The 72,089-nt window shown below is 42.9% G+C and overlaps 1 protein-coding gene across 1 annotated transcript; it reads right to left on the reverse strand.

The window, feature by feature from the left end:
- Positions 1-13,292: 13,292 nt before the first annotated feature.
- XCR1 (X-C motif chemokine receptor 1) lies at positions 13,293-14,425 on the reverse strand (the record flags this gene model as incomplete). The annotated part of the gene is made up of 1 exon (XM_081932741.1): positions 13,293-14,425. One exon carries the CDS (start codon positions 14,423-14,425, stop codon positions 13,385-13,387), a length of 1,041 nt encoding a protein of 346 aa, XP_081788867.1. The 3' UTR covers positions 13,293-13,384.
- Positions 14,426-72,089: the final 57,664 nt, after the last annotated feature.

Consider the following 72,089-nt stretch of genomic DNA (forward strand, 5'->3'; position numbering starts at 1 on the left):
TCCTCTAGAACAAATACTAAGTCATCGGCATAGGCTTGGGCCTTATATTCTTCATTTTTGAGTCTTAAACCTTTTATTCCCTGGTACTTCCGAATTTCATTTAATAAAATTCCCAAAGTCAATATAAACAGCAAAGGAGAGAGGGGGCATCCCTGTCTGACTCCTTTTTTTTATTTCAATCTTCTCTGTTAATTTTCCATTCATCAGAACTTTGGCTGTCTGATTGTTATAAAATCCTTTTTTCTCCAAATTTCATCTCATCCAATAGTGTTATTATAAATTTCCAGATTTCATTGTCAAATGCTTTTTGTGCATCAAGGAAAGCCAGTACCATCTGTTTTTCTGGATGCACCTTGTAATACTCTATTATATCTAGGATAATTCTCATATTATTTCTAATGTGTCTGTGAGGTAAAATCCGTTTTGGTCTGGGTGTATTCGTTCATTTAAAACCTGTTTAATTCTTCCTGCCATAATTGCTGCAAATAGTTTATAATCGGAGTTTAGTAATGAAATTGGCCTGTAGTTTTGAATTTCTTGTAGGCTAGTTTCTTCTTTTGGGATTAGCGATATTATTGCTTCTGTCCATGATTCAGGTATCTTGGCTTTTCCTAAAACTTCATTAAACATTTCCACTCCTAGATCTTCCAATATTATTTTATTATATTTGTATAGCTCCACCGGTATTCCATCTGGTCCTGGGGTTTTATTATTTTTCTGGTTTTTCAAGACTAATTCCACTTCGGCTAACGTTATTGGCCTGTTTATCGCCTCCCTTTGCTCTTTTGAGATTGGTATTATCTTTTCTGTGTTTAAATAATGTTTTCTTTTGTTTTCCTCCATACTATCTTGTGCATATAGTTTTGTGAAGTATTTATGAATAATATGTTTCTTTTCTTCCGCTTTGTATTGAATTCTTCCCTCATCATCTTTTAATTGATATATCGTCCTTTTTTCTCTTTCATTCTTCAGTCTGTATGCCAGCCATACAGGTTTGTTGGCTTGTTCAAAGTAATTTTGTCAGGCCGCTTTAATTTTCTGTGCTAATTCCTTTTGAGTTATTAAGTTGATCTTATGTTTTATTATCTCTCTTTTTTCTTTTTAAATTTTATTCTTTGGGTCTTTCTGGAGTTCATCTTCGGCTTCCATAAGTTCCTTTTGCATACATTCTTGTTGCTCTTTTTGTTTTCTAGTTTTTCTCGCCATGTAGGCAATCGTAAGGTCTCTTGTGTATGCTTTCATAGTGTCCCAGAGATTTTGAATTGAGGTATCTTCTTTTTTATTTATTCTAAAAAATTGTTTTAATTCTTTCTCCAGCATTTGAGTGTATTCTATTTCATTTATAATATTTGAATTCATCATCCATCTTTTTCTTCTTCTTTGACCTTTCCATCTTAATTTTATTGGATTATGATCTGCCCACTCATTTGCTTCTATTTCAATTTCGTCTACTTGATTGCATAGACCAGATGAAATCCAAGCCATGTCAATTCTTGATAGGGACTAGTGGGGGTTCAAATAAAGGTTTATTGCTTTCTTGTTTTGTGCCTTTCTCTCCAAATATCGTGTAATTTATATTCCATTGCCATCTCAAAAAAGGATTTGGGTAGCGTATTTTTTTGTTTTATTTTTCCTTTTGCTTTCATAGTCCATTTTTTTATCCACTATTGCATTATAATCCCCAATTAAGCAAATATTTTCATATTCTAATTCATTTATTTTGTTGTGTAATTTCCTATAGAATTCCTCTTGTTTCTGATTTGGTTTGGTTTGACTATTAATAATATCGGTTTTTCTGTTGTCTCTAATTCAATCATTAGTATTCTGCCTTCTTCATCAAAGTAGACTTCTTTGGAATTTATTTTTTCCTTTATATAGGTTGCTATCCCCCCCTTTTTTTTAATCTGCTAGTGCTGTGTATAATTTCCCTAATTTTTTGTTTTCCAGTAAGTTCTTATGTTCCCTTTTAATATGCACTTCCTGTATACAGATTATATCTAGCCGAAAGTATGCATGGAAAGTGCTCCCCCCCTTTCTTCACCATGGCAACTTTATGAGTTGACATTCGGCTCCCCTCACTTTCCTAAAACAACCTGTGTGAAGCAAAAACAATTTGAGTACAGGTATAGGATTTACAGCTACATCCTCCCCACAGTCTTGTTTGGATTTTCTGCATGGAATTTTGCTATAAGGCAATCAGCCTGAATATTTCTACTCTTTACCCAAGATGCCTCTGACAAGGGGTAGCCCTTCCACTTGATTAAGTATTGGAGTTGTCCCCTGTGCCACCTTGAATCAAGGATTTGTTGCATCTTATAATGGGTTTACCCCTAATGATAACTGAGACTGGGGTCTCCCAGGGTAATGGTCTCAGAGTGGATCTGGGTTTTAAGGGACTACTATGGAATACTGGGTGTATCTTCCCTAGCAGTTGGGGCAATTTTATTGCACTGTGACTGGGTTGAGGATCTTTACTATGGGGAATAGTCCCATAAACTTTGGCCCCAGTTTCTTTGCTAGGGAGTCTTAACCTCAAATATTTTGTGGAGAGGTAAACCTTCTCTCCCATCTGGAACAGCCATTGCGGAGCTTGGTGTTTATCTGCCTGTTTCTTGTAGGTTTGTGCCGCTTTAGCCAGTTCTTTTTTGACATTCTCTCAGTTGCTTTTAGCACTGACATTCAATCAGTAAAGCTGACTGAGGAGGGAAGACCCCTTGGATACTCAGGCATTGGGATGAAGTCCATGCTGCTTACTATTTTGAATGGTGTTAGTCCCGTGCTACTGTGAACAGCATTATTGTACGCGACCTCAGCAAAACACAGGTCTGCCCAATTGGACTGCTGATAGTTCACGTAGCACGTCAGATACTGCTCTACCATGGCATTCAGTCTCTCTGCCCCTCCCCCATTGGTGCTAGGGTGAAAAACCAAGCTAAGGCCCTGGGATGATCCAATGGACTGCAGGAACTCTCTCCAGAACTTAGCCGTGAACTGGACCCCTATCTCTGAGATAATTCTTTGAGGTACTCTATGCAGGTGGTAGATGTGCTTCAGGAACAGTTTGGCCAGCTGGTGAGCTGAGGGTAATCTGCTGCAGGGTATGAAGTGTGCCTGTTTGGAGAACAGGTCTATTACAGTCCAAATCACCGTGTTCACCCACTTTTCAGCAACTCTACTATAAAGTCCATTGCGATCTCCTCCCATTGCCTTGTTGGCTCTGCTACTGGTTAAAGCAGTCTGGGGTTTTTCCCAGTCATCTCTTTATTGTGGCGCAGATGGTGCAACTTTTCACATAACTGTCCACGTTGTTCTTCATGCTGGGCCACCAGAACTGCCTCCGGCCTAAGTGTAAAGACTTTAGGAACCCGAAGTGGCCTGCCAGTTTGACCTCATGACTCCTCTGAAGAATTAGGGTGCGTAGGGATTCCTGGATGTAGATTTTCATACCTTTCCATGCAAGGTTATCTCTTTTTGTCAAGAGGTGTTGGTTGTCTCAGAACCAGGGGTCTGCTAGCAGTTTGGTTTTGAATCTCGTGGTTAGGTCTCTTGCTGGTTGGTCTTGCTGGTCACGGTGTTGTCATCTAGTGGTCACATGGGCAGCTATTGGGTAGGGGGAATGATGGCATCCACCACCTGTTCCCATTCGCATTTGTACTGGGGCATGCAGAAGAGGACATCAGCTAGAAAGTTCCTTCCCCCCTGGAATGTGCTTTAGTATGAAGTTGAAACAGTTGAAGTATTGAGTCCATTGGACTTGTATGGGTTATAGTTTTCACAGGGTCCTGAGAGCCTCCAGATTTTTGTGGTCAGTCCAGACTTTGAATGGTTTCTGGCCCCCTTCCAACAGATATCACCAGGTTAGCAGTGCCCATCTCAATGCAAAAGCCTCCTTTTCCCATGTGGCCCATTGTCTCTCTGTGTCTGTGAGCTTGTGGAAGATATAGGCACAGGCTGAAAGTTTCCTTGGCTGTTTCTTTGGAGTAGCACTGCTCCCACTGTCATATTGCTAAGGTCTGCTTGGATCATGAAGGGCTGCTTGGGGTCAGGATACTTCAGCACTGGTTCCTTTGCAAACATTTCTTTTAGTGTTTCGAATGCCTCTTGGCAGGTTAGGTCCCACTGTAGAGGTTGTCCAGGTGAGGTTTTGTTGCTGGGCTTCCTGTCTTTAGGAGGTCTGTTATGGGTTTGGCAATCTTTGTGAAGGAGGGGATGAATTGCCTATAGAAGTTCGTGAACCCTAGGAAGCTTTGTAGCTGTCTCTGTGTGCGAGAGAGTTGCCAGCCTCGGTTGGCTTGTACTTAGGCTGGGTCCATCTCTATTCCCTCAATTGACACTCAGTAACCCAAGTAGTCTAGCCGTACATGGTGGAATTCACATTTTGACAGCTTGACATACAGGTTGGCTGCCAGAAGTTTATCAAGTACCTGTCAGACCAGGGGTATGTGGTCGTTCATGGTCTCCGTGTAGATAAGAATGTCGCCATGTAGACAAGGACCCCCTTGTAGAAGTGCTTAACTGCTTAACTGCACGAACACCACTGGGGCTCCCTGCAATCCAAAAGGCATCACTTTGAATTGGAAGCTCCCTAGGGGGCAGTTGAACGCTGTTTTCCACTCATCTCCTTCCCTGATCCGTACTCAGTAGTATGCTTCTCTGAGGTCTAGTTTGGTGAAGACTTTTCCCTTGGCCAGGTGAGATAGCATGTCCTTCATGAGGGGGAGAGGGTATAGATTGTGGACATACATGGCATTGATTCCTCTAAAGTCCACACACAATCACATACTTCCATCTTTTTTTTTTCTTTGAAGAGGACTGACGTAGCAACCCATGTCTTGGCTGGCTCATGAACCTAGCATGTGATGTCTTGCTGTATGGGGTTGGGATTGCACTTAGTCATCAGCTACCTACTGGGCTTGAAGTGCCCATCACATTTTTCTCAAATGGACTCTGTCTTCCATGGAACACAATTATAGCCATCTAGATAAAGAGCCCCTGGCCATCATGGCTGGCATCAAATGGTCCCACAAGTACCTCTATGGATACCATTTTCATCTTGTTCACAAGCCGCTGTTAGGAATCCTCACTGGAGACAGACAAACACCACTAATCCTATCATCCCAGTTAATCAGGTGGACAGTGTTCCTTGCTGCATATAACTAAATGCTCTCCCACCAACCAGGAAAGAACTTCTGCCACGCAGATGCACTAGACACTATCCACTTCCAATAACGGTTGAGGACCCAGCCCTAGCATCCGCCATACTACTCATCAATGCCCTCCAACTCCCAATTACTGCTGCTGATGTCACCAAATACATTGCACAGGACAAGGTACTCACTAGGGTGTTGGACTGGGTTAGAAGGAGTTGGCCCCAGGGAACGATTGAACAAGAATACCACCCCTACAAAATTTGGCAACATGAGCTGTCCACGCAACATTCCAGCCCAGCTCCAAAGACCAGTGTTGTCCACATTACATTGAAGGCCACCCTGGCATAGTGCGATGAAGATATTGGGCTGCAGCTCTGCATGGTGGCCCAACATGGATCTGGATGTCATCCACTGGGTATCCAGATGCAAGGCCTCTTCCATCAAGGGCCCCAGTTCAAAATTGGGAAACACAAAAGGTGCCATGGTCAAGAATTCACATCGATTTTGCTGATCCATTCAAGGGATAGACCTTCTTAATAGCTGTGGATGCCTTTTTCAAGTGGGTGGAGGACATATTGATGCCCTCGACAACTTACAAGGTAGTAATTAGGGCTCTAAGGAAGCTATTTGCAACCCTTCTGGTCTCAGATAATGGGCCCCAGTTTACAGCAGTCCCATTTTCTGCATTCCTAGCAGGCCTTGGAATCCACCACACCTTGGAGGCTCTTTTTCACCTGGTGGGGAATGGTCTGGCGGAAAGGGTGGTTGGCCTCCACAAAAGAAGCATTGTGGGAAAGGGCCTGGGAACTTTGCAGTCAAAAATCAATAGGTACCTCCTGGCATAGCATGCCACACCATGCCCAATGAGTAACATGAGTCCGGTCGAGCTATTGATGGGCTAGAGAATAAGAACCACTCTAGACCAGTGGTGGGCAACCTTTTTTTTCAACTGAGCCAAATCTCACCAAAACCACGATTGAAATTTATTTTGAGAGCCACATTTTTTAAACCGAAAATACATAGGATGGTACACTGTTATTTATCTATGGATGACGCACTGTTATTTATCTGTGGAAGACGCACTGGTATTTATCTGTGGAAGACGCACTGGTATTTATCTGTGGATGACACATATATGGCATCTTATGTGTGTGTAAATAGTATTATAAAATTAGTGGGGCTCATCATGGATATTTTAAGCAGGGTTCTCCACCTTGATGGATACACCCAAACAGTAGGCAAGAAGTAAAAGTAATAAAACAGACATGCACACATTGCACTGGCTCTGAAGTCAAGTTGAATAAAAGTAAAAAATGACAACATAAAATGAAATAAAAATCAAGATACAACTAAAAAAGTACATATAAAAGTATGTGAAAACACACTCAAATAGTCCTCACTGGTACTGTTATATATTGACCTCAGAACCTGGCCACTAACTTATTTTGCTGGCTCCTAGATTACGATATTCTGCAATTTTATGTCCACACCCCACTTTTCACATCAACCCTTTTTATGTCAATCCCACAATGTCACATTTCTCCCCTCATGTCACATTTCTGCCCCTCCATGTCACATTTCACCCCCTCATGTCACATTTCACCCCCTCATGTCACATTTCTGCCCCTCGTGTCACATTTTCCCCCCCTCCATGATGGCCATGGAAATGGAAAAGAAGGAAAGGAAAAAGGAAAGGAAATGGGAAAGTAGAAAGGAAAGGATGAAGAAGGGAGGGAAAGGGAAGGGAAAAGAAAAAGAAGGGAAAAGAGAAAGAAAAGGAAAAGAGAAAGGAGAAATGAAAGGAAAAAAATGAAAAGGAAAGGAAGATAGAAGAAGGACAGAAAGGGAAAAGAAAGAATGGAAAGAATTGGTACTGCTCAAAAGTCCAGTCTCAAGATCGCGTGGACCCCTTTGGCTCAGACAGTCCAATTCCACGCTGATTCCCTCTCTCCCCAAAGCAAAGGGATCGCAGAAAGATTGCCCAGTCCAGAACGGGCTTCAGACGATGCAATGCCTTAGAAACCCCGGATATGCAGAGAAAAGCAGGCTACAACCAGCGAATCATGTTTTCCCAGGAACCAATGAAGCCCCATAGGACCAATGGGAATTCTCCATTCTGCAACGTCATCGGTATCCGGGCAGAATCTTCCTTGATTTCACCAATCATGGAAGAGAGAGTTCGGTGCAGACAGAGAGAAGGGAGGGAGGGGGGATATTTTCACTCACATTTTAAAACTTCTGTGCGGCGTTTCCTTGTTATCTGTGCAGCTTAGAGGGAACATTGGCGGCCGCCCGAGGAGGGAGGGGAGCGGGCGCCCGGCACACAGAAGAGCCGCATTAAAGTGTGTAAAGAGTTAATTAAAATAATTAAAATGTGGCTCGCGAGCCGCGGCTTGCCGACCACTGCTCTAGACCACTTGTACCCTGAACATGCACCAGAAAAACCCATAGGGTCCACCAAGGAGCTCAGAGGTTTCACAGTAGGAGTCTTTTTTTCTTCACAAGGAATTATGCGGGCAGCCCCTTGTGGTTACCTGGGATAGTATTAAGAATAATGGGGCCTTGCTCATACAAAGTTGAATTGGACGATGGCGAAGTATGGAAAAAGCATATAAACCAATTACAGGGATGAAAAAAATCTTAAATTTGCAACCGCCAGAGTGGACCCAAGACAGGAGTCCTATAAACTTGACACCAACAGCCCAACCAAACACAGGATCACCAAGCGACAGTGACAAGGACACTGATGAGCAAGAAGAGGACCTACCTGTGGATTCTATCCAGTTTTCAGCAATGGCCCATTCAACGACAATAGTGACACAGTCCCTGTTGAGTCCAAGAGCCACAGAGATCCATCCTTTCTCTTCACCTGCTGAAGGCACACTGAGAAGATCTGGGCAGACTCAGTGCTGCCCAGTCTACTTAGCAGACTATGCATGTGCTCCCTAGGTGAGAAGGAGTGTTGTGAATGAAGTTCTCCCTCTGGTCCATTTTAACTAGGGGGCACTATACTCTTCTCTGATTGCCTACCTGTTTGACAGCTGTTATATAAAGAGCTGTCAAATTGGGTCTCAGCTGTTGTCAATTAGCTGTGAGATTCACATTATGAGCTGCCGCATTTGGCAACCTTGTTAGAAATAAATCTGTTAGCGATTTGAAGCCTGGTTTGCCTCAGTTATTGACTCCCACAGTTCTCCCAGCTAGAACAGATGGTACCGTGTTTCCCCTAAAATAAGACAGGGGCTTATTTTATTTTGACCCACGAAATATGGCCTTGGGTTTATTATCGGGGGTGGGTGGGGTGGGGGTCTTATTTGCGCCAGCCGAGCGAGTGGCCGGCACTGCTCTGATGTGTCCTGTTACCGCCCTGCATCGGGCTGGACTTTTTTTGCTAGGGGGACAATCTGGGAAGTGAGAGAGTTAGGAAGCCGAGGCTGGCGTGGGGCCGTTTCTCCAGTGAAGCGTGTGATTCATCCCCAGGGGTGAGCGTTTTGCCTCCTCTCTGCCCCGGCTTGGAAGCTGCAGAGGAAGCCTGCCATACCCGGCGAGGGGGGGAAAAAGAGACGACAAGAGAAGGCAGGTCTCGCTCCACACCTCTCACTTCTCCTCCACCCCACCTGCCACCCCTCTCGCTAAAGAGACAGGGGGGGAGGAAAGCAGCCTGGATTCTGTTAGCATTGGGGCGGGGTGGGAGGAGTTGGGCTGCGACATACGCGTTCTACCCAAGACTTGCAGCTCCGTCGTGTTTCTCGCTGTTTTGTCCAGGGAAGCACCCTGTAAAAAAAAAATCTCGCGAGTTCAACTTCCCTGGACAAAACAGCAAGGAACATGACGGAGCTGCAAGTCTCGGGCAGGACGCATGTCTCGCAGCCCAACTCCTCCCACCCCGCCCCAATGCTAACAGAATCTAGGCTGCTTCCTTTCTCCACCATCTTTTTAGCGAGACAGGTGGCAGGTAGGGTGGGGGAGAAGCGAGAGGTGTGGAGCGAGATGTGCTCCTCTTGCTGTCACTTCTCCCTCCCCTCCCCGGGCATAGCAGGCTTCCTCTGCAGCTTCCAAGCCAGGGCAGAGAGATGACGAAGGGTGAAACGTTCACCCCTGGGGATGAATCAGATGCTTCACTGGAGAAACGGACACACGCCAGCCCAGGCTTCCTAAATCTCTTGCTCCCCAGATTGTCCGCCTTGCAAAGAAAGCCCAACCCAATGTAAATGCCGCCTCCAGCCACCTCTTCATCCTGGGGAAACTACGTTTTGAAAGGATGATCTGCGGGGGGGGGATTTCCATTGGCAGTGGCGTCTCCTCACAGGGCTTCTCCCGATGTCCCAGGGGCGAAGCAACATCCCGTAAAGGAAGGCATGGAAATCCATACAACTGGGGATGTCAGAAGAAGCCTTGTGAGAAGACGCTGCTGCCAACGTGCAGGAAATCTCCTCCCCCTCCCCCTTCAGATAGTCTTGTGGGCTGGCCGGAGAAGTCTTCAATGAAATTCGCTCTGTCTGTGCCTCTGCAGGCAGCAGTATCTCCTCGCAGGTCTCATTCTTCCTTCTCTTTGGCCGATTCTCTATATTTTCAAGCAAAACACTGCCAAGAGAGGGAAGTATCTCTTCTCCCTTCCTTGCCAAATTTTGCGTGTAGGCGTAGCGTTTCACAAAGCTCCTTAATCCGCGGCTGTTGGCTCCCTCGCTTTGTGTTTTTTATACACATACCGATACACCCACCCTTCCTGGGAATGCCGTTTCCCACTCCCAAGATTCCGTTTCCAAGGAAAGAAAAGCGCTGGGGCCGCACTGGACTTTCCCCCCTGCCCTGACTCCTGTCAGCCTCAACTTTGCTCCTGAAACCCTGCGGGCCACTTCTCTGCTTGAGCTCAGCCGAAGGGGGGGGGGCTGAGAGCAAGGGCGAGATGAAGCTGATTGCTTCCCCTTTGCCTCCTCTCCCAAAAGCAGTCTCGGGCGGAGCCACTTTTGCAGCAGGAGACTCAAGCCAGCCGTCTGAAGGGTACTGTAGCAGCAGCTATCCACAATTTTTTTACCCTTATTTTGTCCCAATCCACGTGGCTCACTGGGCCACGTGGGTCGGGACGAAATAATGATTAAAAAAATTGTGGATAGCTGCTGCTACAGTACCCTTCAGAAGGCCGGGGCGAGGCGCGTGGGGTGCATCACTTGGCCTCCTGCTGCTTTTGTGGCCTTAATCGATGGCAAAGGCAGCCGCACTTGCGGGAGGCCACGGCCTGAGCAGCACCCGCAAATCAGCTGTTTTTTGAATGGAAGCCGGATCAGCTCAACTGATCCGATTAATGAGCCGAGAAGCGCTGAGGTGACTAGGGAAGGGAAGGGCTTCCTCCTGTACTTGCCATGGCACCCTTTCACTTGGGCTTATTTTCGGGGGAGGGCGTATATTTACACCCACCTCAAAAACCAGGCAAAAACCAGACCTGGGCTTATTAGCAGGACATGTCGTATTTTCGGGGAAACACGGTATTAAAATATTTTTATTTGCTGCATTTCAGATTATATGTAATTATTTTAGGAGTATCTCTTGATCCTTGATTAGCTCACCACTTCTGTACACTAGCTGAGTTCATACAATAACCTCAGAATCAATTTACTGTATTTTTCGGAGTATAAGATGCACCAGAGTATAAGACGCACCAAGATTTTGAAGAGGCAAATTTAAAAAAACAGTTTTTGCACTCTACAAAGTGGCCCGTTTTTTTGCGAAAATTGGCCCTTTTAAAAAAAGGGTATGAATAGCCTTTAGGAGGTTTGTAGAGTGCTCCTGGGGGTGCCCCCCCCCCAAACAAGCAATATATGGCCCATTTTTTGTGAAAATGGGCCCGCTTTTTGTCAAAGAAAGGGCATGCACACCCTTTAGGAGGCTTATAGAGTGCTCCTGGGGGCTGGGGGGGGGGGCAAAATTGAGCAAAAAAATGGTCTATTATTTGCTCACTTCTGCCCTCCCCAGCCCCCCAGGAGCACTCTGCAAGGCTGCTAAAGGCTATGCACAGCCATTTTGGTGAAGGGAGCAGGGTTTTGGGAGGCAAAAAATGCTGTATTCAGTGTATAAGTCGCACCCAGATTTTCAGCCTCTTTTTTGAGGGAAAAAAGTGTGTCTTATACTCTGAAAAATATGGTATTTGTCTTTGCCTTGTGCTGTGCAAATCTAACTGTTATGGTTTGTAGATCTGTGGTTTAAAGACCAGTTTTTCTTGTAAATCCAGTAAATTCAGATTTCTTTTTACAAGATGTGCTAAACCAGCCACTGAAACAACCAACATCCATGTGTCATGAAATATGTATGTAGCCGGGGGGCGGGGGGAGAAGGAAGTAAAAGGGGGAGGTTTTGGTGGGAAGAGAAGGAGACAAAGCAAGAGGAGGAAGGAGGCATTTTTCTGGGGGGTAGCTGGAAGGTAAGAATAGGAAGGGATGCCTGGGGAAAAGGAGGCCTGAGAAGATAGGAAAAGAGGCTTAAGGGGGAAATGGAAAATGAGGCCTGGGGAAAGTGAGAGGGAGTGAAGGCAATAGGGAGGATAGGAGAGGATTCTGTGGGGCAAGCCTGAGGGAGAGAAGGGGGATAGCATAGGAGTGGCTTCTGTAGGGCAAGCAGAGGAATCCATGAAGGAGCAGAGGTGATGAAAGGAGAGCCTAACATGCGATTCAAGAGAGAGGCAGGAAGGGAGAGAGGGAGGAAAAAGGGCCAACCAGCCACATGAATACTATCTCATCATATGACCTGCCTGCTGGGAAAAGACTGACCATCACCCCTCCAGGTGACCTGCCTGCTGAGAGGAGACCAACCACTGCAATACTACATGACCCTGGCCAGTAGAGGTGCCTGAGCAAGAGACCACTGCAGACTGGCAACCATACCAAGAGGGCTAGGAGAACCTCGACTCCAGCAGCTCTTTTGGGGGGTAGTGCTACATGTACATTTAATCAAAGACTGTGAAACCTGTGGCCTTTCAGATATTGCTGAACTATAATTCTAAGTCCTATAATTTGCAGTATAGCAGAAATTGGAGAGTTACACAGATTTAACCAAAGAAGAGTAGCAAATATGAAAACAGGATGCAAAATTCTTCGCTTGGATAATCTGTATGCATATTATTACTGTATATACAGAAATATTTTAACTGTAGCAAGATAGAATAAAATAACCACATCACGCTTTTTAGTGTGCTTTGTTTTTCAATAAGCCTGATTGTCAGTAATTGTGACAAGAGAAAATACTTTTGCCAAAGTAGCTATTTGGAAGTCTTTAAAATCACACCAATTAGTTCCATGCTTATGAATAACTTTATTAGGTACATGGGCAAATCAGCATTTCATTTATTGATAAAACAACAAAGAAATTATTTCAGAAATCATAAAAACAGAAATGATTAATAACATAAATAAATATTAAATGATTATAGATTTTGAGATTCATAATAAAATCATAATTTAAAATATATAATTGTTATGGATTCAAGAATGGTCAATGACCATTGGTAATGTATATAGGATTACTGAGGACTTTTAGGACTATATTGATTTTAAAATATTATAATGCTTTCAGGTTGACATGCCTATTGAAAATCAGTAAATTGCACATTTCAACCTTGTCTGTTATATATTTGTGACAAATTCTTTATCAGATTTTATTTTAAGTAGCTTTAAGAAAAAAATCTCATTGGGAAATAAATCTATTTCATTCATTAAATTTTAATGGAATTGGAGGAGGGGAATTCTATTTATTACCTTCTATTTATAACTATCCTATATTCATTCAGTGTTCCCATTTCTTATATCATGCTTCCCACAAATCCATTAAGGTGAAAAGGCAGTTCATGCCTTTGGACAGTTGTAATTTTTCTCATTCAACATACATTTCAAATAATGTTGGCAGGTCAAGTTCTACATAACAGTATATTGATTTGTAAATCATTACAATATTGGAAAGATTAGAACACCATTATATTATCTTTAAAACACAAATATTTATTGGCATTACATAAAACAGAATGAACCTTTCATTTCTAATCTGAAAAAAGGCTGAATCAACAGAAAACTTCTGATTGTCTATTTGAAAAAAATCTTTTTTTTTGCTAGAAAGGCAGAAAACTCCAGTGAAAACAAACAGGAAGACTAGATGAACTTTGCATATCTGAAGAACTTGTCAGTAATTCTGGTTAGCTTCTCATATTGATTCTCCTGCTTTGCATCTCATCCAGTCCAGGAATCTTTGCTTCAGTATATGGATGCATCATCATATGGAGCAAAATGAGATGAATGCATTCTTGGGCTGGAGGGAGAGATTCTGCCATGGCAAGGGGACAATTGCTTGTACAGGAGTTTTAGGTGCCTTCTGAATTTCACTCCAACAAAGACGTACAGGATTGGGTTGATGCAGCAGTGACAGTAAGCTACTTTGCGACTGATATCAAAAGCAAAAAAGATATGATTGCGAGATTGACAGTCTGTCTCGATGACATGCTGAATAGACAAAACATACACAAAGTTAAACACGTTGTAAGGAGCCCAACTCAGGAAAAAGACCACCACAATAGCAAATATGAGTCTCACAGTTCTGTACTTCCTTTGAGACCGTGATCTAAGCAAAATTTTAAGCATTCCAATATAACAAGCTACGATAACAAGAAAAGACAGGAGGAAAAATGTTACTTGCAGGCTCATCTCTATCCTTTTCCAGATGAATGACTCTTCATATTCACAGCGTTGTTTGCCATGATCATCAATTATGACTTCAATAAAAATGATCTCAGGTACTGCAACCATTATGCTGCTGCTCCAAATGGCCATGCTTACCAGAATGCTACATTTTTTGGTCTGTGTTTGCATAGTTGATAAGGGATCAACCACAGCCAGGTACCGCAAAATAGTCATGATAGTGAGAAAGATGATACCACCATAGTAGCTGATAGAAAAGATAGCACTTACTGTCTTGCAGAGAAAATCACCAAAAATCCATCCATAATAATGATATACAATCCAGAAAGGCAGAGTGCATGAGAAGGTCAAGTCAGTGATGCAAAGGTTCAGGATGAAGAGGTTTGTTAAAGATTTGAGGTTTTCATATTTCATCACAATCCACAAGACAAGGCTATTTCCTACCAAGCTGAAGAAGAAGATCAGAGAATACAGGATGCAAGTAAATACAGCACTGAATCTGAAGGTCTCATCCATATTACAATAATTTGTTTCTATTGGAATGTAATCATACAATGTTGAATTTGGGGTCCATTCATTATAATCTGTTAGGTTAGTCATTTGGATTTGTTGCACGTTTTCTTACTTCTGCAACTGAGAGGAGTGTTTCTGAAACAAACTAACTAAAAAGTCTTGGTAATAGCAAAACAAAGAAAAGAAGAAGGAAATTATTCAATCACCTGCTATCCACTCATCTTTTAATTCCTAATACTGGGTTTCCCTGAAAATAAGACCTATCCCAAAAATAAACCTTAACATAGTTTTACAGGAGTGCCTAATATAAACCCTACTCCCCAAATACCCCTACTTAACCAACTGCACAGCTAGCTGCCCACCCATTTCACTGCTGACACAAGGTGAGGAGAGAGGGAGTGGAGCTGCCCCACAAGAACACTAGCTTACCTCAGAGACATCCCACCAGCCAGGACATGCATGCCCTGACAACTGACTTGTGGCAGCAGCACCATCACCCATGTGCAGGAGCTCACATGGCTGCTGGCCCACGTCTGATTGTTTGCAACCACAACAAAGCACTTGGCCCTGAGATAAGCTGCTTTGGGGAATGTGAGGCAATTGTCCCAGCCTGCCTCATGATTGCGGCACCGGCGTGTTGCTCAGCTTGCTCCCTTGCATCCATGAGCAAGCAGAAGAAGAGGGCCAGAGGCAGTGGTGGGATTCAATTTTTTTACTACCAGTTCTGTGGGCATGGCTTGCTTAGTGGGCATAACTTGGTGGTCATGTGACTGGGTGAGTGTGACTGGGTGGTCATGTAACTGGATGGGTGTGGGTTGGTAGTCAGGTAACTGGGTGGGCATAGCTGGTTGATCATGTGACCGGTTCGGTGTGGCCAACTTGACCACTCACGTCAAGGAGCCCCTTGACTGGCCTCTTCTCGCCTCAAAGGGCTCAATGAGATACAATTTCCCTGTCTATTTATTTACTACTACTGAACATGCAACATATACTATTTAATCCTATGCATATATATCATATGTGTACATACCGTATTTATCGGCGTATAACACGCACAGGCGTATAACCCGCACCTTCATTTTAAGAGGGAAATTTCAGGAAAAAAATTTAAATTTCAAATAAAGAACTTTGAAGTATGTACATTATATCGGCGGTGTATATGGTGTATACCAGTGGTGGGCAACCTTTTTTTTCAACTGAGCCAAATCTCGCCAAAACCACGATTGAAATTTATTTTGAGAGCCACATTTTTAAAACCGAAAATACATAGGATGGTACACTGTTTTTAGTTTCAATAAACTCTGGCATTTGAAGCACACAAGTCTTAAAGCTGTCAAGTTACAAGATCCTTGCATCCCGAACCCTTTAGGAAAAAAACCCCAAGGGGTCTTCAAACCTGACAGCTTTAAGACTTGTGGACTTCAACTCCCAGAATTCCTCCTCCAGTCACGTTGGCTCAGAAACTCTGGCATTGAAGCATGCAAGTCTTAAAGCTGTCAAGTTGCAAGACCCTTGCACCCCTAACCCTTTAAGAAAAAAAACCCCAGGGTCTTCAAACCTGACAGCTTGAAGACTTGTGGACTTCAACTCCCAGAATTCCTCCTCCAGTCATGTTGGTTCAGGAACTCTGGCATTTGAAGCATGGAAGTCTTAAAGCTGTCAAGTTGCAAGACCCTTGCACCCCTAACCCTTTAGAAAAAAGAAAAAACCCAGGGTCTTCAAACCTGACAGCTTGAAGACTTGTGGACTTCAACTCCCAGAATTCCTCCTCCAGTCATGTCGCGGCGACGTCATCTGCGTGGATCCATCTTCGGCTTTTTTCACAGGGGGCAGGGCTGCTGCTGAAGATGTCGACGAGCCCCTGCCGCCACCAGAACAACAGCTGCCTCCTCCTCCTCCTCCAACAGCACCACTACATTTGGAGTGAAGCCGCCAAAGCTCCCGCTGGCGCCCCCTCCACTCAGAGCACCGCGTTACCCCTGCTGCCTTCTCCACCGCCGCCATGCTTTTGAGAAGCCATGAGGCCTTTTTTCCCTGCTCCTGCCCCCCCCGCCGCCTTCCTACTGGCTCCCGCGGCCTCATGGCTCCTCAAAAGCACAGCAGAGGAGGAGGGGGCAGGGTAATGCGGGGCCCAACTCAGGTGCTCCGAACGGAGGGGGAGGCGCCGCTGCCATAGGCGGGGGTGCCGGCGGGAGCTTTGGTGGCTTCACCTCTGCCGCAGTGTCGGGTGCTGTTAGAGGAGGAGGAGGCGGCAGCAGATATTCCGGTAGCGGCAGGGGCTTTACTTTAGCTGCAGCGCCGGGCGCAAGCAGCTAGGATTGGCCACCCACAAAGGACCTCCTCCCCGGGCTTGCTTTCCTGGCGTCAGTCGCCCCGCGCTCACCAAAACAAGTCCGGGGAGGTCCTTTGCAGGCGGCCAGTTCTAGCCGTCTGCAAAGGACCTCCCCAGCCTCCGGCGCCTGTGACAGCAGAAAGCACTGCGTGGCAGTTGGAAACTGCTGCGTGGTGTTTTCTTGCTACCTGCGCGGGCGCGCAGCCGCGCACCTTAGAGGGAACAGTGGGAGGGAGGGGAGCGGGCGCCCGGCACACAGAAGAGCCGCATTAAAATGTGTAAAGAGTTATATCGGCGTATAACACGCATACATCATTTGCCCCCTATTTTTCGGGGGGAAAAGTGCGTGTTATACGCCGATAAATATGGTACATATTACATAGTATAGAGTGTGTTTAGGCACACAAAAGATGCATTATCTACTATATATACTATATTTGTATGTGCACGCACGCACGCGCGTACACTCACACAGCTCTTTGAAATTTATACACATTCAATTTCACTTACTGCATTTGGAAAAATACACTCAGAGTCCACTCCGTGGGGGTGGTGGGCAAAAGGCATGCTCCAGGCAATGGTAGGCGGGGTGGTGGTGGTGGTGACAGGTGGGGGATGGTGAAGGGCAGAAGGCAAGCTCCAGGCGGTGGTGAGTGGGAGTAATGGCAGGCAAAAGGCAAGCTCCAGATGGCAGCGACCAGGGGGTTGGTAGGCAAAAGGCAAGCTCCAGGTGGCAGTGAGCAGGGGGTTGGTAGGCAAAAGGCAAGCTCCAGGTGGCAGGGGCTGGAGGGGCAGGCAAAAGGTGAATTCCAGAGCGGCAGCAGCAGTGCTCTGGGAGGGCAGCCCTCTGGGCACTAGGAAAGTGCAGAGCAAGGAGTTGCCATTTTGGGTCCTCCCAGTCCAGAAAATGCTGCTGGCGGCAGAGCTTTTCTCTATCGCCCAGAGCACTTTCCTGATGGGAGTGAAGTCAGACCCAAGCTAAATTTTGCATTGGTACTAAAGATGCTTTCCCATTCCCAGCAAGAGCATCAGGGGAGAGAAGCAGTCGCTGACCCGGAAAGCACATGGAGCCACTCCACGTGTTCTCCAGTGACTTGTTTTCTCTCCACCGCTCTCTTGCTGGGAGAGAGAGAGAGTGTGTCTTTCACAGCACTGCACTTTGGGGACACATCCAGAAAGCCAGGCACAGAGAAACAGCCAGGATGAAGGCAGGTACTTTCAGTGCCCACGTGGAACCGAGGCTTGGAGCAGTTTTAGAGTTTGTTATGGAGGACCGCTCCTCTGCCCCAGCTGTGCGTTTTCAAGCTCAGGATGCTTGAAGTGAAAAGCTATTGCAACAGCCCAGGCTTGAAAATGCATGACTGGGGCAGAGGAACAGTTCTCCTTAACAAGCTTCAAAATTGCTCCAAGCATTGGTTCCAGTGGGTGATGCTGGCTTGCCTTCCCCTCTGCCACCAGCCACAGGAGGAAGGTACGGTTGTGAGCCCAGTGGGAACAGTGGGGGACCTGCGACAAGCTAGGCTAAAGGCAGCACGACCTGGAATAGAATTGTGCCAGGCCATGGTGGCTTAGCCAGACATGCAAGCACAGTGGGGACAATGGGGGCCCTGCGGCAAACTAGGCCACAGGCAGCGCAACCTGGAATGGAGCTGCAGTGGACCATGGCGGCTTAGCGGGACAGGGGGGATAGAGCAACTCGCAAGCTTACCTGTAGGCAGCATAGTTGGGGTGTGGGAAGGCAGCTTAGGCAGGCAAGCCACAGACCAGACTGCTGGGTGGAGCTAATGGGTGGGGCAAGCAAACAGCAGGCAGGCGGGCAGGGTGGAGTCAGCCAGGGGTTACTACCAGTTCAGCGAACCAGGCCAAATTTCCCCTAACGGTTCACCCAAACCAGCTGAATACAACCTCTGGCCAGAGGCCACGTGGGGTCTTGCTGGTTGGGGCTTCCAGAGCCAACACCATGAGGTGAGGTATGTCACTGCGTTAATTGTTTGCTAGCTGAACTGAATAGTTACTGCGCAGGTCATAGGCCTTATCAGCAATGATTTACTGTGCATGCTTCTTAACACGTTTCTTAATACATCACACATTCCAGAGACTTCTTTACTTTTGATCTTCTGTTCATCTGCCAAGAAGGTGGACGACAATTGCTCTTGCCAAAATGTAACAATTGCATAGATTTGTTTATTTCTTATTTTCATATTAAATTTTGTTTTCATTAGAACATGTTATCGGGTCTTTTTTCACTTTTTCTGAAGATATACTTTTTAGGAAAGCCAACGGTCTACACCTCATTAGCTCAGGGTGAAATTTCCCCTGACAATAAATGGTAGCAGAGGATGGTTATGATTTACGGCTTTTTCCTTTCTAGTTATCTTCAAGAGATAAGCAACCAGGCTAATTAGAAAGAATGGTCTATCTACTGAGGTATGCTTAAATCAACTTTCTAACCATGCCGAAGAAGAAAAAGAAGAAAAGGAAAAAATGAAGCACATTTTGAGGGGTCCCTTCCCTCTGAAACAGAAGTGGAGAATTTTTCGCTTCCAAGTTCCCAAACTCCAGTAACCGGACTGGGTGAAGACCCTGCTGTGGGGGAAACATTTCAACAAGAGGTTACTGTTCCAGGAGGTGAAATCTAAGGACCAAGGTCAGTAAATCTTCCTTCTGATTATGCACATTCCCAAATATCTCCAAGAGATTATGAAATGCTCGGGGCTAAACCAAAGCGTTCCACGTTGCCAGAGCAAATTCACTCTCAAACTCTTAGAGATTATGAAACAATTGATGTCTGGCCAAACCTCTCGCAGCAACAGCTAGAAGAGGAAAATCACCCCCACGCAGAAAGTGAAACCTATGAATCCCTCTCAGGCCCTGGTGAAGATATGAAAAGCTATCGTGACTGGATAGACTTTTTTGAAAAACAGGTTTTTCAAGCTGGAAAACACAATGAAAGGCTAGAGGCAAGTAGGAGGGATTTCCCCATTTCCAAAATGTCTGAGGACGCCATCTTGCCTTCTTCTCCACAACCTAAGACACACTCCCTGGTGGAAAAAGTGTCAGGCGAATCAGAACAGAGAGATATGTACATGTCGCCAAGGTCACGTGATCTCCTTTGTTCTACTTCTTATGCCACACACACAAAAATTTTGCAGCCAAGAAGTGAAGCTGCACTGCCATCTCATGGCGGAAATAATTTATTAGAGCAACAATTAAAGAAATTGCAACAGACTTGGCCAAATGTACCTGTAGCTCGTCCAGATGGCCAAGCAACAATGCAAATGCCTCCAAAGGTTAAATCTTCAACTCCCCCTGGTGGCGTTGGATTTTCCCTAGATGGAACAAGGCAAAACCTAATGCGGCAAAGGCAAATGCCAGCCTCTCAAGCAAGCCAAGCTACAACTGCACCTGTAATACAGCCTCCCCTGCTACAGCCAAGCTACAACCTGCACAGCAAGTTGTTCAAATGCATATCCCTCAGCAGACATTTTCTGTCACTCCTTTGACTGGTGAGTCAAAATTAAAGATGTCAGGACAGAATTATAAAGCCTGGATCAATGAGATTGCACTCTTGCTTTGCAGAGAAGGTACCCATTGTATGGTGTTTAATCCTCCTGCCCAACCATGGACTCCTGCAATAAGAGACCTAGAGACGACTTCCGGTTCCGGCTGTTGAGAGCGACGGGCGTATTTCACTCACCCTGCACGCTCTTGGTGGGCTCCCCTCGATCGGGGGTACACAGGGAGCCTTGAAGGGGCACCCTGCCGAAGGGGCAGCTAGCTGGGGGTCCCCAGCATTGGCGGCAGCTGCGGGGGGGCTCTTGGCATTGCCCTAGGAGCCAGGAGGCGAAAGGGGGATGCGCGAGGAGCTTCCATGCTTCTGCGCACTTTCGCGTCAAGGCTGCTGGACAAACTTGACGATCTGAAGGCTACAGCTGCAATGTGGTGAGATGGAAACTCTCCCCGATTCCCTTTTTGATTGTTTAATGAAGGATTGGCAGCTTTTTAAAGGTTTTCAATCTGTTCCTGGGAAGTGCGATTGGAGGGAGGGGGATTTCCCCCCCCCCTGGAAAAGCAGCTTTGGACTGCTCTCTGCCCTTGGAGGATGAGAGGGGAGAGCTCTAGAATGAAATCACACTCATAGCAAGCAAGCAGATGAATACCCTGCTGCAATTGTGAAAGAGAAGAGATGATCTGATTCTTCTGAAAACTTTGAAAACTTTTGGTTTGTTGCCTTCTGATCCCGGTGCTGGCAAGGCAAGATGGCACACTTCTGCTGTCTTTATGCACTTTGAAATTTGACTCCACCCATGGAAACTGCTGGCATTTTGTCTTTGTCTCCGTGACACTCAGAAATATCTCTTGATATACTGTATCCTGGACTTGGAATAATGGATTTTATTGTCTGGATTTGAACTATAGAAAAGGTCACTATTATTGTCTGGACCGCCTGCCTCGTGATTTCTCTTGGTTATCCCCTTCCATAACTGCCATTTCATCGTATGGGCACAGACACCTGAGTTCTCTAAAATGGCACCAAAGAGACCGCCACCTGGGAAACCAGGCTTTGCTGGCTCTGCTCCAACATCTTCAATGTCCAGCCCCAGTGGACAACAGACATTAATATCTCTATTACAACCCAAAGCCCCTGAGGAGGAACTAACTCAGCAGTTGCTTCAAAAGATCTTAAAGGGGCAAGAGGACTTGAAAAATCAACTGAAAGAAATGAATGAACAGCTCAGAGAGAACCAAAACCGAACGGCTCATAATACACAGAGACTAGAAGTTTTGGAGGAGGGGACGGCTGAGATGAGGGGGGAGGTGAGGGGGGTCCAGAGAGGAAACCAAGAACTTGAGAACCATCAGATAAAAATGGAATTTGAAAGGATGTCTTTTTTCCTTAGATTTCAAAATGTAATTGAGGCTGATGATGAAGACTTGAGGGAGATTATGACAAAATTATTGGCTGAATATATTAAAAAGACAGACAGCAGCTAGGATGGGATATTGACCTGGTCTATAGAGTTCAATGGGGCTTCCCTTGAAATGCACTCGTAGACTACAGTTGGTCCAGAACGCGGCCGCGCGGGTGATTATCGGGAGTACAAGGTACTCCCATGTGACACCTCTCCTGCGCGAGCTGCACTGGCTCCCTGTGGTCTACTGGGTGCGTTTCAAGGTTTTGATAACGATCTTTAAAGCGCTCCATGGCTCAGGACCTAGTACTTGCGGGATCGTATCCTGCCCCATACATCCCTGCGACCAATTCGCTCGCACAGAGAGGGACTCCTCCAGGTGCCGTCCACCAGACAATGTCGGGGGGCGGCGTCTAGGAGTAGAGCCTTCTCTGTCGCGGGCCCAGCCCTGTGGAATGACCTTCCCCCGGATATTAGGATTACCTCCGACCTCCGCGCCTTCCGGATAAAGCTCAAGACGCACCTATTTCAAGTAGCTGGCCTGGCTCAACCATAGTTCGCGCACACTGCTCCTGACGGGTTTTTTAATTTTTGGTGACTTTTAGACTTTTATAAGGGGATTTTAAATTATGTTTTAATTTGTCTTTTTATCTTCATACCTCCTCCATGTACATGTGTTTGTTTATTCTTTGTGTGTATTGTCTTTTTTGTTTTTATGTGTTTTATTGTACGCCGCCCCGAGTCCTTCGGGAGAGGGTGCGGCTTAGAAATAAATTATTATTATTATTATTATTATTATTATTATTATTATTATTATTATTATTATTATTATTATTATTATTATTATTATTATTAATTCAGCTTATGCTAGAACACACAATGTTCCAAGAGAGGTTCACATTAAATTTCTTAGAAAGACTACAAGAGATGAGATTCTGAGTGCACAAAGGGAGCAAATGTTAAAATACAAGGATAGAGAGAGAGTCACCCTGAAACAAATCCCAAAGAAAGTCAGAGATAAAAGAAAAAAAATATTCGCTCTTAGCGAAAAAACTATTTGAAAAAGGGGTTTGGTTCCGTTGGCTTCTGCCAGAAGGTATGCTGATATTCTGGGAGGCAGTAGAGTTAGAATTAATACAACTATGGAGGCGGAGGCCTTCATGGAAAAAACCAAAGCTCTCCTAGATAAAGCTGATGATACCACATGAGAGAGACAAGACATGGGAGGTGCTGGAGCCTTGCTGGGGGGGGGGGAAGAGGCAACATTGAGAAAACTTAGATCACAAAAGTGAGTTAGAAAAATAATGCAATTGCTGATACAGGGATTTTTTTCTGTTTGATATACAATAGATTGAAATTATTGGAAGATACAAGGTAAAAATATGCTGTCAAAATATTGCTAAGTAGTAATTACTTAATGTATTAACAGTGAAAGTTATGAGAACCGGGGGGGAGTACCATTTCCTGCATAATGTAGCTGTCAAAATTTGTAACCTTACCCATTACCCTTTTTCCTTAAAATTCTGTAAAACTAACAACATTTTTTGTTTAAAATAAAAAATAAAAAAATAAAAAAGAGACCTAGAGACTAGGGCTTGCACAACATTGTTGATGTCCATGGATATTGAATTGCAGGTTACCTTTCCACCTGATGCAACAGCCCAACAAATTTGGGCTATTTTGGAAGATTGCTACAGGCCCATTTCAATTGAATCTTCATGTTTGCTCATGTCTGAGTTCCATGGTTCGAAGTTGAAACCTGGTGAACAAATTGGTGGACATTTGACCAAACTGAAAAGAATGAGAAGTGAATTGAGAGAAGGTGGCCATGTTATTGATGATATCCAAATGATCAGCATCATCATTAACTCATTGAATTATGAATGGAAAGATGCCATTGCAAAGATTAACTACGTGCCTATTGCTCAATGCACTGTTAATCATGTATGCAGACTTTTAATTGAGGAGGAAGCTATTAAATTAGCTACACCACATCTGCAACGACCCCCAGCATCAAAAGCTCCAGCTAGACGTCCCTTCTGAGGAAGAGGCTACGCTCCAAGGATGCCAAGATGCTACATCTGCAACCATATGGGACATGACACCCGGGATTGTCCCCAACGAGTCCCAGCTCCCGTCACATACCAGCGCAGATGAACAGACTCCAGAGGCAGAGGTAGAGGCAGAAGACAAGGTCGTCGTGGTCCAAGGTGTGATCCACAAGCTCCACTTGCAACATTGGCCATAACCAACGTTCCACAACCTGATCCAGAATACAACCAACGTCTTTTGTGGACTTTAGATAGTGGCGCAGCTGTACACGTTACCTACAGAAAGGAACTTTTCACAGAGATGGGCGAGCCAGAGCCCGAATATCGAGAATTGTACTCCTTCTCCAACCACACTTGTAAGGTCATGGGAAAAGGAACTGTTTACATTGAAGAGCTCGATACATCCATCCCTGATGTTTATTACATACCTTCAGCAACCAGTAATTTGCTTAGTCAAAGTCACTTGTCTAGAGAGTTAAAGTTCCAGGTTCACCACCTCGAGAAAGCAAGATACATAGTTAAAGATGGAGATATTGTTGCTGAAACCATGCTGATTGGTGGTGTTTATTACTTAAAGCCAAAAGCACAGGCAAGTATGCAAACTCCAAAAAGGGACAGCACGGGCCCAGAGAGAGTTGGTTCAGAGAGAGAACCCGTTACTGTTCCAAAGGCTCCTAAAGCCAACAAACAGAGAAAAAAGACGCAGGTTGCTCAGAGCAAGCCTGAGGTTCCTCATGAAACTGTTAATGTTGAGAATTCACTAACTGGTAAACCTTTGCATTCCAGGTGTATCCACAAGTGGCACAGAAGATTGGGGCACGCCAATTTCCGTGTTCTTAGAAAGATGTCGGAGTTTGCAAAAGGTTTGGATCTAAAGGGGTGTAAGGTGTTTTTGGATTGTGCAGTTTGCAAGAAAGCTAAATCCAAGGCAGCTGCAATTCCCAAACATGCTACACGCCTGTCAACACGCATTTTTGATTTGGTACACACTGACATAGTGGGTCCTTTCCCACCATCATTTGGTGGTAGAAAGTATTTTCTAACAATTGTAGATAATCATTCTAGATATGGATTTGTATATCCTATGAGAGAAATCTGAGACCTTTCAGATCTTTAAAGACTTTGCAACTTTTGTTTCTACACAATACCAAGTTTGCATCGCCAGAATCCAGAGCGACCGTGGTGCAGAGTTCATGTCTCAGCGTTTCCAGGACTGGATGCGTAAGAATGGAATTCTTCATCAGACATCCGCTCCATATACACCGGCTCATAACAGAGTCGTAGAAAGAAGACAAGGAGTTCTACAAACCATGATGCGTTGTCTCCTAGAAGATGCCAATCTCAGTAGCATATACTGGAGTGAAGCAATCAAATATGCAAATTACATTGTCAACCGTACTTGGAGGTCAACCGTAAATCAAGCTCCTTTCTACATGATGTATGGCTACAAGCCTGATCTCAAGAACCTCAACATTTTTGGTTAATACGCTATGGTGAACATTCCCTTAGCTAAAAGAAGAAAGGGAGATCCAGTAACAAAGAGACTGAGATTTATGGGTATTGATGATAATTCAAAATGGAGCAAATTTATTGATCCTAAACATGTGATTGTCATTTCATAATCTGCTAATTTTGAGGAAGATATTGACTGGTCTAGGATTCATTCCAATGATCCTGGAGTTTGTTTTCCTAGAGATGATGTTGCAGATGCCACGCAGCCTGATGACAATTTACAGGCAGATATTCCTTCTACCAGTTCTTCACAACCTGATGTTCCATCTTTGCAAGCCACGGATGCTGATGCTAGCGACGAACGTGAGGACGAAGACAAAGAAGAAGAAGACTGGACTGTTGTTCTGAGACGTTCCAAGAGGGTCACAAAAGGAATCCCTCCACAACGATATTCGTGGCAACTGACAAAAACACCCTTGCCTTTGATTTGCAACGTTACTCTTCCTCCTGAGACATTCACACAAATCAAACAGCTTCCTGATTCAGAGCAAGACAAATGGTATGATGCAATGCAGGATGAAATGGACAGTTTAAAGAAACTTAATGTATTTACACCTGCAAAATCTCCAGCAAACAAGAAAGTCATTGGCACACGATGGGTCTACAGAATCAAGAAGAAACCGAATGGTGAGTCATTGTACAAAGCCAGACTTGTAGCTCAGGATTCCGCTCAACATTATCCTGAGGACTACACAAACACCTACTCACCAACAGTCAGAACTGAGAGTCTAAAAATTGCTTTAACCACTGCAACTATTCTTGGTTTAGAAGTTTTCCAATTTGATGTGGACACAGCTTATCTACATGCTGACCTAGATGAAGAGATCTATGTGAGAGGCCCTCCAGGATTCTGACAGCAAGAAGGGGATACCTGGTTCCTAAACAAAAGTCTTTATGGTCTGAAACAGTCAGGTTTAATGTGGTACTTATGTCTTACTGACAAACTAAATCCAATGGGCTTTATTAAGTCTGAAACTGATGAGTGTGTGTTCACAAAAAGATCTAACAATGTATATGAGATAATTCTTGTTTATGTTGATGATATTGTTTATATTGGTCCAAATAAGAAAATGAGTGAGATTTTTGCTAAAAGTTTGCAGAATACTTCACATTGAAATATTTAGGTCATATTAGCACTTATTTAGGTGTTCAGATTGAAAAAACACAGAAGGGGTTTAGTCTTTCACAAGAGGAGAAAATTGACCACAATTTGAATCATTGCAACATGAAGGATGCTAACACAACAAAGACACCCATGCAAACAGATTTTCACAACTTGACACATGAATCAAGTCCTGAGTTCGAAGATCAAACACTTTATCGTTCAGTCATTGGGTCACTGTTGTACATTAGTAGTTGGACCAGACCCGACATTGCACTTAGTGTTAATCTCTTATCACGACACGTAGGTAAGGCAAAACAATTTCATTGGACATGCATTAAGAAGTTGTTGAAATACCTGAAACACACTAAACACATGAAGTTATTGCTAGGACCAACACATACTGATTATGCAGAATTATGTTGTTATGCAGATTCTGATTGGGCAAGTGATAAGAAATCACGTAAGAGTACTTCAGGTTACATGATGTTCCTAAATGGATGTCCTGTTTACTGGCAAGTGAGAAAACAGAATTTTGTTTCTTGTTCATCTACTGAAGCTGAATATGCTTGTGTTTCAGATGCATATAATTCTCTAACATGGTTTGATGCTTTGATCGCAGATATCTGGAGACGTCAGATACGACCAATCACCGTGATGGAAGATAATGAATCGGTGGTTTATATTTCTGAGTCACATTTCACAGGTTCTAGGTCCAGACACATTGACATCAGCTATCAAAACACAAAGCAATTAGTTAAACAAGGTTTTATTAAATTGCAATATGTATCTACACATGATCAAATTGCTGATATGCTCAACAAACTGCTTCCAGCAGTTGAACACGAGTATCTGCGGAAGAATATGTGCCTTATTTGAAGATGCCCACTCAACTGGCAAAAGAAGGGGTGTCACTGCGTTTATTTGGTTTGCCAGCTGTACCTGCATTCTGAGTTATATGGTAGAATGAACTGTCTCTTATCAGAAATGATTTATTGCGCAGGTCATTACATTCCACAGACTTCTTCCTTCCTTTGTATGCAGGTAGACAAAGTAGCTCTGCCAAAGATGTAATTAATTTAGTTAGTAAGTTTGTATTTTTACTTTATTTACAATTAAAATATATTTTATTAGATTATGCCTCGGGTTTATCTTCGCTTACTTCAAAGGTATACTACAAGGAATGCCAAGATTCACACCTCAGTAATTCAGGGCGGAATTCACACCCTGACAAGATGAAGCAGTGCTTGGCCATCCAGGCTTCAAAGAAAATTTTGTTTCAGGGCAAGGGATGCAATGAATGCCTCTTTTTAACTGTTTCTGCTAAGCTCCAGATCGTACAAAATAAGCCATGGTGTTCAGGCCGTGAGTCCGCCTCCTGCCTTTCAAAAGGGACACTTGCTTCTGCATGTTTCCACTGCTGTCTCACCCTTCGCTGGGTCACCTTTCTTTGTCCAAATGTACACACAGAGCAAACACGTGCACACGTGCACACTTCATGGTGACTCACCCATGCGCCGTCTCCTCGCAGAAGGTCCCAGTGCCATGAGGTATGTGAGGTTTGCTCTATGTGTTTGTTTAATGCTGAGAAGGAGGAGCTGATTTGGCTGAACTTTTCCTGCCTGCCTTCACAATGAAGCTCCTCGGAAGTCAGGCACCACAGCCTGTCCCTTTAAGATACCATATTTTTTGGAGTATAAGATGCACCTTTTTCCCAAAAAAAGAGGGTGAAAATCTGGGTGCATCTTATACACAGAATGCAGCATTTTTGGCCTACTGAAGCCCCACCCCCTTTGCAAAAGACAAGGCATACAGAGGGTTTGGGAGGCCTGCAGAGTGCAAACACTTTTTAAAAATAAATCACCTCTTCAAAATCATAGTGCGTCTCATTCTCCGATGCATCTTATAGTCTGAAAAATATAGTACTTCGATACAGCCCACTGTCCAGCCCTGTGCAAAAGCAGCCAAGTGGGTCCTGGTCACTCTCCTGGTCCTGGTCACCATGTAAGCTGATGCCAGGTGGGGGGGAGGGGATGACTTTAAAGGGACAGGCGATGGCAGCTGCCTTCCAAACAGCTTCTGAGGCAGGAAAACTTCAGTCAAGTTGTCTCCTCCTTCTCAGTCTTAACAAACACATAGAGCAAACATGCATACACTCGCCTACGTGCCTCTCTTGATTCTTGGGCAGGTTTTGGATTTCATTTTTTGAATGTTTTTTTAAAACACAAATAATACAAACAGTACATATACATCTGAAAAAAAGAAAGACAAAAGAAAAAGAAAAAAACAATATTACAGTGCATCCCCCTAGAGACCCTTCACCCCAACCAGCTAAATACAACCTCTTTATATAATATAATATAATATAATATAATATAATATAATATAATATAATATAATATAATATATATATAATAACCTGTTTAATATCCTGAGCATCCTGAGTAATAAGTGATATTGGTTTATATGATTCTGGGTTTGTATGATCTTTACCTGGTTTTGCTATTAGTATTATCAAGGATTCAGGGGTGGGTTCCTGCTGGTTCTAACTGGTTCGGTAGAAGAGCCTCCAGAAATCTACCGTACCAGTTAGAAGAGGTTCCTCATGGAGTGCCTGCCCTGCCCCCATCGCTCACTTGCCCCGCCCATTCCATCGCTGCTCGCAGGCGGTAGCTTGTGCGGCACGACCGGCCTCCTAGGACATCCCCAAACTTGCCTAGGATGCGTGGCCACCAGCAAAGCGTGGGGGCATTCCAGGGTGTCCCCACCCCCCATTGGTTCCCGCCTCCCTTCATGGTGAAGTTTTCCAAAGTGTGGTTTTCCTCCCATCCCTTGTGCCTGGCTCGCGCTGAGCTCCGGTAAGGAGGAGAAGATCCTTTGGGGAGTGAAGAGGAGAAAGAGGGAGGAGGAGGCGCGCGAGCAGGGCCATGCCAGCTGGGCAACTGGCAACCAGTGGAGGCAGGTAGGTTCTCCAGAGTACCGAGAACCTTCCTGCCTCCGCTGGACTTTGCGCTCTTCTCCGTGCACTCCTCATGACTGCAATAGACACCCAGAAGCGGCTTTTGTGGCTAATGGGGTTTGGGCTTCCAGCCCGACAGCCCCCGCCACTTCTGGACATCTATTGCAGTCGCAAGGAGTGTGCGCGAAGTCCAGTGGAGGCAGGAAGATTTTCGGTGCTCCCCAGTCACTTTCAAGGCTCCCCAGAATGCCACGCTCTTTCCCACATGCTCCTCCACTTCTGGACATCTATTGCAGTCACAAAGAGCACACGGAGAAGAGCGCAAAGTCCAGTGGAGACAGGAAGGTTCTTGGCACTCCCCAGTAACTTTCGCGGATTCCCAGAGTGCTGAGAACCTTCCTGTCTCCACTGGACTTCGCGCTCTTCTCCGCACTTCTCACTGAGGGAGGGAGGGAGGGAGGGAGGGAGGGAGGATCAGGCTGCCTGATCCTCTTGCTCGCTTGCTTGCCCGCTGGACTGCCTCGGCGTGGCTCTGACTACCTCTGTCCTTTCTCGCCCAGCAGCTGCGGCGACATTATCAAGACGAAGTCCAGCAGAGGCCAAAAGGTTCTCGGCACTCCCGGAGAAGAGTGTGAAGCTTCTATGCTTAATTTTATGTTAGGGTTATTAGCATTATATAAACTTGTTTGAGATGGGTGGCCATAGAAATTGAAAAATAAATAAATAAACATTAGGTTTATATTCCTTTCTCTATTTGGACTCTTTTGGAGTTTCATGTTAAAAATGTCTGCTTTGTTCACAAATGTAACTCTAGGCTCCAGCCAGGTCTGATTTAAAGCAGGGTTGTCTAACTTTGGAAACTTTAAGATGTGTGGACTTCAACTCCTGGCAATGCTGGCTGGGAAATTCTAGGAGTTGAAATCCACCAGTTTTAAAATGCCAAGGTTGGACAACAAGGGTAAAGTGAAAGAAAGGGGGTCAGAGCACAGCAGTGCTTTCAAAGACACTTCCCTGTATTATCTGTGCACAATTTGAAGAAAATCTCTTTCCCAAGGGAGATTTATAGCCTCCTGAGAAGCTGCTTGAAGTTCACACAGGAGAGGGTAAGCATTTCTCTTGAGAAAGAGCTTTTCCTCACAATGTGATGGGACAATAATAAATGGAACAGGATTTCCAGCAGCTGCCTTTTGTTTTTTTCCCATCGCATTTTGATGAGCAGCTGTTTTTTCAACCTCCTCCTCTTGCGAAAGAGAAGAAGTCACCTTGTTTTTAATTTTGGACTGAGACTAAAACTGGGTGGATCCTGATTGGAATATAGGGAGAATCCTTGACTTATGACCATTTGTTTAATGACTGTTTTCTTGCACTGAAAATGTATTGGGTTTTATTTAATGGTTTTATTTGCATGTATTGTGCATATAATATTTTAATGGTTTTATTTGCATGTATTGTGGATATAATATTTGTAATGGTTTTATTTGCATGTATTGTGGATATAATATTTTTAATGGTTTTATTTGCATGTATTGTGGATAGAATATTTTTAATGGTTTTATTTGCATGTATTGTGGATAGAATATTTTAATGGTTTTATTTGCATGTATTGTGGATAGAATATTTTAATGGTTTTATTTGCATGTACTTTGGGAGATTTTTGTGTGTGAATTCACTACAGAAATAAACACAAAATCTGGCAAAGCTGCCTTGCACCAACCTGGCCTGCCCATAGAAAAGTAGCCACTTTGAGACACATAAAATTTATACATTTTTTTGCTTTTCTATGGGCAGGCCAGGTTGGTGCAAGGCAGCTTTGCCAGATTTTGTGTGTTTCTGTGTGATACCTGGTTGTTTAGGTAATTGTGGTTCCTGGTTCTGTGAGCTTCCTGGCACTGTCCTTTATAATTTCCCACAATGCCTTGATGGTTTTTATTCCAGTGGCTTTGTCTTTCCTGTCCTTAGGGTTAGGGGAAAAAACTGGTTTCATCTTCAGTCTTTTGGGGGGAAATTGTTATTTTTGGTGTGTTCCAGGCACTGTCATTGTTTGGGGGGGGGGTAATGTCCCACAGTTATCAACACATTAATAATGATCAAGTACTAATAATATTTCCTTATACATTTTAGTGACCTTTCCTTACATAATTGGTGTTTTCTTTCATACTTTTAGATTTCTAATTTCTGTTTCTGTTAGTTAGCAATTGATAAAACAAATCTCACATGAAAAAGTATTCGAAGACTTCTTGATTTTAATTGTCAATTTATTCATTCCTGCACATTGTAATATTTTTCATTTTCATACCTTTGTTTTTCCACTGTTGTGCAAACACAATTCCAGCAGCTGTTGACATGTGTAAAATTTAATCTGTATTGTATTCCCTTTGAAATATCCAACAAAATATTTCTGGTTTTAAATCCATATCTTGCTTTACCATTGCTTCTAACCATTAATTCTTGAATAGCTACTTGGTCTGTCCTAAGTACTGAATCTAATTCATTTATTCCTTTTTTTTTGAGTAGCAGTTTTATTATTTTGTGTGCTGGTTTCATCCTAATGCAGTGCATGCAATGAAAGAGTTCATTTCTGTGTCTCTTCTTTGTGCAGGCCATTCATTTGAGACAGTGATATTGAAGACTGGCAAGGACAGTGATCTTCCTTCTCTAAGTAGCTCTTTTATTGTTTTGTGTACTTATTTTAATCTTATTTAAGTAGTAAGTGCACAAAATAATAAATTTCCTTTTTTATATCTTCTTTTTGTAGATCATTCATTGGGGCAAAGAATTCAGTGACATCATCTTGGCCACTCCCAGCCGGTCACATGGCCAGCAAACCACTCCCACCCGGTCACGGTGGGAGTGGCTGGCAAGTTACTCCCACAAAGCAAGCCACACCTACAGAAGAGGTTCTAAAAAAATTTGAAACTCACCACTGAGTCACTAGCACAGCTTCTTCAGCCTCATGCTTTACACCTTTGGAAAAAGTACAATCCAAATTCATTAGATCAATTCTCCAGATGCCACAATGTGTCTCAAGTGCACTTCTGCGTCTGGAGACAGGGTTGACAAAAATCACATATTCCTTCAATGTTCCTTTTACACAGAGACTTGGAAAAAACATATTCTGCCAATAATTGCTAGGTATCCTGGCTACTCCGACATTGCTTATCTCCAGTGGCTGCTTAAAGATGAACTACAGCGCAGGTAGCTACATTCTGCACGGCAGCACTGGGGATTCATCAGAAACACGTATCTAATCTACCATAGTTATGTTATATAATAAATGTGTCAAACTCTTTGCGCTGCTTATTCCTTTCCCTATTAGTACTAAACTGACAACAAGAGGGTCATAGGAAAGATATCCTCGTTACCAGAGTGGCTGCTGGTGCATTTTTTCAGAACAAGCCTGGACAAGCAAATTGCCCAAGTAACCGCATACCGCGACATCCCAAATCGACTCTCTGAGTGGTTCTGAGTAGCAATAAAAGATGACAGTGGGCTATGCGCCAACGACATGAGAAAGCAACCAGACACAGAGAGATGATAGGCCACATGGGAAAAGGAGGCTTTCGCAGTGAGATGGGCACTGCTAACCTGGAGACACATGTTGGAAGGGAGCCAGAACCATTCAAAGTCTGGACTGACCACAAAAATCTAGATGTCAGGCCTGTAATTATATTCTTTTTAGGATCTTTGGCCTGCCACACTTTTTAATAATTCTCTATGCTGTTTCAATAGTGTAGTAGTTGGGAGGGGGGAATAGAAAGGAGTAGGATTGTAGAATGGATTGTTGACATTCTTTTGTAGAAGCCAAGGTCATCTTTTGTCTCAGTACCTCGACACCTGGCCGGAAGAAGATGGGTGTACATGCCAGCGTGGAAGATAATGATTGGAACATGTGATGGATTTGTGGGTGTGGGGAGAGATCATGAACTTTGAACTAGGTGAACTTACAGGATGTAATTCAGAGTTGAAATTTCCATAGAGGTGCTAACATGCCTGTGGAATAAATTGGACTTTTAAAGATGTTTTTGCCTTGGACAATGATTTATTCTGCATGGTATTTAGAACCCTAACATTAGAGGCCCTTAGGACCTCATGGAAACTATCATCCAAACAAGTCCAATGGGCTCAATACTTCAACCATTTTGATTTTGTTTTAAAGCACATTCCAAGGGGGAGGAACTTTCTAGCTGACGCCCTCTCCCGCATGCCTCAGTACAAATGCGAATGGGAACACATAGTGGATGCCATCATTCCATCTACCCAAACCACTGCCCAAGTGACCACCAGATGGCAACACCATGACTGGCAAGACCAACTTGCAAGTGACCTAACCACGAGGCTCAAAACTGAACTGCTAGGAGGGCTTCCGGTGGCTCCGTGGTTCTTGGAAGACGCTCCTTTAAGAGTGCCAGCCCGAGATTGAGTAGCAAACTGCTGGGACAGCGTTAATCAGCTGTCTAACAGTTTGAAAATCCCCCCCAAGAAAAGAGGGAGAGACGAGCTTGCTGACTCGGGATAGAGATTCCTAGCAACTGCAGAAATAACTCTGTGGTGTGAAAGGTTTGATCTCTCCAGGGAGTCGGGCGTTCTCCTCGCCTCGGGACTCGACTGCAGTTTGCAGAATAAAAGGCTACGTCCACACTTGTTGCTCTACCGGTTAATCTACATTTGAACAAAACACAAGCAGAGCAAACCAGGAGATCTACTTAACAGCAAGTATAAACCTTAACTCCTTAGTTTATACTTCCTTCTATAAATTAAGCGAAGTTAAAGAACATGGCGCCAAGATAACGGGTGTGGTGCGAAACGAAAGTGAAGCAGGAATTAGAATAACACTAAGTGCCTGCTAACGCAGTGGAAAGACTTGAGAGAATAACTGGACTTTTCAGGCTGAATATCAGTTGTAAAAAAGCCCGCTTTGAACACTTTGAGATGGCTTCTAGACAAGCTAAAGTAAATGCTTCCAAAAGTGCAGGTAATTCGCCCACACAGGGGCAAAAATTACAGGTTTTATTACCCCTGGGGGAAACACAACCACAAACTCTGACACTGGAGGCTTTGCAGAAAGCACTAAAAGATCAAGCAGTTGCTCTGGAGGGGAAAATCTCAAACACTTTTAAAGATGTTTCGGAGGAAATATCTGGAATCAAAGACTTAGTTCAAACATATAACCAAGAGATAAGAGAGGACACTGTTGATGCACTTAAAGGATTATTTGGGTACGCAGCATCCCTTGATGAGAAGGTGGAAAAAATTAGTGAGTCTAATATAAAGTTGGAGAATAAGCTCACGGAGGTACCAAGCAACATTGACAACTCTGAGGTGGAACTTACAATGATACAATATAGGTCCATGGAATTTGCCCTGAGGATAAGGGGTTTGAAAGAACACTCTCAAGAGAATTTAAGAGAAATTTTTGCTGATGCTTTTGCCCAATTAATCGTGGAATCAAAAGTCGAATGCGCCTGGCAATTGGACAAAATTTATCGTGTCAACTCATGGACTGCCAATCAAAGACAATTGCCAAGAGATATTGTAATCTACTTTGTTTCCAGGAAAATCAGGAACGCAATACTACAAGCAACCTATAAAAACAAATTACAAGTGGCAGATCAAGAAGTGATAGTACTTAAAGAAATTCTCCCCAAAATGCTGAGATCCAGAAAGGACTATGCGTTTCTAGTGGATGAACTTAAAAGCCATCAGATTCAATTTAGATGGGAGGCTCCAGTAGGACTGGTGGTGAACCATCTGGGAGAAAGACATCGACTTAACACAGTTTGGAAAGCAAGAGATTTCTACAGCAGAGTATTAAAGGCAGGATGTCCTCCATCCCCAGGACCCAAAGAAAGGAAAGATACAGAAGACCCCAGGCAGCAAGGCTCGCAGACACAAGCTGGGACTGTGAGCTTATTGGAGGAGACAGAAGGAATTATGGAACAAAGACAAACCCGGGCAGTTACTGAACATAAAGAGCAAGAACTAAAGCTTCAACAAATTCAGATACCAGAAGCTGTGGGGGGAGCGAGACCGAAGGTAAAATCTCATGAAGATTTTCAGGCAGCTCTTAAAAAGCTTCAACGTGCTGAAGATGACAACTAATTTCTAACTTGGAACGTTAATGGTTTAAACTCACCACAAAAAAGGAAAAAAATATTTCATTGCATGAAACAATTTAAAAATGACGTAATTTGCCTACAAGAAACACACATTAGAACACAAGATCAGAAATATTTGATGAATCCAAAATTGGGACCACATTTCGCTGCATCTGCTCCGGAGAAGAAAAATGGTATAGTTATATATTTAAGAAGGGATTTAAAGGCTGAATTAATTGAAGCTGATCCACAAGGAAGATATATTGCAATTGAATTAATAACAGAAGGCAAGAAAATACTTTTAATAGGAGTATATGCTCCCAATCAACAACAAGAAAATTTTTATAAGTTGCTTCATACTAAATTAATACAATGGGGTTATAGATCATGTGTTCTATTGGGTGCCTGGAATGGAGTATTGGATCCAGTTCAAGACAAAAAGAGGCTCATACAAAGTACCCAAACACGATCAAGACTACCTAAATCTTTTTTTGATATGGCAGATGATTTTGAGCTGAGAGATATCTGGAGAGAGCGAAATGCTACAGAATGGGATTTTACCTTTTTTTCAGATAGGCATCAATCCTTTTCTAGAATTGACTTTATATTAATTACAAATGATCTTTTTTCTAGGGTGAAGAAGACTAAGATATGCTCAAGAACTTTAACAGATCACAACCCAGTTTGGATAGAAGTTAAAAACGAAGAGCGACCAAGGAGGTCATGGAGACTGAATGAAAATCTATTTAGATATGAGAAAAATGTTATGGAATGTAAAAAATTATTGAAAGAATATTTTGTTTTTAATATGTGTAAAGGGACACCTATGGATATGGTTTGGGATGCAAGTAAGGCATACATGAGGGGTGTTTTAATGAATTTGAATAACATCCATAGATATGAACAAGAAAAGAAAGGTAGGGAACTAGAAGCAGGGATTAAAAAGAAGGAACAGGAGTTAATATCCAAGCCACATGATAAAAAGATAAAAGAGGTGATTAGCTTGCTGCGAGGGCAGTTTAACATGTTGATATCAGACCAGGTAGCTACTAACCTTCTATATGCTAAGCATAACACCTTTTGTAATGCCAACAAACCAGGCAGATGGTAATCATATATGCTAAGGAAAAAACAAAGGTCTCATATAATAGAAAGAGTACAGTATAAAGGTAAATAAGTTTTTCAACAGGATATGATTAAAAAGGCTTTTTTAGAATTTTACACAAGATTGTACGCTGGTGACAAAATACAAGGTTTAGATATTGATAGATATTTGGAGAAAGAGAAAATCTCTATACTTACAGACCAGCAAAGAGCAGGACTGAATCAACCTGTAACCATAGAAGAGATTCTTCTGGCAATTAAACAGTTAAAAATGGGTAAGGTTCCAGGCACAGATGGCTTGCCTGCAGTCTATTATAAAAAGCTACAACTAGAGATGGTGGAACCTCTCAAAGAATTATTTAACAAAATACAAGTGGAAGGCAGAGTTCCACCATCCTGGAGAACTGCTTTTATTTCTCTGATCCCTAAAGAGGAACAGGATCCTACCCAGCTAAAAAACTATAGACCCATCTCACTACTTAACACAGACTATAAATTTTTTGCTAAAATATTGGTAAACAGGTTGATGCCAATAATGCAACAATCGATTCATAATGATCAGTCTGGTTTTATACAAGGCAGACAAATGAAAAGCAATGTAAGACAAATCATTAATATAATGGAATATCTGGAAAAGAACAACCAGGTCCCGGCAGTGCTCTTATTTTTAGATGCGGAGAAAGCATTTGATCAAGTTAATTGGCAATTTTTAATAAAAATCTTACAAAAGATGCAGTTTGGAGAGCATTTTATACAATTATTACAGCAATATACCAGAAACAAATTATAGTTAATGGAGGTCTAACAGAATCTTTCCAAATCGAGAAAGGAACAAGACAGGGATGTCCCCTGTCTCCCTTATTATTTATCTTAACCTTGGAGTTGTTGTTGAATAGAATATGTGGGTCCGATGAGCTTCGAGGAATTAGGATCAGACAGTATAAATACAGAGTAAGAACATTTGCGGACAACCTGGTTGTAACTTTAACCCAGCCGGGGGAATCTGCTATAGGCTTAATGAATGTAATTAATCAATATGGCCAAATATCTGGGTTTAAAATAAATTTAGGAAAGACAAAAATGATAGTTAAAAACATATCTATAAATCAAAAAGAAGAACTACAAAGAGCAACAGGATGCGAGATAGTAAAAAAGGTCAAATACTTAGGAATCTACATTACAACCTCGAATGGGAAACTATATAAATATAACTATGAACCACTATGGCAAAAAATACAGATAGAAATGAACAAGTGGGAAAAATTACAACTGTCCTGGTTGGGAAGGATAGCAGCAGTTAAAATGAACGTCTTGCCTAAGTTTTTATTCCTTTTCAAACGGTGCCAATACTTAAAAAAGACACAAACCTGGAAGAATGGCAGAAAGGTATTAATAAATTTGTTTGGGCAGGGAAGAAACTGAGAATAAAACTTAAAATAATGCAAGATATACGTGAAAGAGGAGGTTTGAAAATGCCTAATTTAAAATTGTATTATGAAGCAGTAGTTTTAACAACAATTAGTGACTGGATTAATCTAACAGAGGATAGAATACTGAACGTTGAGGGTTATGATTTGCTATATGGCTGGCATGCTTACTTAATATATAATTAAAAAGTAGACAACATCTTTAAAAGCCATATCTTAAGGAATGCTTTGCTGCATGTTTGGAAAAAATATCAATATAAACTAAATGACAAGATACCTATATGGGGGGTGCCCAGACACGCAATAGAGAATATAAGTATAAAACAAAAACAAGATGTGACTACATATAGAGAACTTCTCAGTATGGATAGAGGTGTGCTGCAGTTGAAATCTTTGGATGTATTAAAAGACGAAAGGATAATTCAAACGTGGTTCCAGTATGGTCAGTTACAGGCTAGATGGCAAAAAGATCAGAAAATTGGTATTATTCAAAATGGGGATAACTTGGTAAAGCAAATTAGAGACCAGGGTCCAATGCACATAAAAAGGTTGTATAATGTATTAATAGAAATAGACTCCAAAACAGAGTTAGTCAAAGATTGCATGATAAAGTGGGCACAAAACTTTGAGGAACCATTAATGATGGAAACATGGGAAAAGATCTGGGTAAAAAATGTAAAATTCACACAAGCTCAGAATTTGAGAGAAAATTTTTATAAAATGTTTTATAGATGGCACCTTGATCCAAAAAAACTACCGTGTATGTACCCAAACTTACAATCCAAGTGTTGGAGATGTGATAGTGCTGGTGCCACGTATTACCACATTTGGTGGACCTGTAAAAAAGTTAAAGCATTCTGGATAAAAATATGGTGGATCATTCAAAATATTTTGAAAAAGAGGATAAAATTCCTGCCCCAGTTGTTCTTGTTAGGTATAGTTCCAGATTCTACTGTTATAGAAACTAACTTGATTTTGAATCTAACGACGGCAGCAAGATTATTGGTGGCGCAATATTGGAAGAAGGAAGAGTTGCCTACTATACAAGAATGGACATTAAAAGTAGTAAACCTAGCCGAGATGGCCAAAATATCAGCGTATTTGAAGGACCACACAGATGAAAAATATAAGCTGGACTGGAAAAAATGGATTGATTATATTCAAAAGAAATGCCAGACTAAAAAGCTTCAATTAGCTTATGAATGAAGGCATAAGAAATATTACAAATTATTCAAAGTTAGTAGGAGAAAGCGGGAGTTAAAGCACAAGAATGGTCGAATGTTAAAATTAGTTAGCTTATGTTAGCATATGTTTGCCAAATGATTTTACCCTGTAATTTGCTCTGGGAGGTCAGGGGGAGGGAGGCATGGAGACGGGGTAGGGTTGGGGGGAGAGGGAGGGGAGGGAGAAAACAATTGTAAAACTCATTAAAATTTTAATTTAAAAAAAACTGAACTGCTAGCAGACCCCTCGTTCCAAACCAACCAATACATCTTGACAAAGAGAGATGACCTTGCATGGAAGGGGACAAAACTCTACGTCCCAGAATCCCTGCATAACCTAGTTCTCCAGAGGAGTCGTGATGCCAAACCATCAGGTCACTTTGGGTTCCTAAAGACTTTACACTTAGCCCGGAGGCAATTCTGGTGGCCTGGCATGAAGAAAGATGTAGATAGTTATGTGAAAAGTTGTACCATTTGCGACCAGGAAAAACCCCTGGACTACTGCAAACAGTAGCAGAGCCAACGAGGCCGTGGGAGGAGATCGCAATGGACTTTATAGTAGAGTTGCCAAAAAGTGGGGGAAACACAGTGATTTGGACTGTAATAGACCTGTTCTCCAAACAGGCACACTTCATACCCTGGAGCAGACTACCCTTGGCTCACAAGCTGGCTAAACTGTTCGTGAAGCATATCTACCAACTGCATAGAGTACCTCGAAGAATTATCTCAGACAGAGAGGTCCAGTTCACGACTAACTTCAGGAGGGAGTTCCTGCGGTACATTTGATCATCTCGGGGTCTTAGTTCAGCTTTTCATCCGAGCACCAATGGAGCAGCAGAGAGACTGAACGCCATGGTAGAGCAGTACCTGAGGTGTTATGTGAACTATCAGCAGTCCAATTGGGCAGACCTTTTATCTTTTGCTGAGGTCACGTACAATAATGCTGTCCACAGTAGCAAAGGACTCACGCCATTCAAAATAGTGAGTGGTATGGACTTCGTCCCAATGCCTGAGTATCCAAGGGATCCCCCCTCCTCAGTCAGCTTGGCTGACTGGATGTCGATGCTGAAAGCGACCTGGGAAAATGTCAAAAAGGCATTGGCTAAAGCAGCACAAACCTATAAGAAACAGGCAGACAAACACCGGGCTCCACAACGGCCATTCCGGGTGGGAGAGAAGGTTTACCTCTCCACAAAATATTTGAGATTAAAACTGCCTAGCTAGAAACTGGGGCCAAAGTTTATGGGACCATTCCCTATAGTAAAGATCATCAACCCAGTCACAGTGCAATTGAAACTGCCTCGATTGTTGGGGAAGATACACCCAGCATTTCATAGCAGCCTCTTAAAACCCGTGATTGGATCCACTCTAAGACCACTACCCTGGGAGCCCCTGGGCCCTATGGTCATAGGGGGCCAAACCCATTATGAAGTTCAGCGTATCCTTGATTCAAAGTGGTACAGGAGGTAACTCCAATACTTAATCAAATGGAAGGGCTACCCCTTGTCAGAGGCATCTTGGGTGAAGAGTAGAAATATCCAGGCTGATCGCCTTATAGCAAAATTCCATGCAGAAAATCCAAGCAAGCCTGGGGGAGGGAAACAACCTTAAGTTATACACCTGTACTCAAATTGCTTTGTTTTGTACAGGTCACTTTCAGGAAGTGAGGGGAGTCGGATGTCACCGCCTAAGGCGTTTCCATGACTATCACCTTGAGAAGAGAGGGAAATTCCATGCATACTTTTGGCCAGAGTAAAAGTTTCATATTTCTGTACTGGGATGTGAATGCGCATGTCCAGAACCCTGCCATAACGTCCTGTTGGAAAATGCGATTGATGACCTCAGCCAGAGGGGAGGGGGCACAGGGGTACAGTTCAGATGCCATTAAGTGTGATTTAGTTTTCAGCTACACAGAAGTCCATGCCAAGATGTTAGTCCTAATAAATGAATGGTTTTTTTAAAAAAATTCATCTCGGGGCTCGTAAATTAATTAGGCCAACTCTTGGAACCTTCACAATTACTGTATTATACTTTATTTCTGCTTTTGATGGATTGGATTTGTCAATTTCATTATCCATAACCATACTATAATCACCTGCCATTATCACATAATCTTTTTTGACTTCTTCTATTTCTTTATATAACCTATTATAAAACTCTCTTTGATTTATATTAGATGCATACAAATTTGCTAGGGTAACCTCTTGTCCATAAATCAATCCTTGAATTATAAGAAATCTCCCCAAAACATCCCTTTCTATAGTTTTATCATAAATTCACATATTTTAGCTCAATGATTGCTATCCCTCTTGCTTTTGATGTATCAAATGCCTTTTCATATACATCAGCCCAGTATAACTTAAGTTCATTCAAGCCTTCTTTCTTTTGATGTGTTTCATGTAAGAATACAAAATCTATTTTCTCTTTGTTAATTAATTTTTCAATTCTTGCTCGTTTATATTTTCCCCCAAGCCATGTACATTCCATGCAGTTACCTTCAACGATTTCCCCATCTATTCCTCATATTACATATTCCCTTTGGTCTCCTTTTGTGATCTAACATAAATCTTACAAAACTAAAACTATACAGTATACATATTACGTTTTGGGGAGGGGAACGTTTTGGATTTCACAGTTCCAGCAGGCTGTAAAAACCTCAGACAAATAGCTCCATGATCCTGCAAACTTGTAAACCTCTTCCTTTGCTGGTGCCCTCCTCGGCCAACTGCAGAGAGGCTGTGTCTTCTGGGAGCAGGGAAGACGGCACTCTGGCAGGCTGGAGAAGGGCAGCTAACAGCAGGCATAAAATTGTACACAGGCTCACAGGCCCCCAGCCAGGCCCTCTTCAGGCTAAACACACCTTCCCCCTCCTGTCCTTCAGGCAAATGGAGCTTGGACTGCTAATTTGGGTGGCAGAGAGCAACCGTTCCTCCTTTCACCTTCCGAGAGACAAAGGCACCCTTTCTCCAAAGCTCCCACCGCATGGAAGCGGCATTGTCCTGTTCCCATATAGCTCACCCTGAGCTGTTGGCGCTACATCAGAACAGGACAAGACCTATTCAGGGCAGCATGCCAATAGCCACCACCCACCCACATTTTTCTGACTTGCTTCCCCCACAATCCCATAGTAGGAGAGCAAACAGACTGCCATGTCCACCAGACCCCCTTCTCCTCTTGCCTGAGCCCTCCCTGACTCTATCTTCTAGAAAAGGCTTTCCCCCCTTGTAATTAGAGACAAGATGCATGCAGGGCGAGTCCCTCCAGCACCATGAGATGTGTATGTGTGCTGTGTGTATGTTTGGATGAAGAAAGAGGTGGTCATGGGGAAGATGAGGGAGAGTAAGGGGTCTCTCAAGGAAGGGAAATGGAGTGTAAGTGAGCCAAGGTGGTGAAGGGTGGGACCATGGTGGAAACATGCAGGAGCAAGTGGGGAGGTGTCCCTTTAGAAAAGCAAAAGGTGGGTGCATGGACTGAACACCGTGGCTTGTTTTATAGGATCTGGAGCTTAGCAGGAGCAGTTAGAAAATGGCATCGGCTGCACCCCTTGCCCTAAAATGAACTTTTCTTTTAAGCCTAAATGGCCAAATGCTGCTCCATCTCTCCAGTTGTCCTTCGTATTCCCTGCTGCCGCCACTTGCCACCTTTTGCTAGTTCAAGCTAAGAAACTTGAGTTTACTTAATGAACCATGCTTTGCTGCCTTTCTGTCCTTCCCGCTCCCACCTGTTAAATTTGTCCTCCTGCCCCAGACTCTAAGCCTAATTTAGCTAGTTTTGCAATGGTTAGTGGTTCTCCAAAAAATCTTAACAACCAGTTTGCCTTAACCAGTCCAAACTGACTGAAGCCCACCTGTGTGTAGATGGCCTGGCTGTGAGGCTCTCATGTAAACTGGTACAGGGCTCGTGGGGCAGCTCCACCCCTGCCTCATGCCAGTGGCACTGGCAGGCTGCGCAGCCTCCTGTTCTAGTGTTCAATTGGGAGGAGGGGGGCCTTGGAGTTGATTTATTAGCAGTGCCTGTGACAACTGATATTTTAGGATTGGTTTCCTGGTGCCGAAGTGCTTTGAGATCCCCTCACCTTTTGGGGGAATGCTTATAATAGCCATGTGGGATGTTTCACTTTAATGTCTAACAGAAGATAGCCATGGGAATGTATGTTTATTGTATGTTTGTTTGTTTGTTTGTTTATGCATGTTTATTGTATGTTTGTTTGTTTGTATGTATGTATGTTTATGTTTATTCAATGTATGTTTATGTTTATTCAACTTTCAGGGCAGTTGATAAAGGAAACATCCCCAAACTTGTGTATTGGCTAAAATCTGCATTCTAACTAATAGGAGAGGTCTATACTTTAGGCAACAAAAACGGAATGCACACGACTTCCGGTTCCGGCGGCTACGGCGACGGGCAAGTCTTTGCCCGCTCCCGCTCTCCCGGTGGGCTTCCCCCGCTTCTGGGGGGGCACAGGACGCCCCGAAGAGGCGTCCTGCTGAGAGAGCGGCTCGCGGAGGGCCCTGGCATCGGCGGCAGCTGGTGGGGGCTTCTCCGCTTTGCTCTAGGCACCGGGGAGCAGTTTCGGAGGGCGCGCCTGCGTCTCGCCCCATGCCGATCGGGCAGCGTAAAATTGAAGGAAGCAGCGGCGATATGGTGAGATGCTTCCTTTCTCCATTCCTTTTTTGTTGAATTGATGGACTTTTCAGCAAGATTATAAGTTAAACTTTCGGAGCTTCGCTGGAGGTGCGGTTAGAGGGGGGGGATTTCCCCCCCCTTGGACAAGCGGCTTGAAAAAATTCTGCTTTTGCCCCTAGGAGGAAGGAGGAGGGGGGAGAGCCAACTAATGATGCCTCACCCCTGTAAAAGTGATTTTCACTGGACTTAGTTTTATAATTTGTTGATGACCTGAGAACTTTGTGAACTTTTGAAATTTTACTATGCCTCTGAGCCCAAAGCTGGCAGGGCAAGATGGCACACTTCCGTTGTCTTCATGAACTGTGAAACCTGACTCCACCTTTAAAACTCAGGCTTCCGGTCTTTGTCTCCGTACTACCCAGAGGAATCTCTTGTGGATTGCTATTTCCTGAACCTCCTGGAGAGGAAACCTTTTCTTAACGCTAGATTGACCAAAGAAACTCTCACTTGTTTGGATTTTCTGCCTCCTGGACTCATCTGCCTGCTCTACTTCTCCAGCTTTCCAGTCTCTACACTGACTGACTTCTCTGTTTTATAAACTATGTCTCCAAAAAGACCACCACCTGGAAAACCTGGCTTTGCTACTTCTGCACCGACATCTGCAACATCCAGCCCTGCCACACAGTCATAGATTACAGAAATGATGCAACCTAAGAGCACAGAGTTGGATTTGCTGCAAATGCTTCAACAACTCATACAGGGCCAGGAAGAAATTAAGAAACAACTAAAGGAAATGAAGGAAGAAATTAAAGAGAATCAAGTCCAAATTTATAAGAACTCGCAGAGACTGAACCTTGTGGAGGGTGGGGTGGCGGAGGCGAGGGTGTGTGTGGAAGTTTTACAGAAGAGTAACAAAGAACTTGATATTCAACAAATGAAAACAGAGTTTGAGAGAATGTCCTTTTATCTTAGATTTCAAAATGTTATAGAAACAGATGGGGAAAATATAAGGGACATTATGACCAACATCTTAGCTGAATACATACACAAAGACAAACAACAGATGGAGTGGGAGATAGACTTGGCCTATAGAGTGAATTCAGCATATGCTAGGACACATAATGTACCCAGGGATGTTCATATTAAATTCCTTAGGAAAAGCACAAGAGACGCAATTCTGGGTGTACAAAGGGGGCAAACATTGACATACCACGATAGGGAGATAACCATCTTGAAGCAGATCCCAAAAAAAATTAGGGAGAAAAGGAAAAGCTATTCGCAATTGATGAATAAATTATACCAGAAAGGGGTGTGGTTTAGATGGTTGATGCCTGAAGGGATGTTGATATTCTGGGAGGAGACAAGAATTAGAATTAATACACCCATAGAGGCTCAGGCCTTTATGGAAAAAAATAAAGCAAACCTAGAAAAAACAGAAGATTCTACAACGGTTATACAGGACACGGGAGGGGCCGGAGCTCTGCCAGCGGGGGGGGGGGGGGAGGGGCAATACCAAGAAAGCTCAGATCACAAAAATGAATAAGAAAACCACATTGCTATAAACATACCAAAAGTAATAGTGAAATTATATTTAGAAAATATGTTATAATATATAAGTTGATTGAAAACTTTTATTTCTATATGCTGATTTTACATGATTATGTATTAATGTTTTATATCTAGATGTATACTATGAGTTTGGAGGGAGGGGGCGTCTGCCATACTTGCAACTGCCAAAATTTGTATATTATTCCACATACCCTTTTCCTAGTAAATGTTTTTAAAAAAACCAATAAAATTTTTTGGAAAAAAAAACGGAATGCACAGGTACAGTATAGGTGGTACCGTGCTCAATAGTAGTAACTGTGAGAGGGATCTTGGAGTTCTAGTGGACAACCATTTAAATATGAGCCAGCAGTGTGCAGCAGCTGCCAAAAAAGCCAACACAGTTCTAGGCTGCATCAACAGAGGGATAGAATCAAGATCACGTGAAGTGTTAATACCACTTTATAATGCCTTGGTAAGGCCACACTTTGAATACTGCATTCAGTTCTGGTCGCCACGATGTAAAAAAGATGTGGAGATTCTAGAAAGAGTGCAGAGAAGAGCAACAAAGATGATTAGGGGACTGGAGACTAAAACATATGAAGAACGGTTGCAGGAACTAGGTATGTCTAGCTTAAGAGAAAGAAGGACGAGGGGAGACATGATAGCAGTGTTCCAATATCTCAGGGGTTGCCACAAAGAAGAGGGAGTCAAGCTATTCTCCAAGGCACCTGAGGACAGAACAAGAAGCAATGGGTGGAAACTAATCAAGGAGAGAAGCAACTTAGAACTGAGGAGAAACTTCCTGACAGTGAGAACAATTAATCAGTGGAACAGCTTGCCTCCAGAAGTTGTGAATGCCCCAACACTGGAAGTCTTTAAGAAGACGTTGGATAGCCATTTGTCTGGAACAGTATAGCATTTCCTGCCTAGGCAGGGGGTTGGACTAGAAGACCTCCAAGGTCCCTTCCAACTCTACTATTGTATTATTGTATTATTGTATACTGCTTTAATTCTACTCGCATTGCCTAAGGGGATTGAGATGTTGCTTTGAACTTAATAGTTTCCATTCTTCTTAATAAAAGGTTCCTTTTAAAATACTCCATTTCAAGAGTCTTCACTTTCTTAAGTTAGGAGAGGAACTCTTAAATAAAGCAACATCTCTACAAAAGGGTCAGACCGGAGAAGCAATTTTTGCTCTACCAGGGGTACCATGTCTAAGCACAACAGTGAGCAAAGAGAAGCTGAATGCTGGAGGGAGACGTCACCACCCCCACCCCACACCAGAGGCCTGATCTACCATGTTGGAGAGGATGAAGTGAACCTGGCGTACCCAAAAATCCCCGCCAGTCAATCGGCATCGGGATGAAAGACAGCTGGGATGGAAGGACCAGAGGAGTCACCCTCAACTGTGGTAATTGAAAACTGGGGTGGAAATTGGACCTAGAAGCCCCCTCTGACCAGGAGGAGCTAAACGAAGCCTCGCTGAGAGAAGATCATCTGAAGAGACAGGTAACCCAGTTGGTGATGGAGATTTTGGAAAATCTCAACATCCAGGGGGAACCACAACAGCAGGAATGTAGCATGGGAAGGGCAGCAGCCGTCGATGATGCCAATGTGGCTACCCCCCCCCCTCTGGGCCCTGCTGATCAAGCAGATGGCACAGCAGCAGCAGCAGGGGACCCAGCAAACCCTCCCCCAGTTAGCACATGGATTGGGGCCCACTCCCAACCAACCCCAAAACCTGCAATTAGAAAGAAAAACTCCTTCCCTTAGGGTGAAGTTTGATGGGAACTCGCAAAAATTGGGATTCTTTGTGGCACATGTGATCACCTACATGCAAGAATATGGGCATGTTTTTCAAACCCAAGGATCCCGAGTGCCAGTGGTTACCCTAAACCTGGAAAGAGCCGCTGCCAGATGGATGGTTACCCTACATGAAGCCAATGCACTAGAACTGTGGGACTTCAACTGGTTTATGATGGCCTTTGACAACGTTTCAAGGACCCCCTCACAGACTGCAAAGCACGTGACCGCATTAAATTTGTGAAGCAGGGACAGCAGCCACTGGCCAGTTTCAAAGTAAACCAAAGTATTCCAAGACCTGGCATGTCATATAAACTGGCCAGGGGATATCCTGGTAAGGTGTTTCAAAGATGGGCTGAGTGATGACCTCTACAATGCCTGCATGGCCTGAGGTGCACCGAACCACTACATGAGTGGTATCTCACTGCCGAAGAGGATGATATCCACATGGCCAGGAACCAAATGGGGTGAGTGTGAAAGAAATCCCCACGCCAATGGAAGCAAGAAACTTTCAATCTGCAAACAGCATCTTCTCCAAAACCCTCAGCCTGTTTCAAGTGAAAGGAGGGGCACCAAGATTCTCAAACACTGGGTATGAGACCAGAGCGCCCTTTTGGAGCGAAACCTATGAAACCTGTCCAGAGCGGGAAGGAGACGGCCCTGAGGAGCAGGGAGATCGTAGAATCTCCACCCCCTCCCCTCTTTGAGGAGGAAACCCCGGCTTTTCAGCAGGAGGAACCATACTCATCTGGAAACGATCCAGAGGATGAACCACTGGTAAGCAATCCAATTAAAATGCTTACCCTCCCCCTTAGACTGTTTATCCCCAACTGGGAGAGGGGGATAAAAAAATCTTTGCTTTAGTGGACTCAGGGTGCGCCCGCTGTTTGATCATACCAACCCTGGTAAGAAAGTCGAGGATTAATGTAAGGAAGCTGAATGTACATAGCTTTTTGCCAACTAGATGGGTCAATAGGAGGAGGGAAGCCAGCTTCTTTTGCCATGGAGCCTTTACAGATAGGCATTGGGAGCCACAAAGAAATACTTACATTTATAGTGGCACCTGGCATGGAATGGCATTAGTTTTGGGTCTTGCATGGCTGAAAAAATGGAACCCCAAAATTAATTGGAAGCAAAGCATCATAAAAGTTCAGATGCAAGCGACTTTTGCTGAGAATCCATACAGAGAAACTGAGGGGGCAAAGAACCAAGAAACAGAAATGCCTGCTTACACTATGCCAGTGCTTCTCAATTATTTTCTGTCATGCCCCCCCTAGGAAGAAGAAAACATTTTGCGCCCCCCCCACGCGACTGTAAATAGTATCATTTGTCTATAACAATTATTGTTCCAAATCCAATTACAACTGCAATGATATGATATAATCCTTTCCTTGTAGGGTCCTATCAGCAGGATCAAACAAAAATACAGTCCAAATGTTTCCTATAAATAGGACATGTTATGAACTTTAATAGTGAAAAAAAATCTTTCAAAGTTCGAACCCTTTTAGATAAAGGATAACACCCACCAGATACAAGGAACTTTGAGATTTTCAAAAGACTTTTTAAAATGCTATTTCTGTTCCTTGGGATATCATTATGAAATTGAAGTTCATTCTCGTACTTCCCATAAAAAATATGGTTTCTGGATTGATAGCAAAATCTTTTGCTCCCGCTTCCCCTCGCCCGCCGTGGCCAGTTGCAGGGCGCGGATCCCGCTCGGAGAAGGCGGAGCGGCAGCTCCTCCCTCAGCCAGGAGCCAGCGGGGGCTGGTCGGACAGGCAACCTCATCGGGAAACTCTAGTCCACCGCCGCCGCCGCCGTTGCCGCTTTCGCCGCCAGTTAGCCCAGAGGCGGCAGGTAAGCCCAAAAGCAGCTCTGACGGCTCAGGGTGTGCAAGGGTTGAGCACCCCCTCGCAGCCGCCCGCTACTCTTCATCCCCAGAGCAAGCGAGAGTTGCAAGAGGAGATTTACACACGGGTTGAGTCTACTTGAAAGCAAACTGTTGAACGTGGTGGCGGGACCCCGCCTGTTGCTCCTGGCTCCTCGTTTGCACCCAGATGGAAAGGGAGCCTTCGCGCCCCCCTTTATGGAGCCCCACTATTTGAGAAACACTGCACTATGCCAACCGAGGGCATACCCAAAGAATACAAAGACTTGGCTGAGGTTTTTAGCAAAAAAGCATCTGATGAGCTCCCCCCACACCTTTCCACTGTGTGTGATAGAAATCTACCTGGTGCCAAACTCCCTAAACCCAAGATATATAGCATGTCCCCATAGGAGCTGGAAGAACTGAGGACATTTATTTAGAAAAACCTAGCAAGGGGTTTCATCGAGCCAACCCAACCAAAAATTGCAGCCCCAGTGTTATTTAGAGGGAAAAAAGGATGGCTCTAAACATCTCTATGTAGATTTTAGAAGCTTAAATACAATCAGTGTGGAGAACACGTTCTCTCCCCCCCTCATGAAAGACATGCTAGCACACCTCGCTAAAGGGGAAAAAAATTCAAAGCTGGATTTAAGGGAGGCTTACTACCATATCACAATTAAAGTGGAAGACGAATGGAAAACGGCATTTAACAGCTCTCTTGGATGCTGCCAATTTAAAGTGCTCCCATTTGGTCTACAAGGGGCCCCTACAGTGTTTATGAAATTAATAAACAAAGTGCTATATGAGCATTTGTATAAGATGTCAATTTCTAAAGCGTTGCCTTGACTATTATCAGGCTGGCATGAGGCTGGCATTTCTCATTGCATATCTTGTATAAACTTGAAATGCTTCATCTATACCATCCATCATCTTCTCTTGGGATGTCTCTAAAACATTTGTCAATATCTCAGATATTATCTGAACTAAGTTCTCTCCTCTTTCTTCTTCTATGTTTTGAAATCTTAAAAAGAATTTGGACCTATCCATCTCCCATGCTAATATTCCACTGCTCTCCCTTTCCACATCACTCACTCTGCTATCTAACTCCTCAACTTGCTTCTCTTCTTGTTGGACTTTTTCTTCAATTTTTTGAACTCTATTTTCATATTTGATCATCCAGTTTTGCATATCTTCCATTTTTCCTTCCATTTTAGCAACTTTTTGTTCTATTTTTTGGGTTGCTGCTCTATGTTCTCAGTCTTCTTTACAATGGTATCTAACCTTTCATCCTTACTATCAGTTCCTGCTTGTAATTTCTGTATCGCTTGCATAATTGAATCTAAAGTTATTCCCTTCTCCTTTTCTCATTGGAGCATTGACTGTATTGATCTTTGACCTCCTGCTGGTGAGGAAGTAGGGGTTGTTGTTGTGGAACCAACAGGTGTTGTTTTTATGCTCATCTTCTAATTTTTTTTCCTTCTACAATCTGATCCAGTTAATATCACAAAAAATTTAAATTTAGAATTTGTACATCAACTTACGGGGTTAAAAGTTTATAGGTAAAGTAGAGGGTGAGAAAAAAAGAAAAGGCGGGAGAAGAAAAAATAAAGCTCTTTCACTTAGAAAGGAAAGTAAGAGAGAGAAAGGGGAAAAAGGAGAATAAAAAGGATAGAATAAAAAAACAGTAAAAAAGAAGGTAGTAAAAAAGAATCTTCAATCCAATTTACTCATATTTAAGGCAAACCATCCATTTATGTCTAGTATCTTCAAAAAGTAAGCATAAAATGAAGAGAGCAACAAGGAAGAGAAAAAAAAAATCAAAAATCAATACTTCAGAGAGCCCCCCCCAAAAAATCACCATCTTCCCAGCAAAATAATATGAAAATAGTATTAGAACTGCCACCAAGCTAAGAAAAAATAGATTCAGTCTCTTTGTTCTTTTTTTTAAGATAAGAGTCTTTCCAAGGTCACTCTGAGCTTTCCCTTAAAGCTTCTGTTTAGTCTAAAGTAGGTTCCTAGATACTGAAAGATTCCACAGAAAACAGCTGTTCAAACAAATGTGTTTCTGCCTCTCACAGTTCTGAATTTTTAAGGGAAACGACTCTGTCGAGTAACAATGTTTCAAGTCCACTAGATGGCAGTGTTACTTGTATCAACTCTCATTGCTTGCTTGTTCCGACTTTTTTTAAGTCTCTTATAAACCAAATAATGCCAATAAAACAAAAGTAGCCAAATCAAAAAAAAAGAAAAAGAAAGAATCTTCAGGGAAATTAAGATTTAAGTATGTTCAAAGCCCCCCACAAGGTCCAAAATTAAAAGCCTAAAAAAACCCCCGCTGTGAACCAATCCACATTAAGTTGCGATGAGAATCCAGCCTGGCTTCCAAGAGTAAAAAGGGGGGGAAAGGAGCTTTAATTGGTAAACTGATATCCGCCACTTTTCTCTCTAGTCAGCCTTATTTTAAGCTAAGTTTCCATATTCAGGGCATTCTCTTTCCCATAAAAAAAGGGATTAAAAACTCTCACCAACACGATATGCTTCTCTCCTGCGCTTACGTGTAGGGGCTGTCAGCAGTTTCAGCAGCCTGGTGGCTGATTTGCAATCGCTGGCAAAGGGGGCTTTTTCTGGATCACCAGAGACTTCATGAATGTCTCTGGGACCACTGGATCTCCCCCTACCTTTCACCGTCTCTTCGGGACAGCTTAGACTCAGATCGAGTTGTCCAGATGATCTGAATTTAGACGGCTATTCCAGAGGAATTGGAACAGACATCTTCTCGTTGTGACATCAGCCCCACCTTCAGGAAGCCGGGAAATCTTGATAGATGTTTAAAAGTGAGTTTCAGCTATCTGTGAGGGTTCCAAGAGTTGCCCTAATTAATTTACAAGCCCTGAGACGAAATTCAAAGTAAAACCATTCGTTTATTAGGACTAACATCTTGGCACGGACTTCTGTGTAGCTGAAACTAAATCACACTTAATGGCGTCTAACCTTTACCCCTGTGCCACCTCCCCTCTGGCTGAGGTCATCAATCACATTCTCCAACAGGATGTTATGGCAGGGTTCTGGACATGCGCATTCACATCCCAGTATGGAAATATGCGACTTTTACTCTGGCCAAAAGTATGCATGGAATTTCCCTCCCCTTCTTAAGGTGATAGTAGTCATGGAAATGCCTTAGGCATTGACCCCCCGGGGCAAAACTACCCCAGCCCAAACTGTATGCCACGACACCCCAGGAAATGCAAGAGATGTTCAATTACATAGACAAAAACCTAGCAAGGGGGTTCATTGAGCCAGCCAAGCCATGGGTCGCGGCACCAGTCCTCTTCAAAGAAAAAAAAGATGGAACCATGAGATTGTGTGTGGACTTTCGAAGGATAAATGGGGTGTGCGTACACAACCTATACCCCCTCCCCCTCATGAAGGATATACTATCCCGGCCAAGGGAAAAGTCTTCAACAAACTGGACCTCAGAGAAGCATACTACCGAGTATGAATCAGAGAGGGAGATGAGTGGAAAACAGCATTCAACTGCCCCCTAGGGAGCTTTCAATTCAAAGTGATGCCTTTTGGACTGCAGGGGGCCCCAGCGGTATACATAAAGTTAATAAACGAGGTGTTGCACTAGCACCTCTACAAGGGGGTCCTGGTCCACCTAGATGACATCCTTATCTACACAGAGACCATGGACAACCACCTACCCCTGGTCCACCAAGTACTGGAGAAACGTCTGGCAGCCAACCTGTACGTCAAGGTATCAAAATGCGAATTCCACTATGCACAGTTAGACTACCGAGTGTCAAATGAGGGAATACAGATGGACCCAGAAAAAGTGCAAGCCATCCTAAGCTGGCATCCCCCTCGCACCTTCAGACAGTTACAAAGCTTCCTAGGGCAGCAATGGCAAACCTTTTTTGGCTCACGTGCCACAAGTGGGGGGAGCGCAGGGGGGTCGTGTGCAGGTGTGCCGCACCCATAATGCAACGCGTGACCCCCCCAGTGCGCATGCATGCACAACGCGTGACCCCCCCATTTTTACATGCTTTTTTCACCCTCCCCAAGCTCCAGAGGCTTTGTAGGAGCCTGGGGAGGGCAAAAAGAGCCTCCCCCGCCCCCCCAGAGGCCCTCCGGAGGCTTCAGGGACCGTCCAGAGGCTTCCCTGAAGCCTTCGGAATGCTTAAAATGACCCTCCGCCTCTGGACGGTCCCTGAAGCCTCCAGAGGGCCTCGGGGGAGGGAGGCTCTTTTCGCCCTCCCCAGGCTCCTATAAAGCCTCTGGAGCCTGGGGAGGGCAAAAAATGGCTTTTAAAAAGGTGAACTCAGATGGCCAGCACGCACATGCGCGCTGGCCAGCTGACAAGGCAGCGCCTCGTGTGCCCTGACATGCATGCCATAGGTTCGCCATCACGGTCCTAGGGTTTGCAAACTTCTACAGGCAATTTATTCCCTCCTTTGCAAAGATTGCCAAACCCCTGACAGACCTCCTGAAGACAGGGAGCCGAGGAATGAAACCTCATCCGGGACAACCCCTACCATGGGAACCAACCTGCCAAGAGCTGAAGCATCCTGACCCAAACCAACCTTTCAAGATCCAGGCAGACGCCAGTGATGTGGCAGTGGGAGCTCCAAAGAAACAACCAAGGAAGCTTACAACCCTGCATCTACACCTCCCGCAAGCTCACAGACACAGAGAGACGATGGGCCGCATGGGAAAAGAAGGCTTTTGCAGTGAGATGGGCACTGCTAACCTGGAGACACCTGTTGGAAGGGAGCCAGAAACCATTCAAAGTCTGGACCGACCACAAAAAACTGGAGGATCCCACGGTAACTATCACCCAAACAAGTCCGATGGGCTCAATACTTCAACCATTTTGATTTTGTTTTAAAGCACATTCCAGGTGGGAGGAACTTTATAGCTGACGCCATCTCCCACATGCCTCAGTACAAATGCGAATGGGAGCACGTAGTGGACGCCATCATTCCCTCTACTCAAACAGCTGCCCAAATAACCACCAGGGGGGAATGCCGTGACTGGCAAGGCCACCCACAAGCAACCTAACCATGAGACTCAAAACTGAACGGCTAGCAGACCCCTGGTTCCAAAACAACCAACACATCTTGATGAAAAGAGATGACCTTGCATGGAAGGGGACAAAACTCTACTTCCCAGAATCCCTACATACCCTAGTTTTCCAGAGGAGTCATGACGCCAAACTGGCAGGCCACTTTGGGTTCCTAAAGACTTTACACTTAGCACGGAGGCAATTCTGGTGGCCTGGCATAAAGAAAGATGTGGATAGTTACGTGAAAAGTTGCACCATCTGCGCCACAATGAAGAGACGACCAGGAAAAAACCCGGGACTGCTGCAAACAGTAGCAGAGCCAACGAGGCAATGGGAAGAGATCGCAATGGACTTTATAGTAGAGTTGCCAAAAAGTGGGGGAAACACAGTGATTTGGACTGTAATAGATCTCTCCTCCAAACAGGCACACTTCATACCCTGTAGAAAACTACCCTCAGCTCACAAGCTGGCTAAACTGTTCGTGAAGCATATCTACCAACTGCATGGAGTACCTCGAAGAATTATCTCAGACAGAGGGGTCCAGTTCACGGCTAACTTCAGGAGGGAGTTCCTGCAGTCCATTTGATCATCTCAGGGTCTTAGTTCAGCTTTTCATCTGAGCACCAATGGAGCAGCAGAGAGACTGAACGCCATGGTAGAGCAGTACCTGAGGTGTTACGTGAACTATCAGCAGTCCAATTGGGCAGACCTTTTATCTTTTGCTGAGGTCGCGTACAATAATGCTGTTCACAGTAGCACAGGACTCACGCTGCTCAAAATAGTGAGCAGTATGGACTTCGTCCCAATGCCTGAGTATCCAAGGGATCCCCCCTCCTCAGTCAGCTTGGCTGACTGGATGTCGATGCTGAAAGCGACCTGGGAAAATGTCAAAAAGGCACTGGCTAAAGCGGCACAAACCTATTAGAAACAGGCAGACAAACACCGGGCTCTGCAACAGCCATTCTGGGTGGGAGAGAAGGTTTACCACTCCACAAAATATTTGAGATTAAAACTGCCTAGCAAGAAACTGGGGCCAAAGTTTATGGGACCATTCTCCATAGTAAAGATCATCAACCCAGTTACAGTGCAATTAAAACTACCTCGATTGTTGGGGAAAATACACCCAACGTTTCATAGTAGCCTCTTAAAACCTGTGATCAGGTCCACTCTGGGATCACTATCCCGGGAGCCCTGGGCCCTATGGTCATAGGGGGCCAAACCCATTATGAAGTTCAATGAATCTTTGATTCAAGGTGGCACAGATGACAACTCCAATACTTAATCAAGTGGAAGGGCTACCCATTATTGGAGGCATCTTGGATGAAAAGCAGAAATATCCAGGCTGATTGCCTCATAGAAAAATTTCATGCAGAAAATCCAAGCAAGCCTGGGGGAGGGACACATCCTTAAGTTATATACCTGTACTCAAATTGTATTTGTGTCACACAGGTCTCTTTCGGGAAGGGTGGGGAGCTGGATGCCAACTCCTAAAGCGTCGCCATGACTATTATCAGGCTGGCATAGGGGGGAGAGGAGAAATTCCATGCATGCCTTCGGCTGCCACTAAAGTAATCACCAGATCCCAGGAAAAACAAAAAACATTGATGGATAATGACACCACCCGAACTTTTAAACAAACTTTAGCCACTGATGAATGGTTTTTGAGCCACAAATCCATCTGCCTGATGAAAGATAACTTAGTTTGGGTGGGAGGGAAGTTGTATGTTCCAGCTAGCCAAAGACTGCGCTTAATGGCAAGGTGCCATGACTCCAAATTAGCTGGACACTTTTAAAAGACAATTAAAAGACAATTTTGATGGCCATCACTAAAAAAGGACATAGAGAGCAATGTAGTTAGCTGCCCTATTTGTGCGGCAGCTAAAAGACGTCAAGGGAAAATCCCAGAACTCTTACAGAAGGTAGCTGAACCTTCAGCCTCCTGAAGAGAGATTGTTATGGACATTGTAGAACTACCAGAAAATGCAGGGAATACTGTAATTTCAAAACAGGAACACTTTATGCCTTGCCAAACGATCCCAACTGTTATTCCTGAGATACACATTTATCATCTTCATGGAGCCCTGCAGAGAATCATCTCTGACAGAGGGGTCCAATTCACTTCAAAAGTTTGGAGGGCATTTTTAACTTTAGTTGGCACCACCCAAGGGTTGAATTCATCACACCACTCCCAAACTTCCAAACTTCCAAATGGTCAAACTGAAAAAATTAATTTGGTCCTAGAACAATATCTAAGATGTTTTATTAACTTTCAACAGGATAGCTGGACTGAACTTTTACCTTTTGCGGAAGTGGCATTCAATTACTCTGTACACTCAAGTACTGGTTTTACCCCTTTTAGAGTAGCAACAGGCCAGGATTTCAGCCCCATGCCTGAATTACCCACAGAAGAACCCACTATCCCCTCACTTAAGGAATGGATAGACACTTTGTGGAACACATGGCCAGTAGTTAGATTAGCTTTAGAGGAAGCTAGAGCGGCTTTTAAAATTCAAGCTGACAAGAAAAGAGTGGAACACAAACCTTTCCACATTGGAGATTCACTCCCAATACCCTGACAAACCATGTTAAAATACTATGATGGAATTTTTGTTTCTATTTTTTCACAGGTGGACCTCTCCTCTTTCTAAGGAAGGCAGCATGTCAGATTACTAAAAGGGATACTGCCATTCAATTGGAAGGATGGGGGCCTTGGAGTCAATTCATTAGCAGTGCCTGTGACAACTGATATTTTACAACTGGTTTCCTGGCACTGAAGTGCTTTGAGATCCCCTCACCTTTTGGGGGAATGTTTATAATAGCCGTGTAGGACATTTCACTTTAATGTCTAACGGAAGATAGCCATGGGAATGTATGTTTATTCGGCTTTCAGGGCAGTTGATAAAGGAAGCATCCTCACATTTGTGTATTGGCTAAAATCTGCATTCTAACTAATGGGAGGGGTCTCTACTGCTTTAATTCTACTCACATTGTCTAAGGGGATTCAGATGTTGCTTTGAACTGAATGGTTTCTATACTTCTTAATAAAAGGTTCCTTTTGAAATACTCAATTTCAAGAGTCTTCACTTTCTTAAGTTAGGAGAAGAACCCTTACAGAGGGCTTCACATACATTGGGGGGGGGGAGTAAAACATCTCCTGAAAATAAGTGGTGCTTATTTTGGAGCCCCCCAAAATAAGATCTGGTCTTATTTTCGGGGAAACATGGTATATAACGTGAATTATCATAGTGAACACCTGCAAAATTTTGGAATGTTGGCACTTCCCCATCCATCAATGTTTTTATATTTTCCACTTTCTCTAAGAGGCCAAGGTAAATTACACAGGGACCCTCCATATATCTATCCCCATGATAGTCCCAAAGGTGCAATTTTCTGATAACAATTGCAAAATATCTGCCATGGTGCATATGATTAATCACAAACCCACCATTGACAAGAAAGCAAAATCTAAACTATCAAGAACTTTGCCACCACTTGAGCTTCACTATAAAAGGTGGGGTACACACAAAAAACAACCCCTCAGGAGTGCCACAATATCATTATTTTTACTTTCAAGATTATTTTGAAGAACAGGCAAGCTTTCACACATTCATGGCAGAGCTTGGTATGTTGCTTTGGCTATCTTGCTTACGCTAGCTTCCCATATATTTTAAATGGAATGAGACAGACAACCTGTGTTTTACTGCCTAACTTGTATTTTTTAAATTTTTCTTCTCTTTGTTTCTGCTAACTACAATTTCTTCAATTGAAGAGAGAGACTGTTTGAACAAGCTATCTCTTTCTAAATTGCTTTTCTTTGTATGTAGGCTGCGCTGCCCTGAAAAGTGCTAACTACAAATTAGCTCAGTTCTTCAAGCTTGATTGGTTAATTAGCATCCAGACCCAGTTTGCCTACTATCTGAAATTGGTATATAGGTTAATCCCAAAGGCTTTCTTTCGTATCTGAAGTGGCTGGGAGTAGTGGCAAAAAGCATTCCTTTCAATGTGTATTCTCCATTGTGTGCTTGCTTACCTCTTGTAATCTCTTCCTTGAGTGTGAAGGTTTGTGGTTTGATTTCCAAATGTTTTGCTACTGGGCTAGGTAACATCTTCAGCAGAGTTTAGAGGATGTCAATATCAATATTCTCTGTTTATAAGGTGTGGGTGTGTCAAGTGACGTGTCAACTTCGAACCAAGTCTTGTGATGGATCAGGTATGAGTCATCAGTGAGTCTTGTGATAGTTCTTGGGTTAAGGAAATTACATCAGGTCAGAGTCATTGGGAGATGAACTGCTGGTGGGTGGTTGCATGGGTTGGTTGAGGGTCGGTGTTGCCTCTGGTAGGCTGTGTGCAGTGGTGGGTTGCAAATCCCATTCCAACCGGTACGTTTGGAATGGGGCCGGCAGCATGCGCATACATTCAAGCGCCTCTGCGATGCTCCAGCTGCTCTGTAGAGCGTCATGCAGGCACTGTACGCGCCATGCATCTGCACGGAAGCACAAAAGTCTTTAAACTCTGGTAAAGAGCTCGGGTGTGTGGGCGGGCCCTCCGGAATACCATACTGGAACAGTATCTGGTGCTCTGGGCTGGCTCCGGTACGTGTGTACTGGGGCGTACCGCCTGCAACCCACCACTGGCTGTATGGTTTATTTGGATTCTGAAAGGTTTGTGGGCTTGTTGAAGGTCAATGTGTCTGTTGATGGAATTGCATGTGGAGTGCCAAGCTTTAATAAGCGTGATGATCATGAGCGTGATGGGTGGTAGCATGGCCGATGATTTTTGTGTTGCTCCAGTTGAACTGCCAGCTGGTGTTCATGGATCCTGGTTTTTAATTGAGGTGATGTTTGTCTCATGTAGAATTGGTTGCAATCAGGGGTGGGTTCCGGCAGTCACTACTTCTGGTTTGCTCCCAAGGAATGGTAATCTGTTATCTGTTTCCTCTTTACATGTGAATTTGATTCCAGAGAATATGTTATTGAGTAGGTGATGTGTTTCTTCAATTTGGGAGCATTTGATGATGATGAAGGTGTCATTGACGTAGCGTGTCAGGTAGGTAGAACTATGGATTCGAGTCATTGCATTAATCTCTTCCTTTCCAACAGGTAAAATGCAACCACCGATTTCCCCTTGCTAATTATCCCAGAACTGAGAGCAGGATTCTAAAGAAGGGAAAGTGGAGAAAAAGACTATAAGATTTGACCCTTTTCGCCAAAACATTTTAGAACATTAACCTACCTGCTGTTAGGGCTCACCCAGCTAGTTGAAGTCATATCATTTTGTTGTAAGTACTTAGGTGCAATTTCTTAACAGCCCCCTCCCCAAGCTTCATTAAAGCCTTGAATCTTTCTTTGCATTCTGGATCTTTCTTTGTATCCTCCTTCTTTGGTATCCATCTTGCAAGTGTTGATGGAAGATGGTTAATGGAAATATTGGTTAATGGAAACAGTAAGCAGGCAGGCAGAAATCTCAAGGGAAGCATGAAGTCATTTGGACACTCATGGAAGTGTCCTTCGATACAGCTGCATTCATAGGTGATGCTGATTGATAAACACAATGAAAGCAGGTACATACATCATTGGTGATGAAGAAAGTTGTTGGTAGTCTTTTGACATTACTGGTGTTGTGTCTGTGTTATGTGGATTGGACGTGAATAATGAATTCAGGCACAGCCACAACTGAGAGCCTAGAAGAGCAAGTAGGCTTGGAAGAAGGATCTGCAGAATGAACGAGCTGGTGGAAAAAGCTTCATTAGGAAAGGACAGACCAAAAATCAGCAAGAAAAGCTTGGCAAAGGTGCTGGAATTCTGATAGCATCCCCGTGTTGTTTTCCCTTCTTTTCACCTTTAGGCTAAAAGCAAGCTCCAAAAGTGAAAGTACTGAAGATGCTAATAAAATAAGTATATCAAAGTTGCAATAAGGAATACAGAATTGAAAAGGGAGAGAGAATGACACAGTTAATGAACTGTAAAAACAAATCAGAAAAAAATTCTAATTTTTTATGTTGAAGCCAATGTCTATGTTAGAAATCAGTATAAAAATTATCTAAAAGTATGGTAGTAAAATATCACTGTTATTTAAATAGAAGTATGTATTGGTGTCTGGAAAATTCCTGTCCCCTTTTCCATTGTCCCACACTCCATCCATAGTTTCTTCAGTTTTGATGGATTTTGAAAGGACTCAACATCTTCCTATTTCCAGAAAAGTAAGAGGTGTACAGGCTTTCATTTTATGTCTATTTGACAAAGTGAATATTTATCTTATTCACTGAGCCTTTCTAACATGCACTTCACAGTCTGCATATGATAAATGCAGGCTGGTGTTCACTACACAAAAAATTATTTGCCATCAGAGATGGTGACAATTAAATACATTTAAAAATGGAAAAGATGAAATTGGCAAGTCAGAAACTAAGATCATAGTTGTTAAGTGAATCATTGCAGTTATTAAATTAGTAGCAGGCAGTGACGTGCGGTGAGGTTTATGACTGGTGAGGCACTGACACAGTGCTGAGTTTCAAATATTTTTAGACTTGTGGACTTCAACTCCCAGAATTCCACAGCCAGGCATGCTCAGTTCCAATTTAAAGCAACAGCATTTGTTTTTCTCCTTTGCTCCTTCTTTCTTTTTCTTTTTCTTCTCCTTCCCCTCCTTCCTCCCTCTCTCCCCCTCTCTCAAACACACACACACACACACACAAGTTGGATTGGACTATCTCTCCTACCCCTTCCCTCTCTCACTCACTCTCAAACAAACCCCCCCACACACAAAAGTTGGATTGGATATCTTTTCCAGTGGCTTGAAAGCAGCTCCTCTGCCATCCCCCCCCCATTCCCCTGCTGCCTTTCCCAAACACCTCCACCATTGCAAATGCAGCCTGCTGTCTGGGTGGGAAATGCCTGGAACACAATAAAGCCCACCCACCACCTCCTGCTGGCAGGCTGGGGTGAGAGGAGAGGCAGAGAAGCCGGAGGGGAGCCGATCCAAAAGAAAGAGGCTGGGGGGAAGTGTGTGTACTACAGCATGGCTCTTTGCCTGGCTTCCTGCCTCCTCTTGTGGTCTCCTCAGTGCTCGCTTGTGCTCTCCCTCCCCAAGTGTAGTTTGATTGCAGGCGGAGCCACGTTGCCTTTTCAAACTTGTAATCAGTGAAGCTGGGCTAGATTTTTATATAGTTTTATCCAGCTGTGTGTGTGAGAGAGAGAAATGAATGGGGGCCTGGGGAGGAAGTCACTACACTTGGGGAGGGAGAGCACCAGTGAGGAGACCACAGGAGGAGGAAGGAACCCAGGCAAAGAGCCATGCTGTAGCACACACACAGGCCCCACAACGTGGCTCTGCCTGCAATCAAACTACTCTTGGGGAGGGAGAGCACAAGCGAGCCAGGGTCCTTCCCTCCAGCCTTTGCCCAAAGTCCTGCACAGCACCAGGAGGATGAATTTTGAATTCCTCCCCCTCCCTCCAACCCACACATACCTTTTCCAGCTTTTTTTAACAGTTAAGCAGAGTCATCCACGGTGAGGCAGTAACTAGCTCAGCTTTTTCCTTTTACTTTTTTTTTCATGATGAGAGTGGTGAGGCTGTGCCTCACTTGCCTCACCTGACTGCACGTCACTGGTAGCAGGGTTGTTAAGTGAATCTGGCTTCCCCATTGATTTGAATAGAATAGAGTCCAGTAGGAATAGAATAGAATAGAATAGAATAGAATAGAATAGAATAGAATAGAATAGAGCTGTAAAGGACCTTGGAGGTCTTTTAGTTGAGTCCCCTGCTCAAGCAGGAGAACCAATATTGTTTCAGCTAAGTGGCTGTCTAGTTTTTTCTTAAAAACCTCCAATGCTGGAATGCCCACAATTTCTAAACAAAACTTATTCCTCTGGTTAATTGTTGTCAGTTTTTGACTTTGCTTGCCAGAAGGTCACAAAAGGGGATCACATGACCCTAGGACATTGTAACTGTTATAAATATCAGTCAGTTGCCAAGCATTCAAATTTTAATCATGTGACTATGGGGATGTTGCAATGGTCGTTGAAAAACGGTCATAAGTCACTCTTTAAAATGCAGTTTGTAAGTCAAGGACTATCTGTATAGTTAAAACTGCGAAACCAGATAGCAGTGTTGAACTGCTAAACCCTCAGTTCTTGAGCCAGCAAAAAATATACTAGCATATAATTTGTTGCTTTGATTGCCAAGCCCTTTCTATCCTAGTAATGAGGATAGCATCTGGTTGCTGCCCTCACTTTTTAAATACAAAAAACCCCAAGGTAAACATTACTGGCTTCATTTTTCCTTCCTCCACACATAATTTCCTGGTAATAAAACAACAGTCAATTGATAAGGGGCGGCTGGAGCAGTATTGCATGAATGTAAGCGGATACTTGGAATAATGTGTTTAGTCACACAAGTTATCTGACTATCTGAGTACAGGCAGTCCTCAATTTACAATAGTTCATTTAGTGACCATTCAAAGTTACAATAACATTGAAAGAAGTGACTTATGACTGTTTTTCATTTATGACCTTTCCAGCATCCCATGATCGTGTGATCAAAATTCAGATATTTGGCAAGTGGTTCATATGTATGATGACTGCTGTGCCCCAAGGTCATGCGACCCCCTTTTGTGATCTTCTGACAAGCAAAGTTGATGGGGAAACTAGATTCTCTTAACAACCAGGTTACTAACTTATCAACTGCAGTGATTCACTTAATAACTGTGGCAGAAAATGTTGTAAAATGAGGCAAACCTCACTTAACAAATATCTCACTTAACAACAGAAATTTTGGGCTCTGTTGTGGTCGCAAGTTGAGGACTATCTGTACAAGCACTACATTTATGTTTGGGATATCGTATGAAATGAGTGGGAGCAATCGTAATGAACAAGCTCAGTCCACAATTAGGGCTGCAATGGAATTACAGTGTGGGTAATAAACCCAGTTCTGCTTTTGTAACTGGCAGCATCTAGAACTGGGCATCCCAGAGTAGGCAAACTGCTGTTATCCATAATTAAAGTCATAACAAGTCAAAAGGACTTTCACAAAAAAATCATTTTTTGACAGATGCAACCATAAACTTGCAACACTCCCAGTGATAATTGAATTACCAGCACACATCTGTAGGAACTCAGCTCTCTTTACTGCCATATTTTTCGGAGTATAAGACGCACCTTTTTTACTCAAAAAAGAGGCTGAAAATTTGGGTACGTCTTATACACCGAATACAGCACTTTTTGCCTCCTGAAGCCTCGCCCCTTCACCAAAATGGTTGTGCATACCCTTATGGGGGTTTTCAGAGAACTCCTGTGGGCTGGGGAGGGCAGAAATGAGCAAAAATGGGCCATTTTTGCCTCCCCCCAGCCCCCAGGAGCACTCTCTAAGCCTCCATAAGGCTATGCATGCAATTTTTTTGACAAAAAGTGGACCTGTTTTCATGAAAAACGGGGCCATTTTTTGCTCATTTTTGCCCACCCCCGAGCACTCTGCAAGCCCCCCCAAAGCTATTCATGCCTTTTTTTAAAAACGGGCCCGTTTTCGTGAAAAATGGACCATTTTGGGGAGGTTTGCAGAGTGCAAAAACTTTTTCCCCCCCTTTTGGAAAGCTCTTTAACTTTAACCTACCTATCTACTGTATTTCTCTCTCTCTCTACTTCTCTCTCTCTATCCCTCTACCTACCTACCTACCTACCTATCCCCTCTCTCTCCTTACCTACCTACTGTATTTCTCTCTCTCTATTTCTCTCTCTCTCTCTATCCCTTTATCTACCTACCTACCTAACTACTCTCTCTCTCTCTACCTCCCTACCTACCTGCTGTATTTCTCTCTTTTTCTCTCCTTCTATCTACCTACCTACTTTTTTAAAAAAACGCCTCTTCAAAACCTTGGTAGGTCTATATTCCAGTGCTTCTTATATTCTGGTGCGTCTTATATTCTAAAAAATACGGTAATTTAAATCAGGTTTCTATTAAGCACAGGTTTAGTGCTTTCCTGCTTTAAAAACAGGTCATGTTTTCTTCCATAAGAGCATTACAATTGTATTTATTTGGAGCCTATAGACATGACTATAGACAATGACTAGCATTTCAGAAACGTCTCATTTGAGTTATATAGGAAGCTGTGTCAACTGTTACTAAACAGTTCCCTTGGGGCTCCCCAATTTCATGTAACTTTTTAAAAACAATATTTAATTAAATTGCAGATATAGAGTTCACATGTTGCAAAGTATGGTTTATCCATCAAGTTATAAAGGACATAAGCGTTGCTTGAGCAGGGCCATAGGAGCAGGGCCACAGGATTGTCTGTGACTCTACACATCCTCTTCACAACCAGTTTTCCTTGTTACCCTTGTGGTATCCAAAGTAGAACAACCAGTTTCAGTCAGTTTTGTTCCATAAATTTTCAACCTTATGAACTCTCAAGCTTCCTCTTTCCGCTATATATTCACGATGGACAGTGATTAATATCTATATGTATTTATATGTTAGGATATAGGTATGTACATATGAATGCATATAACACAGTGGTGGGTTTCAAAAAATTTTAGAACCTCTTCTGTAGGTGTGGCTTGCTTTGTGGGAGTGGCTTGCTGGCCATGTGACTGGGTGGGAGTGGCTTGCCGGCCATGTGACTGGGTGGGCGTGGCCAACTTGTAAAATGTGGTGAAACTCACTTAACAATGCTCTTGCTTAGCAACCAAAATGTCGGTTCAAAAACTCTGGCATTTGAAGCATGCAGGTCTTAAAGCTGTCAAGTTACAAGACCCTTGCATCCCTAACCTTTTAGAGAGAAAAAAACCCCAGGAGTGTTCAAACTTGACAGCTTTAAGACTTGTGGACTTCAACTCCCAGAATTCCTCCTCTCGCTCTTCATCTTGATGATGTGCGGACGGGGAGGGAGCTGGAACTGGTTCTAAACGGTACTGTAGATTTGTGGAACGTCTTCTATAGAAGAGGTTAGAACTGGCAGGAACCCACCCCTGATATAACTTGTCTATATGTGTGTTATGTATGTGTACACTTTTGAGAGCAGGCAACGGAATTTCATTTTTAATGTGTGCCAGAGTACCAACAAAAAAAAAAATGACAATAAAGTTATCTTATCTATTGCCTTCTCATATATCTGGCCCTTCTTTTATCCTCAGTAATGGATTTAAGTGAGAATAAGGAAAAAGATGGAAGAAACATTGGAAATAAATAATAATAATAATGAACCATGGTGGCACAGTGATTAGAGTGCAGTACTGCAGGCTACTTTTAGGACAGCCGACTGACTGCAATGTGGCAGTTCAAACCTCACCAGGCTCAAGGTTGACTCAGCCTTCCATCCTTCTGAGGTTGATAAAGACCCAAATTGTTGGGGGTAATATGCTGACTCTGTAAAATGCTTAGAGGGGGCTATAAAGCACTATGAAGCGGTATGTAAGTGCTATTACTATAATAAATTCTGAAGCTAACTAAAATTAACATAAAAGGGACAGAGCAACAGTAGCATCTTTTACCAGTTCTTTACCATTCCTAAATATATCCTTCAGTTTGATGTTACACTTTAAAAAAAATCTTTAAAATGGACCTGTAAATTAAAAGTAATATTTTAGAAAAATTAACTGCTGGATGAGAACTACCTTATTAATTTACTGTCTAACACAAGGGTGTCAAATTCACATCGTCATGGCATCATCATGGTGTCGCCATGTGACGTATCGAGACTTTTTCCCCCTTCGCTAAACCAGGACAGGACAGGGCCAGATGTGACACATCTGACCCGTGGACCGTGAGTTTGACACCCCTGGTCTAACACATTAATCTCAATCATGCTAATGAAGCAACATTTGAAAAGTGGTGAGCTTCATGGATTTCGTGTGTGTGTGTGTCAAAAAAATCAAATGGCAATGACAACTATGCAACTAAAGTTCTGCACTTTACTTACACAATTGTTGGGCCATTCTAATACTGCCACTACCACGATCCCAGCCACAGCACTATTTACCATGTTCTGCTCACTATAATGAAGCCTCCCTGCCCATATGAAATCAGTTTTAGTGTTCTTAATGTAGCACATACAAATGTTACTATGGATTGTTCAAAAAATTCAGACTTTGTTTTATTGTTATTAATCTTATTGCACCCCCTGTTGTTTGGAAATAGTTACAGCAATAGGTTTCCAAAGTACTGTACAATTGAAAATGAGCAATGTGAAATGTACAATTAAAAATAATACAGTATGTGTTTGGATGCAAATAGAGCAACAGAAGAGCCCATAAACTCCATTCGACTTCCCGCCCCTGTAGGCGACGGACGTTTCGTCTGCTGCTTGTCTTCTCGGTGGGCTCCGTTCAGGAGCCCAGGGGCCTTGGAGGGGTCCCCTGCCACAGGGTGGCTTGTTGGAGCCCCCCAGACTCTGCGGCAGCCGGTGGGGGTTTTTCCAGCTTCGCCCCAGGAGCCAGGGAGCAGAAGGGGGGGCATGCTTGCCCCTTTGCCGAATGGGTTCTAGGAGGAACAAGTCAATCAAAGGAAGTGTGGCTGAAATGTTGGTCGTGGAGGATCCTTCCTAATCTCTTCAACTATCGGATAAGCAGCAGACTATTGTAAATTCCTGTTCAATCTATTTAAAACTGAAGATTAGAGGGGGGTGTTTGTTTTTTTCTTTAACCCCCCTCGGACAAAGCGGCATTTAAACTATCTCTACATCAGAATGGAGAGAGAACAAAGGCTGACTTGCCACTTGAATTAACTATGCGAGAAAGACTGAAATCGCAGTTGCAAGAGGTGCTTGCTGAGCTGTTTTTAAAAATCGAAACTTTTGCTCTTCTCCCTGCGAAAAGGAGGAGTCAAGATGGCTCCCCTCCGTTCTCGTTTTTGTACTTATAAATGAAGTCTGCCTTTTGAAACCACCTTGGGGGGGGGGGAAATGATAATCTCTGGTATCTTTTAATACCTCCCCTGAGGGTGCCCTGGACCTCTTCTGTTACGTGGACTTTCTGGATTTTGATTATTTGATTTTTCTCTTTCTGGTGTACCTCCGTGTCTTGGAACAGTGAAGGAGAATTAACTTTTTACTTTCGGATTTGCCTGCTACCTTGGACCGGACCGGCTGCGCGCTCCACTGATGCCATTTTCTTTGTAAAAGATTTGCCATCTCTGAACTTAGACAATGGGACCTAAGAAACCACCAACGGGCAAGTCACTATCGGCCTCCGCTTCAGCAACTTCCAGTCCAAGTACCCAGCAGCCAAAAATTACTTCATTGCTACAAAAAGAAGTGGCTGGAGAGAGCTCAAAAGAATTATCTATCAACCAAATGTTTCAGGAAATTATGAGAGGTCAAAACGAACTGAAGAAGGAAGTGGCAGATCACAAAGACGAACTCAGAGGGGTACCACATAACATAACAAAAAATAGATAAAGAATTGTGGTGCTGGAGAAGGGGGCAGCTGGGATGGGGGAAAAGGTTAAGGAGGTCCAAAAGAAAAATTTAGAACTGGAAAATTTTATGGCCAAAATAGAATTTGAAAGAATGTCTTTTTTCTCAGGTTCCAGAACCTACCAGAGACAGAAAATGAAGATCCTAAAGATATTATGAGCACAATTTTAGCAGAATACCTTAAGAGAAACAAAGAACAGTTGTGGTGGGATATGGACCTGGTTTATAGAATTAATTCAGCATATGCCAGAACCCATAATGTTCCAAGAGAGATACATGTTAAATTTCTCAGGAGGACCACGAGAGATGAGGTGCTAGGGGCCCAAAGGGAGGGACCTTTAAAATATCAAGATAAAGAAATTACCACTTTAAAGCAAATTCCGAAAAAGATAAGAGAAAAAAGGAGGAAATATTCTTCCTTATCAAAGAAACTATACAATAGAGGAATTTGGTTTAGATGGTTATTGCCAGAAGGAATGCTGATTTTCTGGGAGGGAAGCCGAATTAGAATTAAGACAGTGGATGAGGCCGAAGCCTTTATTAAAAAATATTTTTCTCTCCCAGAGGACGAAGATAGCAGAGGTGGGGAAAAAGGCAGCAATGTACAAGACATGGGGAAGGGGGGGTATGGCTCCACCTGGGGACAGGGAGGAGGGAGCAATATCGAAAAGTCTCAGGTAACAAAAATAAATGTATTTGAAATATTATTGTAATTGTTGATATACTAGAAAGTGACAAAGAAAGAGATGATTGAACACATGGTTGATATAAAGTAAGAATTCTGTTTATGCTTATCTTTTATATGTTATTTTTAAAATTGTAAAAGTGTGAGATTTGGAGGGATTTCTACTACTAACATGGGAGCTACCAAAATTTTTCTATGTACCTTTTTACCTTTTCCCCATAAATGTTTTAAAACCAATAAAATTCTTTACAAAAAAAAGAAGAGCCCATAAACTCCCATATTCAATCTGAAACATCTTTCAAAAAATGAAAGACATATTTATATTTTAAAATAGTGATTGTTAGGGATTCACCCATATGACAACCTGATACAGTCTATTAGGACACATCTTTCTCCATTCAAAAATTACACTCTTTCTCTCTCTCACTCACACACAGATGCACACACTTGTTTGTCAATGATGCAGGAATGTCTACATGGTGTATTTAAAATAAGATAGTGGCTGCAGCAGTTAGTTAGAAATTTCTATCAATTTATAATGTTTGGTGTGCATGAGATTCATGTAAAAAAGGGTGGAAGTTCAATCATCTTGTTGCAGCCATCATAGTGAATCTTTTGACAATAGTCTGCAAACATCCCTGCAAATGATTCATCCAAAATGTTGCATATAAAAAAGTAAATGTATGTGTTTAAGATAGCTGATCTCATGAAAATTTAAATAAAAGGAACAGGGGAAACATTGCTTTTTTAAGAAAGACATTTTTTTCAGAGAATTAGAGATGTAGAGTTTTTTCCATAAAAATTCAATATATTAATAACAGCTGCAAATTAAAATAGCTACTTCTTTTAAAAAACATATCATAATGGGAGATTGTTCTACTAATGTGATGGATATTGTACTATTTTTAATTTATGCATTTGTAGTGATTACTAAAACTTTATGTAAATCATTTTCTGAACCTTTCATCTGGCTTAAGCCCCCTTCATGAAAGAAAAAAGGGAGATAGTACATAACTAAAGAGACAAAGAAATAGAAGTATGTGCATTCTATGAAAGCAATTATTTCATAGCATATTCAGCAAAAAATGTAGACCTTGAAAATTGCCCAGAAAAAAAGGTTTAGAAGGTGGCCTACTTCATCAATCATGTTATTCTGACCAAAATTGGAATTGCTTTTAAGTGAGGACATCTGATTGTAAATCTGTTTTGACACAAAGGTGACTTCTTAATGGCTCAGTGATCCCATTAATTCTAAGCAGCTGTAGTGTATGTCTTCTGATGTCATTACTGAACTCTGTCAAGTGTGGTCAATTCTATCTGCAGGATACAGCAAGGAGGAGGTCAGAATGTTGAAAGGAGCATTGTAGCCCTACAATGTACATCCTGTCCCCTTTGTCTATGCTCTGCAACATCATACAGAACCCTAAATGATCAGAGTTTCCTCTGTTTTGTCATGACATTATTATTTCATTCTCATTTCAGCAGTGAAGATCCTAAAGACACAGCTGACTGTAGCCTTTTGTGTAATTCTGAAATAGAACTTTCAGTAGCATGACTACTGTTAAGAATGCTGAGAAGACTGTCCCCACTCCACAGTAACCAGTGATACATAGTGGTGAAAGGAAGTCTCCTAATGTGACTTCAATTCATATGCTTTGAGGGAAAGAAGTGAAGTAGATGAGCTTGTGGTCCACCATTGTCCAGGTACCAGAAGTAATATTTCTGGACATTTTTCCTGTAACCATCTCTCACAGTTATGGATGCTCAGAATGGACCACAAAAAACAGGTGAACCAGAAACTTTGGAACAAAGCCAGGAGTAAGGATTAAATGGCAAATCAGCATTCATGAAACAACAATGTTAGGGCCTAAAATTCAAACAGCTGATAGGAACAAAATGCAGGAACATTATTGAAGAAGCTAAGAAATAGTTTTTCTACCGTATAAAATGTGAGCGCTTTTAAATTCTCAGATGCCTTTCATTTGACAAAATGATAAAACAAAAGTGCATGTGGAAATGATTATTTCAAGTCATAAACATTAATCCTTACAAATTTACCTTATATCTGAATAATATCTGGCCAATAGAGTCTCTTTTGTCAAAAGTAGATTCATTATTAAAGCAAAGTAAAGCAAAAGAGAGGACGTTGTGTAAATAAAGACTGAATCTGAACATCAAACCATAATACTTAAAATACCTGCAAATGCTTATAAAGGTTTACCAACTCAAGGGGGCAGTGCACTTCTATAACAAAGGGAAGGGATGATCCCAGCCCAATACAATAGCCTTCTGAGATTTCTTGTTGGAAATCTACTTGAGAGCTGCAGTGTTGGAGATGCTCTCATTCAGATCATCTTGTGTATGGAAGAGTCAAGGCTATTTGGCATAATTGCATAATAATAATAATAATAATAAATATTTATTTCTTAGCCGCACCCTCTCCCGAAGGACTCGGGGCGGCATACAATGAAACATATGAAATAAATATGTGGACAAAACAAACATATAACAGAGACATATACCGAGACACACACAAGGAGGAGGTCGGCTGATAAATAAAAACAATTAAAATACAGTATTTAGAAATTAATATTTTATAAATTCTATTACTGGTATCTATAAACAGTGCCATCTAGTTTCACACACCAAAATAGAATTTACTATTCTTGGTTGGCATTCCTTCAACAATGCCATATAGAAAACTAATTCTGAAACTCAGTGAAATTTTAAAAGGAGATAAAGGTTTGACATGGGATGGAAATCTATGGTTCATTAAGAAAAAGTAGCAATTTATAAGACTTGGATATCTAGACAGTGATTACACCTTCTGTTTGTTTCATGATGCTGTTTTCACATGTCACAATTTCCCCCCTCTGTTGTATGTGTGATGTAGTTCTATTAATGTATGTATTCCCATACTAAGCACCAATTTCTTGTGAGAATTTTGCAATATTGCACATTTTGCAATAGTAAAGCAGAATTATTGCAACACTTCCGTTCTCAGATATTTCCCTTACAACACAGAAACCAAAAAAGCTTTGAACTTATTTAGAAAGACTGGTCATCCTATTGCCACAGCAAGCTTCAGGAGAGCTTCCTGTGGAACATTATGATATGGAATGTTTATGTGTATTCCCTCAGAAGAATCCTACTGATTTTCAGTTTGAAGCCATATAGCAGGCAAGAAATACAAGGATGCAACATCCCACAAAGTGGATTCTCAATATCAGTTCAAAGCAAGTTATCAAGCAGAAAAGATATTTAAAATGGAAGATGAAATCTGAATTTGAAAGCAAAAAGGGCTCCAATATTATGCTATAAAACGAACATATAAATGAGAACTGTGTCCTTAAGAATCAATAACTAACCAAATAGTTCACAAATTTTTAATATCAGAACATTCTACTGAGATCATGGTATGAGATCACATGATAGAAGTTAAATACATCTGATATAATCCAGTCCTATTTATTGTTTGGAATTTATTATTCCAAATAGCTCCCCAACTACTTTCTTCCAATGACATTCAGAAATAGATTAATTCTTGTAAGGAATCGATGGAAGGGGGGGACCCATGCACCTCCATCTTGAACCCTTAGAGAAATGACATCCTTATTGAACCTCTGCCAAGAACAGTGAAGTATTTCCAGCTTCCCATTTTTTCTGCTTATGTCCCAGCTGAAATCTAATGGTTGAGTTAGACTGGACTTATGTTGAGATTTTTCCTCTGGTCTTTTTCATCTTTTATTTAGAACAAGAGTGTCAAATTCATGGCCCACAGGCCAGATGCATCACACACTGACCATGCCCAGCCGCTTAGTAAAGGGGAAAAAGATTGTAATACGACACATGACGGCAATGTGATGACGTGAGTTTGACACCCCTGATGTAGAAACTCAAAGAGAATCTTCACCTTAAGATGAAGAACATTGATTCTGAAATATTAGGAGAGATCCTAATACATCTTGAAGTTCAGATCAGAAAATGGTCTGTTGACCCTTGACTGTGTTCATCAATCTAACAATTATTTTATA

This window comes from Natrix helvetica (genome assembly GCF_964273705.1).
Source record: "Natrix helvetica genome assembly, chromosome: Z".
Taxonomy (NCBI): domain Eukaryota; kingdom Metazoa; phylum Chordata; class Lepidosauria; order Squamata; family Natricidae; genus Natrix; species Natrix helvetica.